This window comes from Mytilus galloprovincialis, chromosome 9 (genome assembly GCF_965363235.1).
Source record: "Mytilus galloprovincialis chromosome 9, xbMytGall1.hap1.1, whole genome shotgun sequence".
Taxonomy (NCBI): domain Eukaryota; kingdom Metazoa; phylum Mollusca; class Bivalvia; order Mytilida; family Mytilidae; genus Mytilus; species Mytilus galloprovincialis.
In genome coordinates this window covers 32,126,060-32,198,148 of record NC_134846.1, presented here as the reverse complement: position 1 = coordinate 32,198,148, position 72,089 = coordinate 32,126,060, and the positions used below count along the sequence as shown (strand labels likewise).

The window sequence follows — 72,089 nt, the reverse complement described above, 5'->3', positions numbered from 1 at the left end:
TCTGGTATAGGAACATCATATGCAGTGGTCACAAGATTATTTCCAGTCGTGGTAACATTATATGTTGGTATAGGAACATCATATGCAGTGGTCACAAGATCATTTGCAGTCGTGGTAACATTATATTCTGGTATAGGAACATCATATGCAGTGGTCACAAGATTATTTCCAGTCGTGGTAACATTATATGTTGGTATAGGAACATCATATGCAGTGGTCACAAGTTTATTTGCAGTCGTGGTAACTTTATGTGCTGGTATAGGAACATCATATGCAGTGGTCACAAGATTATTTGCAGTCGTGGTAACATTATATGCTGGTATAGGAACATCATATGCAGTGGTCACAAAATTATTTGCAGTCGTGGTAACATTATATGTTGGTATATGAACATCATATGCAGTGGTCACAAGATTATTTGCAGTCATGGTAACATTATATGCTGGTAAAGGACCATCTTATGCAGTGGTCACAAGATTATTTGCAGTCATGGTAACATTAAATGCTGTTATAATGGTTTATCTGTGTCCACATCATTTCACTATCCAATCAAATTCTGCATAACTATTGCCTACGTTCAAAACTTGATTAGTCACAAAATAAAACAGTTTGGAATATATTAATAATTTTGAAATGACAGAAGATATCTTTCCGTCACTAACTGGATCTGCATATAAAATTTCTCTAATGTAGGCATTAAAATTTCGTTTTACATTATTTAAAAATGTCATTCTATTCTTCATTTAAATATTATAATAACATTAACGGTACCAATTTTCCTGCACCAGATGCGCATTTCGACAAATGCAATACATGTATCTTCAGTGATGCTCGTAGCCAAAATATTTGAAATCCAAAGCTTATGTTAAAGATGAAGAGCTTTAATCCAAAAGATCCAAAAAGTATAGCCAAATCCGCGAAATGAATCAGAGCTATTCATGAGGGAGATACATTCCTTAATTTATAATAATTTCTAACATTTTGTAACAGCAAATTTTAATAACACAAAAAATCCGTATTTTCATGCCAGTACCGAAGTACTGGCTACTGGGCCGGTAATACCCTCGGGGACTAACAGTCCACCAGCAGAGGCATCGACCAAGTGGTAGTAATAACATTAACGGTAACAATTTTTCTGCATCAGATGCGCATTTCGACTATATAAAAGTGTATAAGCAGTTACATGTACATCTAGGGTACGCGAACAAATAGCTTCTGGTACGTTCAGGTATTTCACATCCAATTTTGTATGGAAATATTCTGTATAAAGCACAAAGGTGTCAGTATTCACCTCTAAAACTAACAAAACCTTTGAATAGACTTATTAAGAAGGGATATAGTTACGATACTGTTGTCAGGTCATTAAAGATTGCATATTTTGGCGTTAATATTGATTCACTTATAGGGTCTTTGCATCGGAACTAAACACATTTATTCAAAAACCAGTTGTTGGCATGACACGGGTTATGTTCTTCTCATATATTTTATGATGGTATGATACTAAATCCCTAACGGGAAGGATTGTGCCTGATGTTCATATGATGAAATCATAATCTTTCAGTCAATTTAATTGAAGTCTGGAGCTGGCATGTCAGTTAACTGCTAGTAGTCTGTTGTTATTTATGCATTATTGTCATTTTGTTTATTTTGTTTGGTTACATCTTCTGACATCAGGCTCGGACTTCTCTTGAACTGAATTTTAATGTGCGTATTGTTATGCGTTTATTTTTCTACATTGGCTAGAGGTATAGGGGGAGGGTTGAGATCTCACAAACATGTTTAACCCCGTCGCATTTTTGCGCCTGTCCCAAGTCAGGAGCCTCTGGCCTTTGTTAGTCTTGTATTATTTTAATTTTAGTTTCTTGTGCACAATTTGGAAATTAGTATGGCGTTCATTATCACTGAACTAGTATATATGTGTTTAGGGGCCAGCTGAAGGACGCCTCCGGGTGCGGGAATTTCTCGCTACTTTGAAGACCTGTTGGTGACCTTCTGCTGTTGTTTTTTTTATGGTTGGGTTGTTGTCTCTTTGGCACATTCCCCATTTCCATTCTCAATTTTACACGTATTTCTACGTGAACAAAACGTTACGAGTGCCTCAAGGGTACATGAAAGACCTGATACGGGTGTCGCTAGCGTACGTGAACAAAGTGTTACACGTACCTCTAGGGTACGTGATAGACCTGTTGTGTGTAACTCTAGGGTACGTGTAACAAAATGAATTATGACTGAACGGCCATTCATAGTAGAGTGTAGGTCTGTCAGAGTGAATACAGTATATATTTTGACGGATTTAATTTTATTTACGCCATTAACAGTGATCTAACGTCGCGGTTGAAAGGATTAGGATTTTATACACACGAACACATTGGAACAGGAAAGTCCCTGTTTTTTAAATACTTTTTTAAAAGTATCAATTATCTTAAATATTGCTCTTAATTGTAAAATTTTTATTTATCAAACTACGCATATTAAAAACTAATGTTTGTTAAAAATTATACTTCCTGAACGCTACCACAAAAATCACTTATACATGCATATTGAAATGAATCACTCGTGGATATATGAATTTGTAATATTTTTACTTTTTCAAAGTTTCAATATATCACTGATAAATACAACAGGTAGGATTATTTTCTTTTAAATTCATGTGACATTTGAATAATATTTTTTTCATCTTTATGTACATGTAGTTGTCTATATTGTGTAATCACGTCGCTTGCAAACAATAATAAATTTCTTTCAGTTTGCCTCCAGATCAATGAAAGCGCATTTGATAGATAATCAACAAATAATTATACACGCCTATTTAATAAAGGCAACAGTAGTTTACCACTGTTCGAAACTCATAAATCGATATAAAAAAACAAATCTGGGTTACAAACAAAACCAGAGGGAAACGCATTAAATATAAGAGGAGAACAACGACACAACATTAAAATGAAACACACACAGAACCGAACTAAGAATTAGACAAAATCTGATGAGAATAGCAAATATAAAATCAAAACTAAATACATTAATTAGGGATAGAAAAGCACCGTGACACGTCTTATAGTAATGTGAATTCACACTCAAATATGAGGGGAAACACAACGTTAAAATGTAACACACACAGTTACAAACTATAATATAACGTGGCCATATTCCTGACTTGCTACATGACATTTTTTAAAGAAAAAATGGTGGGTTGAACCTGGTTTTGTGGCATGCTACATCTCCCGCTTTAATGGCAATCTTAAATATAACATTAAAATGACAACATAACATTACAGGACTACAATAAAAATAAATAGGAGAACATATTGGACAAAAAACTAGAATAATAGCATACAAAAGGCACCAGGTTTAAAATGTAATTCGCCAGAAGTGCGTTTCGTCTCCACAAGACTACCTAGTGTCGCCCAGATACAAAAGTTCGAAAGCCAAAACAGTACAAAGTTGAAAAGCACTGAGGACCAAAAGTTCAAAAAAGTGGAGCTAGGACACGCAATTCTTACCTCTACCCTTTCAGTAAAGTACAGATTTGATAACATGGACATAGCTTTTGCAGTTATAGACCTGATACAAAAATTATGAACTTGAATCCTTTTAGAATAACCAGATGAGGCCAGTTTGAGAAATCGGGATAGCCATGTAAATGAAACTATCATTCCACGATATATATATATTATGCCTAAATTAGTATATCAGGGGATTGAAGTGTGTAGTAGTTTTTATCTTGACAAATTGCAAATAAAACAAGAAAAAACAACACAAAATACGTTGTACCATTTAGTCAAATTTTAAGCAAGATGCAGCTGTCTGTTCAATGAATTTAAAAACATTTCAAAACCAACAATTATTTTTTAAAAACATATGTACTTTCTGTTCGAAATATTATTGTATCTATTGTTTAAAAACATAATTTTATGTATTTGTTGTTAAAAAAACATAATTATGTACTAGAATTTATTATTTATTATTATTTTAGAAAAGGAAGTGAAGGGTCTTTGGTTTCTAATCTTTCACTAATCCATCTCATTCTTTTTCAATAACTTCATATATATTATGTTTACTTTAGTTAATGTCTACTCTTTATAAATAATTGCGCATTGCAGATTTGTTTACGACAATACAATATCCAGAAGAAAAGATATTAAACATCTCATGTTGGAATACTTCTGAAGTACAAATACAGAACATCAGTGTACATGAAGAGGAAACTACTTGTCGTCTAAATCAGTGTGTTTTAAATGTCAATGATATACAGGTTATAGAAGATAGCTGTAATGGTGAAAATTCCTGTCTGGTGGATTACAACTTTACATCAGCCTGTTTACGGGAGTTTAGATACATAAATCTATCATACACATGCAAATACGGTAATGAATATTTTCATATCACTGTTATTTCCACTATATTCATTATTTCTTTAGTGTAAAAAATCGGCATGATTGGCAAGGCAAAGAAATAAAACTCTAGATAATTTAGATTACTTTTTTTTAAAACTGAATTAACTTACTTGGAGTTCGATATTTTTGCTATCTTATATCTTTATACGTAGCATGTTCTACTTTATAAATCAAAAGAGTTGTATTGTCTTTTGATATCTAGAATGGTATTTTTTGTGGTGGTAAAGAAGACAATCAGAAAATGTTACATCTTGAAGTGTGTATTATATAATATGCTTTCTTTGATATGTTAGTCTATTATCTTATTGATAAATACATTTTGTACATGCATCCTGACAATGTGATTAAATCAACGATCTGTAAACGTAGATTTAGATGCAAAAACATACTGAAAGTTATAATTTTCATTATCTCATTTTCTAAATAAGTCAGGCAATTGTGAAATGGTTTAAACAATTTTGTGTTCCCAAAAACATATTGATAATTCATGAGAAAGTGATTAACCCAATGTAATCTTTAAGATAAACAAATAATAAATCTGTGTAGATCTGAAACGAAATTATATAAAAGATTTAAACCTAAATTAATAATTTTACGTAATAAATCTACTTGTTTTGAATATCTTAATATAAAAAATGAAATTCCTTCAAATCATATAAAATAAATTCAACCTTTATTGACCGCCTGATATAATTTGAAATTTAATAGCCGGTGTCCCTATTACTTTACGTAAATTTACATCGACGTTTTCTCATTATGACTTTGACCACCATAAGCCAGTCAACTTCCAAATGAACTAACTATTATTGTTTGTGACGTTAAATTTATTGAATTTATATTAACTTCAATCTTAACTATGAAGACCTACCACACATTCTACAAATATATTTTTAGTGCATAGGGCCAGGCGTCATTAGATACTGTTCGCCTTAGGTTCTCTAGGTAAAAAGCTTGATTACTTGAAGTATCATAATACGAATATATCCATGCATATTAATGAAATGAAGAATAGTTATTAAACATTATTAACAACACAAAAGTCAATGACTGTATAGCAACATGTATTATTGCAGTTTAAAATTAGAATTTCGCTAATATTTATATCGGGTTTATTGGTTTCGAAAATTTACTTGTTTAAGCAAGGATCTTAATTAAAAGCATATGTTTGTTAATATTACTTTTAGATTCGACTTGTAATTACATAAGATAATTTGAGTGATAATCAGATTCAATTCTTTCAGAAAACCGGACTAGCGTTAGTACGTTTGAGGAGGATTTTGGAGATTGGATGAACGTATCTTTAAATAGTTTTACATGGAGTCGCACTAATTTAGTGAGGGATCATACCATGATTAATTTAGGTATTGACAATTTGTATCTTAATTCTCATACTTCATCAACCCTATCCCACACAACATCATGCAGGTCTTTTTTATGTATAAAACACGTGTGCATTGACTTTTATTGTATGACATATATTTGTACTATGACGTGTATTTTATCAAAGAGTAGTTATGAGGCAATACTACCAATGTGTGTTACTTTATGAGGAGATTTAGACTATACCATTTTTTTGGCATTTAACTTGAAATCGGTGAAAAAGTATAAAAGAAATGAAAACTGCTTGAGTTGCATAGCTTTAACTTGTTGTTGATGAAGGCATGTTTATAACTTATTTATTACTTTCAGGCTCTAAAGGTTATAGTCTGACTGCTCTATCTTTCCCTGGTAGAGATGGTAATTTACGTATTGACACGGATAATGAATTTACGGAACCAATATGTTTATCACTTTGGTACCAAATTTATCAAAATAGTTATGATTGTTCATTCAATATATACAAGATTTCTGATGGAAATTTGACTTTTTTATTTACCGCGGAGGGTAATTCTACATCTTCACGTCAATGGATCAACATAGCATTAGATGTATATGACCAAGTTCCATTCAAGATAACCTTGGAAGCACACTTCAGGTATCATAATTCAACAGCAGTACGCGCTATTCTGGTAGATGATACATCAATAGCGCATATGTCTTGTAAAGGTAAATGTGACTAAAATAATGTCAACAAAAATTATAATAATGGTAAATAAATGAAACAGCAGTATACAATTGTTTAAAATTCATAAATCGATTGAGAAACGGTTATTCCATAACGGTCAACCAACTCGTGATGGCGTCCGTAAAATTTACGAAGGGATGATTCACCATTTTGAACTCTTGGTTTGATAGCATCCTTGCAAGCAGCAACCCTCCATCAAGAAAATCATGATAGGAAATGCAAGCACGGGAATATCGTATCAATTGGGAGATATATACCCCGTATGCAGATGCTGCTGGAATGTTGCTACTTAGAAATGGAAAGTTCACAATTGGAAAGCTGTAATCATCTCTTTTGTCGTAAAGTTTTGTTTTCAACCGACCCTTATTGTCAACTTCTAGATGCAAGTCAAGATATGAGGCCTATTTACCTATTTCTGTTGTATCCTTTATCTTTAGTTCGATGGGATAGATGCGTTCAACCTAGTCACCAAACTTTGAATTATTTAGTGAAAGAACGTCATCTTTATAGCTATAAAGCGGAAAGTAGAGTTACAGGATATTTCTAACTTCTTGTCTTTCTTCCTAAGAAGTTCCTGATTGTATGAAGTCAACCTCATAATAATTAAGAAACAAGTCGTCAAGAAGAGGAGCACAATTAGTTCCCATTGGAATGCCGACAGTCTGTTGAAAAACACGTCCTCCGAACGTAACAAATATGTTCTCAATAAAAAATACAAGCATCTTGATGATGTCAGTTTCAAGAATTTTTTGTTTGAATCAGAGTGATCCTTTACAAAGTAGGATTTATCCCTTCCTAAGACAAGATACTTGTATCTACGTTGGCTATTCTTCTTATTGAAACAAAGCAATACCAACTCTTTCAAATTGTTTTTTAGTTTGAAATGTGGAATACTTGTGTAAAGTGTAGAAAAGTCAAATGTTTTACATTTTTAATTCTATTGCAAGATGAAATAGAGTGAGATTGTATGTACTCTAAAAGATCGGTGGAATTTTTAAGTATCCACGTATGATTCACGCCACCTCTTGAATAGGCCGTTTCACAACAACTTTGAAAAAAAAATTGCAAATATATTCGTGTAAACTGATCTTTTCGGTTTGAATTTATTAGATCACCCTAAAGGAGTATCGAAAAAAAATTTATGGAAATATATGTGTGAAATTAAGTGACAAAATATTACCTCCCTTGTAAACACTGAAAACTAGATCTTCTAAATGTTTGTCCTCTTTTAGCAAGGACGCTTTCAATTATTGATTCACGGAAATACATTCTGGTAAATAGTGTATATAGAAATAAGTTGAAATAAAAACATAATATATAAAAAAGAAGATGTGGTATGATTTCCAATGAGACAACTGTCCACAAGAGACCAAAATGACACAGACATTCACAACTATAGGTCACCGTACGGCCTTCAACAATGAGCAAAGCCCATACCGCATAGTCCGCTATAAAAGGCCCCAATATGATAATGTAAAACAATTCAAACGAGAAAACTAACGGCCTTATTTATATAAAAAAAAAATAAACGAAAAATAAATATGTAACACATAAACAAACGACAACAACTGAAATGCAGGCTCCTGACTTTGGACAAGCACATACATAAATAATGTGGTGGGGTTAAACATGTTAGCGGGATCCCAACCCTCCCCCAAACCCGGGATAGTGGTATAACAGTACAACATAAGAACGAACTATAAAAATGTCAACTCAAAGATATCATTTTCTTCCTTAAGTAACAAATAAACTCATTATAGATACCAGGATTGAAATATTGTATTTGTACCAACTTCAATTCATTTTTTTACTGTCTGTATACCTCTACGGAACTTGTTAGTTTTTTTGTATATACTAGTATATCTAACATTGTTGGGTTGATGTTTAGACGACTAGTATATATTAATATATACAGCTAGATCAGAGAAAGAAAATGAAAACATTTCAAAGGAATCGATTGATATGCAGCAAAGATTGGCAGTTTTAAAATTAAGTTGCTAAGCAAATTCAAACAGACCTTATATCGATGTAAATATTAAATGTGAATAGATCGAGAAAACCACAAATACATGAACAAAACGCGAGACGACATCTTTAAACCTGTACAGTCAGACTTTTAAATGTTTGTATTCATGAAGCAACAATATTTCTCTTTTGCATGTACATATCACAAGAACAGACGTATGTCCTCGATAACTTAGGTGTGAAAAAAACATACTTCGAGAAATCATAACATGATAACTTTTGAAACACTCGGGTTATTTGTGACCAGAAAGAACGTTTGAATTTGTATGAACATTATTGTTTCCCATTTTTTTTTCATATGCAGCAAAGTTTTGCCGTTTTTTAATTAGAGGTTCACAAGCTTCTTAAGCAATTATCTCGATAAATACTGAACATAAAACATCGGGTATTTGCATGTATATTTCTAATAACACAATTGAACAAAAAATTTCTGTATTATATACAAAACAAATATTTAGAAATAACTCTTGATCAGTATCGTCACCGGTATTGTTTTATTATTGGCTTTCTCGACTCTATATGGGAAAGTGAGTTGTCTTTTGTTTTCGTTCACTGAAAATCCCACTGTATAGAAAAGTTTTCAGATAAAAATGAGTATATTTTAAAAGCGGAATAATTCTGGAATATCACAATTGCTTGACATGTTAAACTACAACATGTACAAAAGCAATTTTGAAGGGAAAAACAGCATATCATGTATCAGCATTTTTTGCAATATACATGCCGATTTCAGATATTTGCTTTGTCTACATACCATACACGACCAGGTTATCCCCAACGTTAAGGGCATTATTACCTGAGTGTTCAATTGCAACAATCAGCTGATCTTTAACATAGTTTGATCGTCTATTTAAAATTTCATAGTTGTGTCGCTAATCGTATGTACTAGTACTTTTTGGAATTTTGGGTCCTCAATGTTCTTCAACTTTGTACTTGTTTGGCATTATGAATATTTTGATATAAACATCACTGATAAGTCGTAAGTAAACGAAACGCGCGTCTGGCGTATTAAATTATAATCCTGGTACATTTGATAATTATGTAACTCAATAGGTGAAGATATATAACACTATTTTGATATGCACATAACAATGTATTTTGCATTTTACATGGAAACAATTGCAAAGATATCTATAGACCAATTAAAATAGAATGTGAAAAACAATTCCTTTCGGGTGACATTAGTTTATCACTGGAACCAACACACTTGATCAGTAAACAGAAAGATTGTCCGGAAAAATCTATTGAAAGTGAGCTGAACACATTCTGTAGAAAGGTCAACAAATCGGATCAATGCAAACTCAATATGTCGGATTTTATGAGCGGGTATAAAGACTGTTACGTTACCAGCAAAACTATAACGGTTACGTATCAATGTAGTGGTAAGTATTTTGCTGTACGTTAACATAGAGTTTGTTTTGCGTACATGTGACACAATTAACATTGATTAATACAAAAAAAAAATTAAGTTTTTTTTCTATCCCTTGAAAAAGGATCGCTAAGCTGTGCAATGTTAAAGTTAGAGTGATGTGTAACAAAAAGTTTTTTTTTTTATACAAACAATATTTTTGTATTTAATGTATATATCATAGTAAAAATTGGTTTAATGTATTTATGTAAGCTTGAAGTTGAGATAAGGTCGTCAATTATCAAAAATGTATACATCACTTACGAGAAGATCAAAACTTCCTCACTCCTCACGCAAATTTGAAAAATGATACCGAAATTTAGTATGGTTTAGTATGAGGACAACAAAGCATCTAAGCAAGTAGAGGCAATTGTACGTTCTTTAAAACGAAAAAAAATAAATAAAGTATGTGATCTTCCATATGTATATGAATAAATTTGGTGTATTTACTGTCTTCTGATTGGTTAGAATTATTAGTTTTATTTTTATGGCGACACGCCCACTCTGACGTTCTGTATTCATACGCCAACATGTGTGTACGTTGTTATTGTTAATATTGGTAATATAAACAGTGCTTTGCCTTATTTTTGATAGAAATGTATTTATAATGAATGGCAATAATTTATTTTGAATTTATTGACCCATAAAATTAATTTTTGACTCTTCACATTTTACAGATTATTCAATGTGAAGAGTCAAAAATTAATTTTATGGTTCAATTAATTCAAAATAAATAATAGCCATTCATTAAGTATTATTCGCAGATATAACAGCAAGAGCGGAGAAAACATATGTTGGGCCATCTATACCATATGATATCATTGGTAATATATTTCACCTTACTTTTTTCGTATCATTTATTGAATTTAACGAATACTGCAAGCTTGGATGTATTTTTATATTGTTATGTTTTACATAAAAAAAATTGTAGCTGCATTATTAGTTGCTTTGGTGGTATCACATCTCTATAATACGTATATGAGTATTGATACCCATATATGATGCACAAACTATGGACCATTATTTAGGATATAGATGATGAATACCAGATTTTGAGATACTTGTTAACTTAGACATAACCAACAAACGTGGATACATAAGATCAATTGCCATAATGAAAATCATTTAGAAACATCAACTGCACTTTAGAAATTAGATCGAGCAATGAATAAAACTACGTTTGGCAAACAAAATAATCTTTATGCCACAGAACAGTCTGTGTTTGAGTATCATACTAAGTTAAGATCCTCTGAAATTCATAAAAAACAAGACGTTTGGACAAATCAAAGTTGCTACGTGTATTGATAACTTGTTACCATAAACTGTTCTTATCTTTCTGATGTTTTGTTTGAGCGTTCCTGATCTGGGTTAATTCAGAAACTCGCTCAGGACGCATGAAATGTATACAGTGTTATTTTTATTATAATACTTATCTTTTATTTGTTTATATTATCCGAATTCGTAGGTAATAGGTTACAGTTAATATGATTTTGAATGAATTGTACTGCTTGGTAAGTAACGACGGATTTCCATTCGGCAATTAATAGTAATTATAAGATTTGATCTTATTTTAATTTAGCTCTAAACGATTTAGTCCATCAGCTAGTTCTCAAAAGCGCGCTAATTAAGGAATTTGTGTTACACCCCAGGGTACCGCGATTTTTTTTGATAGAATTCAACTTCATTATCTTATTGATAAAATACAAGGTGTTAGACTAAAAAAAAAGTGTCCAAAAGAGGTTTAAAAACGTCCCTTTCAATGGTCCCCTCATTTAGCAATCACGACTAAGTAATTTTTAAATAAGATTTTTAATATAAAGCAATTAAAAAAAAATAAAGTATAGGTTTAAACAACTAAAACAGATACAAAACTATCATATTAATTGTAACTCGGAAGATTTTTTGTTTAAAAAAAAAAATTTTTTTACATTAAAAATAATCCGATTTTTTTGGTTCAAATTAAGGCATATTTTCTCCTTTTATAAAGAAATTCGTTATACAATTACCCGTTTTAGTTAATTAAACTTGAGAATTAATCATTATGCAATGTATAAATCATTTGCAGTATTTATATATCGTCTAAAATATGAATTATTTCATAAAATATATGTACGTGCAAATACTCGTGAAATACCGGAAATCACCAAATTACCGTCTTTGATTCAGTATACAACATGTACATTGTATTCACACATAAGCATTATCAATTTGCAACTGAAAACACACATTTAATTGTCGATTTATGATGTTTTTGTGAAACAAATTATTTTATAAAGTGAATGTGTAACGAAATATTTATGAACAAAATACAAATTAAGGTGATTTTTTTGTGTTCAGAAAAGGTGCACCCTGTCGAACTCAATAAAGGTGTGCTTGATAACATTTTGTTTTTTAGTATGTAATGATTGACTTAAGATTGTTAAGTCATTCAATCGACAAACATCGCTTTGAACGAACGACAAATTGTCAGTTGTGGGATTTGGTAATACTTTTTACTTTCTTAGGTTTCTTAGAGATACCAAAAAAATGGCTTTGTTGGTTTCAGTTTAAATAAAGATTCTGATAAACATTGGTTGCTAAATGCACATGAAAGAGCTTCAATATCCTCCTTAAAAAGTAAAAACACAAAAATACTGAACTCCGAGGAAAATTCAAAAAGGAAAATCAAAAATCAAAAGGCAAAATCAAAAGTCCAAGCACATCAAACGAATGGATAACAACTGTCATATTCCTGACTTGGTACAGGCATTTTCTAATGTAGAAAATGGTGGATTGAACCTGGTTTTATAGCTAGCTAAACCTCTCACTTGTATGACAGTCGCATCAAATTCCATTACATTGTCAACGATGCATGAACAAAACAAACATACTCAAAGAGTAAAAATGTCAAAAATAGGGGTACAACATTCAATATTGTGTTATCATCTTAATATCACTACATAAACAACAAATGTAACAAAGTAGCACAAAAAGGCATACATCAAATTCAACATTCTCATTTTGCTTTTCCTATACGGCTGAATTTATCTATGTAAAGTCTACCCATAAATGAAAGAAGGTTTTCATTACTGGTGTAAAATTGCGCGTTTGAAATTCGCACAGGTAGACATAAAAATAATTTTGTCGTATGACGGCATACATAAATGCAGACTCACGTAAAGTAGATATAACAAAAAACAGACTTACAGTAAAAATAATAAATAAAATAATGGTGTGGTTCAAAGTATGACGGGATACATAAGTACAGTTTCACGTCAAATACGGCTGAATTTATCTATGTAAAGTCTACCCATAAATGTCGACATTTGGTAGGGATGGTTAACCTTGAAACATCCGCCCAAAAAGAACTCAGAAAAACTCGAATGAAGCGAGACGAAACTGATGTTTTGAAATTGTGTCAGACACTGCAAAGCTGGTCAAATCCAAACATCTGAGCAGTTATATGGCTTGTTCTCGGGTTCTGTTGCTTCTTCGGAATTAATGTGCGACCTTCTAAACGCGTATGAAAAGGGAAAATTTGCTACAGAAATTTTTATTACGGAACGGCTCATTCAAAAGTCAACCGATATCTTCAAAACACTCAAAAGTAAATCATTGTTTACATTTTTAAAAAAGGAAATAAAAGGCAAGCAGATAATGGCTGATAAGAACAACAAAATATTGAGAACAGATACAAAAAAAAAATGTCGCCTGCTTGTCATAGTCAAGACAAGATATTTGGTTTTGCGATACATTCTCCAGTTTGAATTATGTCCTCTTCCAATGTCTCTTGCAAACTTTGAAGGTACACATGTAATGCAAAAACTTAAAATCTGTCCTAGGTGGTCTTTTAGAAAAGGGCATTCCTTAGGAATTTGATGACATGACAGTTATTCAATTCATTACTAGGATACCAAGCACTTTTTTCGATTTGGCAATTATTATTTAAAAAATCATCCTTTTAGTTTCAAAAAGAGGTCCCGCATTGATTTTGTCACTGATTATTATCCCACAATATTCATAAAGAAATTAGAACGACAGATTCTTGGGAGGTCATTTATCAGTACGATAAGTTCTAGAACACCACAATCGTGTTCTTGGGAATGGAAGAAATGGTTGTTAGTTGGGGGAATTAAAGTTGCTCTTGTTGAATTCTTTGGTTTGGAAAAGAGTAAACAATCCTATAGATTTACACTTGAATGTATTGATTTATATGTATCACATGGAAGTATGTGCCACAAAATATATGTTAAAAATGAAATAGCGTAGAGTGGTGTAAGCTTACAATCAAACAGGAAGAAGCCGATAAAAATGTTTCTTAATGCAAAAACATGCAGCTGACAAAGGTTACGACTCCATTATAAAAAACCTTCTGACACTGATGTGGAAGTATTGGCTTACTATTTTCACTGTTGCATATCAATTCTAATATTGTTAGTCTGACAGATACATCTTCCAAATGCAGATTATCAAATGTGCAATCAATGTGTGCGAAATTTGGTGAGCATGTTCGTAGAAAACTACCAGGATTTCACGCCAATACAGGTTATGATTCAGTAAGTGTTTTGTCTTGTAAGGAAAAAACCAAAGCATTCGCCTTTTTGGCACGTTATGTGGAGTTTTCAGATGGTCTATTCCATCTTGGTGAAACCTTTGAAGAGGTTGGCGAAGAGTTGTCAAAACACTCGAGAGGTTTTCGTGTTTCTAATTAAAAATATAGATGAATAAAGATCAGAACGTTTTGAAATGCAAAAGATGCAATGTTAAGACACATTAAACAAGCTAACTTTCAGACGAAGATTTGGAAATCTGCTTTTAAACACAACACTGGTCTGTTGCCAAACAGCTATGGTTGGATCGTTTAGAACGCTTTGATCAGTATCAATTGGTTAGACCAACCACCAGCGTTAGATGCTTTGATAATTCTGATGTGCTGTTCATGTAAAGCATGTGCCAACAAAAGATGTTCATGTGTTCAACACTGTGTTGAACAGATAGCTGTATGTTAATGCTGGAAAGCTTGTAGATATAAGGATTACCAAATCGTTGATATTGCTAACGATGACGACGAAGATGATGTAAATGATGATAATGATAATTCGGTAGATGCAGGTCACCAAACTGATGATGATTCTATGGATTGACCTTCTGAGTGACCTTTAAATGTGGTGATTCGGTTGTTGAAAACAATTTTAAAAAATAAAGATCTAGAAACCCTGACATTTTTGTGTGTTTTAATATGAGAGTTATTTCATGAATGTGATGTATAAATATATGACAGAATCGTGCATTTCTGGTTGCTTATGTTTGGGTTTGTCGTGGATTCTATGTTTTTGTGTCTCACCTTTAAATGTTTTTTCAACAGCCTTTAGTTACTTTATGCGCTATGTTTCAATGTAAAAAAATATATACCATTTTATCAAGAAAATTAGTACGTATGCTTCTTTTCATTCAAAATCATGACTTTTTGAAATTACCCTCCCCCTTTTTTCTTGGTCCTCTACGATTTAAAAAATAGTTAAAAATTAGCCTGCGTTTTAATTAGATATGATGTGTTCCATTTAATAAAAACAATAGTACTGAATACTTGGTTATTTTTTACATTTTTCTGTAAATATGTGCAAAACAAAATTTTTGATATACCCTTAAATACGTCCCCTGTTAACCCCTTTTGGACACTTTTTCAGAAGTCTAACACCTCTTTAAATATTCTTCAGATATTACTCTTTAAATTTATACAAAAAAATTGCGGTACCCTGGGGTGTAACACAGAATTGAAATTTTGCCCTACCAGCTGATGGACTAATTATTTTTATTTATTTCAGGAATTGTAACTGGTGTTTGTGGAGGCATAGTACTTACAATCATAGCTGTCGTAGTTATATGTCGTTTAGAAGGGTAAAATACTTTTTCTTATATACATTTTTATGTCCTTTATTTACCTAACACATTGTTGTCAGTATAATGTTATTATAAATGAATGTCGTACAACTAGGGCGTTGTCAGGTTATTTTCAATTTATCAGTTTAAATGTCCCTTTAGTATCGTTATCCCCTTTTTTACAAGTGAGAGGTTTAACTAGTTATAAAACGAGAGCTGTTTTTCTGGTTTAATTTGGCAATTTGATATAGGACTTTGTGTTTTGAAATTTCATTTGTGTTAAGTATTTATTTTTTTCTTTACCTTTCATCAAATATGTATCTATGTATAAAAGCTAAGTCTCTATGTCATAACTTATACATTTACGCAAAATAAAGATACGTTTACTTTAATGTATGCTCGTTGTGATTCAGTACGCTTTTTTAAACCCATACCTGTATAGTTAAAGATGATTTAACCAAGTAACTATCATAAAGTAGGCATACGTAATTCCTTTTTTGTAGGTAAAATAGTATGAATCGTTTGAGTAATAAAATGGAGAATGGAAGTCATAAAATCGTTATACACGGAAATAACTTTGCCTTAACATTTTTAAGTGGCGAGCACTCACAATGAAGGTTAATATCAAAATGCGTGTAACATCAAAAATAGGAACATCGTCGTATTCTATAACACCATTTATGATTAAAAAGAAACTAGACCACACCCGCGAAATCGCGGGCATAGATTACAAAACTATTTGTAGAATGAATTTTCAAAAAAAAAATATATGAATCGAGGAAAACTTAGGCACGTTTTGTTTAAAAGATAAAAAGCCATTCTCATGATTTTCGTGTGGTTTTCCAAAAGTGGCAGTATCAATCAAAAATATCAGTCTTTAAATCCAACTATGTCAGAAACTCTTCTAAAAGTTTAATCATGAATGCAGAAATATTAACCACAATTCGAGAAACATCTTACGAACCAAAAACATTAACCAACACAATTTAAGACATGAGCTGATCATATGATCTACTTTACACAGGAGATAATAGTTATCAAAAGTACCAGAATTATAAGAAGGAACGAGAAAATTTGTCGAGAATTATGATGTACTATAATATTTGTATAAAAAAAATCAAATACGGATTATCCTTTCGTTAATACGTTTGTATCTCATTGCAGGTTAAATGGCTGTGAGTTAGTGACAAAAAATATAACATTCCCCAACAGAAAAAGACAAGAAAATAAAATTAAAGAGACTTGTGTCTATGAAAGTTCAAATATTTCATCGAGATTATCTGACCACGCTTACGACTCGTTAGAATGTCCAAATTATTACAACATGAAAAATGTTCCTAATTCCTCTACATGAGAATGAAGGAGACCTGTATACTTATCAGTAGGAACTTGTGGTAACCTTTCGTTTCATCTGTTCAAAGATTTTGTAGTTTTGTTTTAAAAAGCATTACCTTGTAAAATTTGCAGAACCATATTCACCAGAAAAACTCCTTACGTTCAAAATACTGCATAAACTAAATACATGTGATCTAGTATAAAAGCAACGATAAAATGTTAAAGTCCTACCGATTCAACTGTTTTTTTTCTAAACTTGCTTTAGATTTTTAATTAAATGATTGTTATAGTCACAATTGGATCTGTTTTCACTTTAAGGTATGATAAATAAATATACTTTTTTTTTACTGATTTTAAATATTTTTCATGCATGTTTGTCGATGTTATCATGGTTAAAGTAACATAGTGTGTAAACTTTTATTGTTATTTAGTTCACCAAAGCAAAGATTTTGTTAGTTATTGGTAACAATTGAACCATTTGTTTATGATCTTTTTTTATATAGATTGATAGAAAAATGTCAAACGAATTCAATCAACTTCTAATAACCATCCTACTGCTACCTGTATCAGTGATTTGATACTCCAGGTTAACATGCATTTGTTAAAGAACATCCCTATACACATGTTTTTATATTTACTATATGTTCAGAATGTGTCGCATGTCAGATAACCTTATGACCACTACATTAGTTCACGAATTTTGTATTTTAATTTTGTAAGCTGGAAAGTGAATACCACACTTGCGTCCTAAGAGTTTTTTTTAAAGGGAAACATTTAAATATTCATGTTCTCAAACATTATGGAACAGTTTACAAAATGAAATAAAAATGAGTAATATACTTGTATCTTTTATAAAAAAAATGTTACAAATTTATCATCAATTGTCCAAATTAATATGCTTTTTCATTATTATCTAGATACAATTGTTTATTGTGTATAATATATCATTATAAAAATGTTTGTACTTATAAATGAGTTCTTATTATTTTGAGAACCTTCAGGAAGATTTTAACAAGTGGGATAATCTTCTTGATATAAAGATGTTTTTTTTTAATTTATTTACTGAAGACACTAAATAATAAAAAAAAAAAGGTATTGGGGTATCCATCCATGTTACAGATGTAGAATACATATAATTATATAAAATTTTATCTATGGGCTATTCCAGAAAAAAATGTATTGGGGGTCGGAAGGCACATTTGATTAATAATACATGAGTGATGGGTATCAGAACAACTTTTCACACTATAATGCACTATTATTCTCAATTACAATTGTCTGGGTGGCGGGTGCTGACAAAACATGCCTTTCATCTCCCCGACCCCCGCCATACATTTTTTTCTGGAATAGCTCTAACACAAATATGTAACATAGTTTTAAAAATATCACCTCAAACAAGGAGAAACATTTTACGACCGCAACACATCACAAAAACAAACTTAGTTAATATGATATATAAAAAAAAACTAAAGAATACAGAGCATTTATCCTGACCGAAATTGTTATTATAACTGTATATTAAAGTAGTCTTTTAATGAGCTTTGTACTCAATGTGTCAAATTAGACATATGATCGTTAATAGTTAATTTCGACAAAGTTGAATTTGATATCATTAGTTTGTTATGGTCAATATCTCTATCATCAAGTCTAAGTTATTGAAAATTAAATATTCCAAAATGGGTATTACCCAGTTACGAAGCATTTTTTTAGATTACGTATTCAGATACGATAACATTAGTGATTTAAGGATTATACTAGCCGAAACTCTAGTATTGGTCGTGATTTGTGTATTTTGTTTACATAAGACTTTTGATTATAGATATTAATAGTTTTACTTCAGACGTTTGCTTATTATAATGACATCATGCTGACTAATATTAAGCGTGCTTCAATGAACCACTTCATCTATTTGTTTATGCCCGCGTCACACTGTCCCGATTTTTACGCCGATGGCAACACGATTATGGAAATTTTCAAAATCGAGACTGATCGTATCCAGATCGGGCTATTCGTAGTGCCATCTTTAACCATCATAGAACCATCGGCCACTTTTTTAAGCCTTCGGGGACAACTTCGAGAAGGGTTCTAAATTTGTTAACATGTTAAAAAATCCCCGAAGGTGAGTCCGATGTTGAGAGTTCGTATTGAGTTAGTATCACCATCCTCACCATCGTAATGTCACCGGGAATGCATCTTCGAACATTGTATTGCATTCGTGTTTCCATAGTTTCCATCGGGCAGTTTTGACATTACGGTGTCTACACGAATGAATCACGAAGCTATCCGAAGGTCTTACGATGGCAACACGACTTCGTGAAGACCTCGTAATCCCGTCGTGTTGCCATCGAATAAAAGTACGAAGGCGACAAGATGGAACTACGACGGCAATAAATCCAGCTAAATGTAAGTTAATTTTCGCGCTAAAATGCATTTAAAGTGCCATGCGCGATATGCACTGGTCAGTCTAATACCACAGTTAAGAAAGACGTTCACAATACATGGAGCTCATATCATATGATTCTATGAGAACAAGAAAGGCGACAACGTTGTTTCTGTTAATTCAAATGGAACAAGAAGAGCAGCTATTACAGGATCAGGATATACTTTTACAAGTAAAATATTATTTTTTGTCAATTTTTCATATCAAGTAACATAATGAAAATCATAAACGCGCCTCGTACACCAACACTGCAGGTACACGTATATAGGGAAACAAACTTTTTCTTCATTATTCTGATTTTTTATGTATCGTTTGAGTTGTTGTCACACGAATGTTTACTCCATAACCATTTTGTTTTCTATATGTCATATTTTGCCGCATTTGTTGCTTTCCCAACATCCTTCCTTTTGTCTATATTATTATGATATTCTCCTGGAAATAGCTCTTTTTGAATAAAAGGGATCAACGAACCCATTACCTTACCTTTAAGATAGATCAGTAAACATGGGCATAATTACGGGTGATTATTCAGACTAGTGCACACATTTTACAGTTCAAACAAGGCAATTTAAAACGCGTGATGCCTTCGGCATATAATTTAAATGCATCGTAAGCTGTACACGACGTCTTTTAGACATCGTATGGCCATCGCGCCATCATTGTAATCCATCGTGTAGCCTTCGTGATCCATCGTGTAGGCTTCGGCTGAGATAAGAAGCTTAAATACCCGTCTTCGGTTAACCTTCGTATGTCCATCTTCTGCTATCGTATATAATTTCGGCACCATAGTATAGACTTCGTTATTCATCGTACTTTCTTCGGTCACTTTTTTGTATTTTAACGAGATCGGGACCAACTTCGTACGAACTTACAATTTTTCGTATTCGGGTGTCCATCGTATATAAAGATCAGGACAGTGTGACGCGGAACCGCAATAATGTGATGTAACATGAATAATATCTACAACTGCGACATGGCTAATCTAAAAGCAGGAATGACTGTCTAAACAATTCGAACGTCTATTCAGAATATACCAATCAATAGAAAAACAAATGCTATAACGGAGCCGCTGCGTTTTCAATTCAAGTATTTCCTTCTGTGCATGCATCGATAACACATTAGTTTGAACCTTTGGCATTTCGCATATCTGATTTTTCGATCATTTCGTACCTCTACCATTTGATAACAAAAATGACCATTTCGTATTCAACATAAACCATTAAATAGCCATGAACAAAAACATTTTGTAACCTTTGAGCCAAATGAATTTATTAATTCGTACCTCATGGACTAAATATCCTACTTTTTTGTATTATATATTTGTAGATAGTCAAAATAACACAACATTACAATAAAAAAAAAGGAAAATCCCTCATAGTAAAGCCGCATGATGAGTATCTTAAATGTGTTAAATTTAGATCATACTGGTTTATTTTAGATGGTTTTATTTGTTTTTAAAATGTAGCATAAATAGAATGCATCCAGCCGTAGAAATTTTATAATCAGACTATTGATGAAGTTAGCAGCACTTTGACAACTTCATAGTTTCAATTACAATTTTTTTGTTTCCAGGCTTTGTCCAGAATATTTTTATATCTAAATATATGAGGTTAATTAATCAACAAAGAAATAACAATTTACAAATGTCTTTATGGTCATTAACAGTTGTGTTTTATCGGGAAATGTAGTAATAAGGAACACAAATTAATATTCACCTAAAAAGGAAGTAATAGACAAATATATTTGCATCAGGATTGGCAAGAATTGAAACACATACTAATTTTACACGAGGTACGAAATGGCATACATACACATCTTTCAAAAGATACGACATAGTGAACATATGTAAACCTTCCATGATGTACCAAATGGTCAACATGTAAATCAAGCATTAGGTATAAAATTATCTATACATACAAATCTTTCATAAGGTACGGAATCGCATGCTTTCAAATCTTTCAAGAATTACGAAATGATCTGCATATAAATCTTCCATAAACATAAAGGTACGAAATGGTATACATACAAATCTTACATGAGGTACGAATGTCGCACATATAACCTTTCATAAGGTACGAAATGTTCTACATATAAATATTTCATGAGGTACGAAATGGTATATATATATATATATATACCAATCTACTATAAGGTACGAAATGTCGCTCTTAATTTTGCCGATACCATTACTGATGTCGAAAGTAGATGGCAAACACCTACACTGTTTGACTTTGAATGCAATAAATAAAGTTAATCAATTTTCATGAGTATTTACATTTTAGAGATGTCCACAATTGCCTAACTAACAGGGCTTCGCAATTAAAGCATTGCATATTGAGTCCTCCCATATAGACTCCTGTTTTATCTTTGGTAAAAATGTTTTTTTTTTCTGCAAGTTCAAATAATTGATTCAATATTTTATCTGACTGTACATGTTTATGACGTCTTCCACTAAATGTATGTGATATTGGACGACATTGTATACATTTTTACTCTTAGTAATATGCCTGATTATTAATTGTTATTGAAGTTGAACTACCGGAAGGTAACTGCAGTTATTTGCAGATCTGTACGAGGTGGTGTTTAATTGCTGTATGGTATGTCTGTGGTTTTTTTCAGTTGTATCGATCTGACGAGTTTTCTGAGTCCTTTTCAACTGATTTTTACGTTTTGTTGTTACACCGATTTCCCAGGTTAAAAGGTGGGTTTAACCCGCAACACTCTTTATGAGCCTGTTCAAATTCAAGAGCCTGTAGTTCAGTTGTTCAGTGGTTGGTTCGTGTCTCTCATATTTACTTTTCGAAATTTGTTTGTTATACATTTTGGCGTTAGTATATCAATTGAATTGTTTCATATTTTTCAATTCGACTAAAGGGATGGGATTTTCTCATTGTTGAGTACCGGACGATTAAGATTAAGATAGTTGGTAAGATGAATTTGTTTCTGGTGTTCTACTGATCCCATATATATATTGTTAGGTAACTAGCACAATTTGTAACTAATTATATCCACTTCATTTGTACTTTGGTTGATGCTTGTATCATTGGCAATTATACCATATCTCCTTATTTTCATATTTAACTTTTAATTAGAACAACAATTGTACATGTTGTATGTGTAAATATTCGAAAATACTTGTTTTATGAGACTTTTTTCAATAATTCCTTATTTTGAAGTCAAATTATTATGGTAAGCAATATTTTGTCTGTCACTAAGTTTCGCATTTAAAGCAGATGTCTGATCGAAAATGAAAACAATCTTTATAACGTCCAAGCGTTCTAATCTTTTATATTAGCCTTTATAAGAATGCTCATAGCAGGATAATTAAAAGCAGCTTATTCATAAGAATCAAAACGGTTTTACAAGCTATATAACCATAAAAAGACCTAAAAATAAGTAGTTTTTTTGTTGTTGTTTTTTTCGTTGTACTATTTAGACAAGAGCACAATTTCGACGTTCTCAAATTATGTGACATTATTTCGCTATTTCTAGAATTGAAAAGATTTAGAACGCCAATTTGAAACTGAGATATTTTTTATTGATAAGTTAAAAAATAGTTTATATAATGCTTCACCTTTTAAATATAAATGATGAAAAAACTTAGTTACAGATTGTTTTTAAAGCCGCATTATTTACACAATTGTAAAATTTTGATTAGATCATACAAGAAACAACCAATTTAATACAAACATAAATTGAATATAGATTTTAAATATTTATTCAAGATGATTTTAAAATGTGGTTTAAATTAATAAAAATTGAAAAATATGGAGCGTGAAACTCTTTTCCACAAAACAAAAGTGATAGATTTCCTTATTATAAAGAAATTATTTTCTGAAAGTGAGGATTGAGAAATACTTAATAAGTAAAACAAATCGTATCATAATACATTTTTATACAATATTACAATATTTAATTATGTCTGTTTAATCACTGTTAATGTCTTCGTTTTCCTTGGTTCGATTATTAACTTACATTTGTAGTTATATGGCCTACCCATTTCACAGGAAAACAGTACCGTTTGGCGTCATTTATCATTTTATCGTATTTTAGTTCATGTTGAACGCTTTCAAGAATTAAAATAATTGATACTTATTTTTGAAAACATACAAAATAATCAATCTATAGAAAACAAACAATTTCCTCTTCAATTGGACAACTTAAACAATGATATAGCAAACTTATTTTTCTCAGAACTATTTTTCAAAAATCAAACTAAGGGTTATAACTATGCGTGCCAGTTCTTTGTTGAATACATAGTTTAAGAGAGACATATAATTTCTAAAACATTATAATAATGTGGAAAATATGAGCGGAGACCCATATATTATGTAAAGCAAAATATTGTCCTATGAAATATTGTACCACAAGACAATATTTCATAACTATGTATCATGAAACATTGTCCAGAGAAGGACAAATTTTCATAGTAAAATTTTGTCTGTATATAGAAAATATTTCAAAGATGAATACTATGGAACTTTTTCTTGTTAAAGGGAGGTTATATTTTGTGTGAATTGAGACAATATTTCACAGATGAATACTATGAAATTTTGTTCTGTTAAAGGGAGGTTATATTTTGGTTATATTTTGTGAGTATTGAGACAATATTTCATAGACAATTGTCATGGAATTTTGTCTCATGAAGGGGAGGTTATCAACATATATTCATGTTAGAGAAGGTATATAGGAATTTTTGTGTATATATATATATATATATATATATTACAAAATAAGTGATTGTCAGTACATTACTTATATTTGTACAGTGTAATTAATGTAAAATAATGAAACATACAATGAAAAGTTGTCTCATTGGCACTCATATCACATCTTCCTATATCTATTTGACAATTATTAAATCTATTATTAACCATTTGTAAAGTATCTATGCATATTTTAAACTCACTATTAGTAATAATATAAATTCCTTACTATAAAAAAAACAATTTAGTTATAAATATAAATATATGCATAAAACATGCTTGTGTGCTACTATTTCTAATTATGTAATAATTCGATTGAAAAAGATTTTCAAAGCCAGTATTGATCAGTATTTCATAGTGAACTATTGTCATGAACAGAATTTCATAGTGAAATATTGTCCAGAAGGAGATGACAAAATTTCATGGACAAGGACACAATTTATAATAAAATATTGTCAATGACAATATTTCATTATAAAAATACTGTCACTGGACAATATTTTTTATGAAATATTGTCCGACAGACAATACTTCATGGGGGACAATATTTTATGTTACAATTACACCACTAAAAATGTAATTTTATTGAAAATATTGAATCAATTTATAGTTTTCGAACATCATGGTTGAAACGATATTAACTTCATATATTGTAGAACAAAATAGTCCCTTTACTACCTTATTTAACATTTTTATAACTCACACTTCACTGATCTAAGTTGTTTTCATCTGATAATTTTCCGTTTTTATAACTCATTCATTAAAACTACTGTGTATAACATATGACACTTCCTGAATGTTACTACATTAAACAGTTTTATCTAAAATGGATACTTTGCGGATAAGTGAATTGTCACTCTTATATATTTTGTGTTTTCACTTAACACCGATTAATACAGCAGGTAATATTATCATTTTTAGAATATATGTGTCCTTCGATCGTCTTATCTATAATTTGTAAACTACGTATTTTAGATACTGCTGCAAGGGATTTTTCTGAATTCTTCTTTAAAAATAGTATTTATCGAGAATAAAAGATGTCGACTACATTAAGATATAAGTTTTATTTATATATATATATATATATATATATATATATATATATATATATATATATATATATATATATATATATATATATAAGAAGGCAATATCTTTATCTAAAATCAAGTCTCCGTAAAATATCAACTCATTTAATTAAAAATACAAATAGGTCACTAGTCTTTCAATTATTTAGCATGCATTAATATAATCTAATGAATTTTATACCGATACAAACTATTTTGTGTTTTATGAGATATAATACTACATACTCTCCGTAGTTTCCGTAACTTCTTGCAATGAGTATTACATCAATACTTCAGACAAAAACATTTGTTGTATCATTTGGTGTTAAGATATGACTATTAACCCTGCTATTCATATATTACGCTATGAGCCTAAGTCTTCCTTCTAGTGTTAAAGGAAAGGCATATCCCTCATACCGCATCTAATAAGACTTTGTTTACAAATAATCTTTACGTATTTTGTATAACTAAAGTAAAATGTGTTCATATGTAGAAATGTTTCTACCATTTCATTTTTGTAGTTTACTTGATGCCATCATCAAATAAAGAGAAAGGACAATTTTCCCCCATTTTTGTTTACTGGAGGGCCAATTTCAAAAAGTGCTGACAGAGTACAATTTACGATAAAAACAGTGAATTTAATCCTCCTAACAGGATGAAAGTAACAAATGTTGAATTTACCGTGTTTTTAAGTTGACAAAACAGGGAAACCCCCCGAGAAGGACATTTCAAACCAAAACAAAGTTATGTTCTTTTTATTATTTGTAAAACATAACTAAATTGAACTTGTAGTTGAATAATAACTTTGTTGTACCATGTGCCGCTGTTTCTCAATCGGTAGTGCATAAAACTGTAAATGTAAGATTGTTTTTAAGAAGTAGTTCATATCTCAAGATTTTTACCATTTTTGTGTTGAAATAGATGACGTCAAAAATTCAGTTGCACTAATTTGAAAAATGGTACCTGCTAACAAAATTGTCCATATGACGAGAATATTGTTATATTCATGCATTATTGAAGATATTATTTGCTTAAAGTAATTACTTGATATCACATTTGACGAACATACGACATTGATGACTTGATTTGTATTTCACTAAAACAAATAACAAACACTGATTTTGTTTGAATATAGAATTTTTATGACAACACGTGACTGCACGAGTTATGGCTATCAAACTCGAATATTTATTGTGAATGATTTTTGCCTTCATATTCTTGTGTTTCGTCGTATTTCTATATCTATAACATTGGAATTATTGATTTGATTTGGTGTTGCATATTCATACCATTATCTTTATAATTGTAGAATTTGTTTCGACAATTCGCTTTTTAGAAGAAAATACGATAAACATCTCATGTAGGAGTACTTCCAAAATACTAATACAAAATATTGATATACACGAGGAGGAAACGATCTGTCGTGACAAAACATGTGTTTTGAATTCCAATGATAAACAGACTTTAGAAGATAATTGTAATGGTTATAATTCCTGTCTGGTTGATTACAATTTTACATCAACCTGTTTACGGGAGGTCAGATACATAAACTTTTCATACACTTGTAAACACGGTACGTATTATTTTCAAACCTTTACTTCTTTTATATTTTGTTTGCCCCTTTTTAGATTGATAAAGATCGAGCATGGAACATATTATTGAATAAACTGGTATCGTGACGTGCGACGGATGAATATATTTAACACAAACATAAAACAAAGAAACATCCAATATGACTGAAGGACAAGTCGATGTATTAGATAAAAGTTCTAAAATGTCTGACAATCAGGGGCTTTTTTAATAAGTGCCGTTAAGGAAGTACACCACTAATTCATGGTCTCATTGCTTTCTATGTTAAATTCCTCAATTTCAAGCAAAAACAGCTCTTTTGTTTTAAGTTCGAATAAAGTGACAATCATTGCATGTCAAAGCAACACTTTATGGTATCTTGCATTGAACAATGCAACATACCATTAATGAAATATAAGAAAGGACTGATTCCCAGAACTACGGATGTACCAAAACAGGTATTTCAGATCTGACAAACAGACAAATTGTACCCTCTTTATAAAATTTGGTGTAGATTTTTGATTATTCAAAGTAATATGCCAAAAGTGTTCTACAATGATCACCAATCTTTCAGCTTTGAAATGATACCAATAATACCTAAATATTCTACATGTTTTGAAAGTTACACTCATGCGTAGGAACTATTTTGTGTTAAACATGTACTACTTTCTGGTATGTGCTTTCTGGTCGGGAAGAATTAATGGTGTTACACCTTAAAAATAATCTATACAAGGTGTGAGACTATTTTAATTATTACTTAATATATACTTATCGGTTGTAAAAAAAATTTACAGGTGTCCATTCATACCAATGTAGCAAGCTTTAATACGTTTTTGCAGACATATGGTTACTCAAATATAAAAACGAATCCTGCCGAAACACTTATATCTTTTCTGACGCACATATCATTCTTATCTACGCTTCTGGGTCAAGGATAAGTCTCTCGAGAATGTCAGCATTTCATTGTCCCTGAAACTCAAGATATAAATAGTGATAAACTTTCGACTTAATTTAGACTCGAAGTTATTTAATTGTGGTCTTCTTTTTTGTCAGGTTGTTGTTTCTTTGACGATTTCTCATTTCCATTCTTAATCTTATTACACATACAAGTACGTGTAGCTTAACTGTCAATTCAATTTCCCTGTGCAAGTATCATAATAATAGTATATAAATTACAATATGTGTTAAGGCCTTGTGAAAAAAAGTTTATTAAAAACAACCTGCTTATACACAATGTTACATGATATATTATTAAGAATTATGTTCAACTCAATTCAGAAAACGGGACAGAAGTAAGTAATTTTGAGAAAGATTTTGGGGGTTGGACGAAACCGTCATCATCAGATGATTTTGGATGGAAACGTAATAATTTTCGTGAGGACCATACTAGAGTAGACGGTGGTAAGTAAAATCTGTATATGTATTATACAAGTTCTACATCTTGACTAATATTGAACAAAACGCACACATGTTACATGTATGATATGTCTTTGGTTTCATCAAATGATAGATCAAACTTCATATAGGAGACCACATACACGATACAAGGCAATGCATTTTCCATATATAATGCAATAGGATACACTGTACCAACAATTGGTCTAAACTTAACAGTGTTTTACCTTTGAAGACATTTGTAGGTAATTGAATTCTTCATTCACATCTGCAAAACTAAGTACCGACTTACATATATGTCATCATCTTCCGGACAATTAATTTGACCCCCGTGTTCAATTTTCTAACTTTCGAATTTATCAAATATATATGCATGTGCTTTGTAAATGAATGTTTTCCGTTGGATGATTTAACAGCTTTTCCTATGTATTGTATGTCATGATAAATTAGAGTTCCATCTTGTGTATCGATACCTTTCTTGACTAGTAAATATCAAAATGTTCATCATCACATAAATTAGAAGAAATTAGGCAGGCTTGTTGATACGTGTATAACATGTTATATTAATGTTTTTTATTTCTTCTTCAGACAACCAAGGTTATAGTATAATTGTAGTATCCAATAGTAAAACAGCTGGTACTGCACGTATACATACAAATAATGAATTCATGGGATCAATATGTTTGACACTTTGGTATCAATTTTATCTTAATTGCACGGATTGCATTTTCAATATATATCAAACTTCTAACAGTAAAGAGAAATTAATAATTACAATAAATGGTACTTCTACATTTTACAACAAATGGTTCAATATATCAGTAGATATAAATGGAAAAGGTCCATTTGGTATCATCTTAGAAGCACTCTTTAACAATAGCAAAAAAGTACCAGTACGTGCTATTCTGATAGATGACACATCGATAGCGTATAGGTCTTGCCAAGGTAAATATTAATATAATTCATCAACAAAGATGTGTACTTAAAGTCTGGAATCACATTTCCTTGACAGGGTGTGCTATTAAACAGAAAATTAAAAAGTCTTTTTGAAAAATGTTTTTTGTGAAAACTGCATTTTTTAAAATAGTATTCTTTCCTATGCACTGTTGGGATCTAAATACAATTATCAAAACTGTAGTTGATATAAATCTTTTAAAGAAATCCTCAAGCAATAATATTTAAGTCTTCCAAACAATGTTTGGAAACTTATTGTTTCAGCTCAGATCTTATCATTTTTATTAATCTTCTTCTTTTCTTCTTTTTCTTCTTCTTTTTCTTCCGCCACTTTGAAAATGAACTTGTCCGCAGTGGTTCTCAAAATAATCTTGTCATATTTACCTAGAGTTTTATAAAATGTTAGACTAACATGTGTAGGGGAGCCATCAATCTTTCGTTTGTGCATTTGGGTCTATTAAGGGGCATTTTGAGGGGCATACAGAAGGGAGGGGTTAATTATAGAACCCTATGGGATATAATTTAAAAAAAAATTCAAATGACTATAACTTGAAAACTGTAAGTGATAGATACGTGCAATCTTCAGAAATGATTGCAGGACAATAAAACAAATCAAATGAATTATAAGGTGCGTCCCTGGGGGTCATCCCCTCCCCTTTCAATTTTAGAATGTGCTATTATCTTGTAAACGGTCGAGATCCCCAACCCTAAACCATATATATTCTTGTATGGGACAATAAAACAAATCAAATGAAATAAAAGGGAAGTCAAAGGGGGGCAAACCCCATCCCCTCTTGTTTGAAAACGTATGAACGATCAAGATCCCCCACCCCTAAACCATACTGTGGATTCATTATTATACCAATTTTCGTGGATTTCGTGGGTAAAGGTGAACCACAGAATTAAGTGTTCAACGAATGGCAAATTTCCTATAGGCTTGTATGCAATCTCCTGCAAAACCACGAAATTAAATATCCACGAACATGTGAGTTTTCCTTAATCCACGAAAATTGGTACCCACGAAAATAAGTGAATCTATTCTTGTATGTGACAATAAAACACCTCAAATGAAATATAGGGAGAGTCTATTGGGGTCCTCCCGACCCCTCCATTTTGAAAACTCGTTATTGGTGGGGATCTCCTCCGCTAACCAATATATATTCTTGTATAGGACAATATAACAAATCAAATGAAATATAGGTGAAGTCCCGGGGGTCACCCACACATTCCTGTTTGAAACTTGTAGATTTTTTAGATCCCCACCATGGTTGAGATCCCCACCACTAAATCATATATACTCTTGTATGGGACAATAAATCAAATCAAATCAAATATGGGACCATGGGAATGGCGAATTATGGGAGATATGTTTGGGAGATTTCGTAACAGCATCCTTTTACAATGACTTCTTGTTCAACATGAATCGCATGTCATTGAGCAGTTCACAGAGCAACACCTGATTGTCTTTCTTTATCACTCAAATTTGTTTTAAGCGGTGTTTGTTGTGTTTTTTCACAGCCTTTCTTTGAATTGTTTTGTGAATATTACTCAATTTATTTCACTTGACTGGGCGGAGTTTAACCGTTTCGTTCATAATAAACCATTCCATCCATAGATAGGCGTTTTAGGATAAACTCATCAATGAAGTGTCCAGTTATTCTTTTGTTAATTCCTTTGATGGCACTGATAGGTGATTAGAAATCAGTAATAATTATAACGGCAATCATCCTAATCACACACATCTTCAAATAGACTGTCCTTATGCAAATTAAAACGTAAGCTCCGCCCGATCAGTTGAAATGACATTGGTAATATATGCAAGTTATGTCATGAACAATTGTGACTTCTGGTATAACTTTAAATAAACAATGTTACGACGATGACCGCGCTCAGCCGTTTTTATTTTTCCTTTTTTAACCATGAGCACCAATAACATAATATATGGTCAAATTCAATGTAACCTATTTGGCAAGTAAATATAAAATGATCAACATTAACGTTTTAAAAATGTTTCAATTGTCCGACCTTTAATGATGTATTTTACTTTTAACACATGTTAAAGTTTGGTTGATAAAAAAATGGATACTTTGCATATAACAAAATGCTTCTGCTAAAATATGAGAGATATTTAAAACATATTCCCTTGGTATATATGCAACAAGCTGATGTTCACGTAAATCACCATTGGACTTTTTCATGTAAAAAATAAATGCATTACTTAGTTTACTGATTTACACGGGCATTAAGACAAGTTCACATGCTAGCGAATTATTGTTTTGTAATCACTGTATTTTTCATTCATTGAATATACATTTGTTTTCGTTACTAAGGAGAACAAATACTTTCTACTTGCCGAGACATGAGAAAACCAGTTAGAATAGAATGTGAAACACAGTTCATTGTTGGTGATATTAAATTATCACTACAGCCAGAACACAAAACGGATTGTCAAGAAAAAGCTATTCAAACTGACTTAAACAACGTTTGCAGAAATAAATTCAACAAGTCAGAACACTGTTATTACAGTGTGTTTGAACGTATGAACAAATCTGAAGACTGTTACGATTTTACAAAAAATGTTTCTGTAAAGTATATGTGCGTCGGTAAGTGTTTTATATTCGAACTAACAAAGTGTTTTCTTCTTTAAAAAAACGAGGAAATTACAGTCATTGAAAGGAGCTCAAACGTCAGTGAAATATCAACGATATATAATTTAGCTTATTAACAATTGCAAGTACACTGCTCGACACGACATTATTGAGAGAATCAATTAAAATGTGAAATACAGGTCCTTGGTCATGTTGGTCGAGACATTCAATTATGAATTTATTCACACTACTAAAACCGATTTTTTTTTCTTCGTTTACGCAATGCTTTCGAATTGAAAGAAAAAACAATGAATATATGTGTATCATCATAAACAACATGTACATGATCTGTCTGTCAATCTGTATGATAATTAGATAACCTCCCATGATATTTAAAGCAGTAGTTGATATATCCGTGCTAGGCAGGAGACGGAAATCAGGTCATACAACACAAGGGGATATAATGAGCAACAATCACTTAGAGAACTAAATTTCAAAAATCAAGAAACACGGCTTTACTGGTGTTATTCAAACTCAAAATAACAATGTCACCTTTACAAATGCAATTACGGCGAATGCATGTTCACAACGCTACTTCGAAACAATTAACCACCAGAAAATATGTTTTAAAAACATTGACAGCGTATAAAATCATACTAGGGGATTGATTGTATACAAAAGCATGAACACGAAGCTCACCTCAAACTTGCTTTCTCTGGAATAAAGACGACATACCAGTTAATAACATTTTATTGAAATCCTTCAGACATACTTGTGTGGTTTTTCGTTCATATACGTATCAGAAAAAGACAAACCGACAAATAATAGTACATAATACATCGATCGAACATAAACTGACATAGAAAACTACAGACTAAGCAACACTAACCCCGCCAAACTCTGTCGGTGATCTCACGAGCTCCGGAAGAGTAGGCAGATCCTGCTCCACATTTAGCACCCGTCGTGTTGCTACATATTTTTAGAATCAGTTTCAACGTAAAAGTCACGTGGAAGACCCTATCTGCAACTACTTGTGTATCCATTTATGAATTTTTTTTTTTTTTTTTCATGATGATGAATGTTATATTATTTTTTTGGTAGATATACCAGATGAATCGTTGGAGCCTCCAGTTCCAAATGATGTAATAGGTACTGAACATTTTTTTTTATCTTATTAGCAATCTAAGATAGACAAAAGATACCAACGGATGAACAAACGCATAAGTCGGACACGAACTGCCAAGGCCAAAACGAAACGAAAACGGCCAAAAGACTAGTATGTCAAAAACTACATGAAATCTTTCAATTGTTCATAAACGCCTGTAGTTAAAAAAAAACATACTTAGATACATGTAACGCAAGAAAAACTTTTAGGAATGTAATGCCACATCTTATAGTTATCTTTATTTCTATATACATCATATACAAATCAGTTGAAACTCATTAGATGCAAAAGGAAATACATCTACCAAAACAAAAAATAACGGGTACTTGTTAATCCAAACAACAAAAATACACTTAGTACAGATCTGAGGGTACGCGCAGTTACTGAAAGCTAGTTCAAAGCCAACAATAACTAAATTATAGAAATCATGCATCAAAGACTTAATGTCTGTTTGTTTTGTCAATGTATCAAAATTTGATGTAACTGTTATACAAGTGAAAGGTTAAGCTAGCTAAAAAAAAAAGGTTCAATTCACCATTGTCTACATATGAAAATTTCTTTACCAACTCATGAATACGACAGTTTTTACACACTTGTTTCATGTGTTAGAGTTTTTGATTTTGGCATCGGATAATTTAAGAACTTTCCATTTTGAATTTTCCTCTGAGTTTGGTATTTTTGTTATTTACCTCTAAACTGTACTTATTGTCCAATGCTAAATGTTTTTATCTTCCAATATTCAACTAGATATAAAACTTATTGTCCTAGCTAGATGAAAAACGAATAAAGATACCATTTACAATTTTTTAATATATATAGCTGATTAAAATAATTCGAATAATGTATGAATTATAGAAGCTCGAATATGTCAATTAAACGACATATCTATCAAGGCACCACCATTTTGTGATTTTGTTTATAAATTGATTTTGTAACAAGTTCAGGTATTATAAATCAATCGTTTTTGATAAACCAAACAACCAGGATAAGTACTCCTCCAAAATTTTTGTTTTTGTTTCCTATTTCTTCAACAGCAATTATCATTCAAAGTAATGATATTTTTACAGTGTGCGTTTTAAAGTACATCATTTATGCTGGTTCATGTTGAACAAATGAACTTAAAAGGTCAGACTGTGTAAAACATAACCGAAAATGATAATGATAATAGGGGCTTCATTTCTGTGTTAGTGACATACGAAATGCGTACCATCGATTTCTTTCATGCGTTCTATATAAGAAAAGCTTACTTTTAGGGGAAATTTACATCCGGGATAAAACATTTACTGAACAATTGTATGGTGTCTGCATACCGTTCAGGGGGAGGTGTTTCCTGTATACCATATTGGTTGTCAATTGGAAGTCATTGTACACTTTAGAGTAGTACCATATCACGACAAAGGTTAAAAAATGATTGGTAAATTTGATATAGACGTTCGTTTTCTGTTGATTTTTTTAGGAATAGCAGCTGGTGTTAGTGGAGGAGTTATTCTTACAATTATAGTTATGGTTGTTATATGCCTCAAAACAAGGTATACAATTATTAACATAATATATATTATAAATATCATCTTAATGTCAATGTTTGTTTACCTTTTTTATCATGTGGTTTTCTTCGCACATGCGATGTGAGGTTGACGTAGTTTAAAGGTTATTGTTATTGAATACGGAAAAGCTGTCGGCGAATTAAAGTACGGGAAGACATAATTGATTAGTAGTGTATTTTTCTAGTAGCACTAGTACTTAGCCGTTGAAGTGTATGAAACATATCTATTGTAAAATGTTGAATATCATATGACTTCCAGTTTGTATTCGACAATGGTTCTACATGTCGTAACACAGTTAGGAGACCTTTTCTTCATTAATGAAAATTCGGACTACATCTGCAAATCTATTAACTGCCTAAACATGATGAGTGCGTATGCATACCATACTCAATAGTTCATTTTGTACTTAAATTCGCCAGTATGGCACAAACGAATACATGTATGTTGTTGATTATCAAATTTTTTTTTACAGATCTAAACCTGGTAAACAGGAGGCTAGTTTCAGTAAAGACAACAAAGCTTTTGATGAATTGCAAAATGATGACAAAAGTCAACAAAAAATAAACTTGTCTCAATCTTCCAGTCAGTCTATAATTACACCAACCGATACAAATTTACATAAACCAGAGCAGTTGAATCGGGATGGTCAAGAATCAGCCGATCTTTATAATATGTCTAATGAAGATGGGACTTACGATGTTTCTGGTAACGAAAGACAACGAGGAAACCCGAATGATAACAATATATACAGTCACACGGCAGACAATATTTATGATTCCGGAAGCCATCACACGTTACAGGACAGAAATGACGAAACGTATGATCATTTTTTCGGACAGCAAACAGAAGATGAATATGACACTACTACTCGAACGTGACGTAAAAGTAGACTTTTTTCCGGTAATCAGCTACGTTCTCATATTTTAATAAGTGTAGTGAAACTAAATTAATCTTGCATAGATTGATGATGTATGTTCATTTAAAAAATCTTCAAACAATAATAAAGTATACAGTGCATGTAAATATCATGTATATTATTCGTTGACTGCAAATGTAAATAATTTCATTACTCCTTTGTTTAACCTAACATGAGTTGAAGCATGTTCACATAGCTGAATTAAAATGCCTTGTTTAGTAATGTTCTTATAAAAAGATCTTTACTTTTCATTTTTTTTTTCATAACCTATTGTTTGATTGTGTTCTAAATCAAATGAAAATTCAGAAATATTCGGCTGATACTTACTTTTCCATTTCGAAATGGTATCTCTTCACGTGTTTCGGTATACTGTAGTTAAGAAATTATTGCGATGTTTTTTTTTTTTATTACAGCGAAAAATGGGAAACGTTATAATCGCAATAATTTAAACTCGCGTTTTGAATTTTTTTCTAATCAATTCGCAGCATTTTTCTCAATATTGCAAAATATAAAATCTCAGTTTAGCTAAAATTACAAAATCGAAATAACAAATGCACACAATAATTTCTGAACTCACAGTATATACATCCTTAGTTTTAAAAATATGAATTTTATTGTTTCTGATTCAAATAAATCGAGAAAAACGGTTTTGGGGATTTCAAAATAACAAATACACAATGAAAATACTAAAACTGCACTCAATATCAATTATCTTTTTCATATTCAACGCAGTGTTAATAAAATTTGACATTTGAAATTTCTTTTTATTAGTTTACTTATGAATGACTTGTAGATGATACTAAATGACACCAATGTAAATTATATTACAGTAACAATCCTTATTTAGATTTACTACACGAACACATTAAATCATTGGTTATATGTAGAAGCAGAGTGTAAAAGATAACAATATTGTTATTACGGTAATTATGGCCATTTAGCATGTCAAGTGATCATATGAATAAAGTATTTTAAAATTTAAACATGTTTCTACAAATTTACTCTCAGATACTTGTTTGTTGCCGTACCTAATGTAAGCTTTTGTTTGTAATATATACTCAATATTTTGTGTCTGCTACACTTATTGTGAACAGAGGGAGACATGAAATGATTACAAATGCGATAGTTATCATCTTAAATATACAAGACGAAGCTGTTTACAATTAAAGGGCACTGTAATGTATACAACAATGGTAAAATACATGCCGTAAAGTAAGCCTCACAAGGCCCTGGCTACACAAAATGTGAAATAAGTCTACTATACAAAACAAAACGTCTGTTTGTATGAAACATTATGATTAATTTTGTATTTATTTGCTATAGTTAAATTTTCAGTGTATAACATGATAACATCGTCATCCATTCTAGTCAACTGAACACGTATTGAAATGCAAATGTTGCTTTGAATTAAATAAAATGATAAATATAACGAGGTGACAGGAATAGGTGAGCAGCACAGTAAAAGGCAAAACGATATCCAGGGATAAATATTATAAATTAATTTCTTGAATTAAAGCATAGTTCGTTATCTGCTATTTAATCATCACCAAATTTGGGAAACTTTCATATAGATAAGGATATATAATCTATTCATATATACATTGCCTTTCAATTCAAGCTAAATTATCTTTCTGATATCAACCTTCACACTTGTTTTGATTAATAGAAAAGAAAATGTACTACATGTAGTAGTACGCTTGATAAAACAAAGCAACAAATAACAGGAAATTAGCTCTAGTTCAATTACCTAGTTATTACAACATGTACAAGCTAAACTTCTGTGTTTTTTTTTTTTAATAATTTATACTTTCAATAAACATTCCAATACATGCATACTTTTTCCGTAGGTCTTGGATTTAGCTATTTTTGTTACGACTACCAGGATATTGTATACAAGGAAACCCATTGGAATTATAAGTTTAGCATTTACAAGAATAATCATATCATAAAAATAAATTGAACAATGTCGATCTCTATACACAAAAAGAGGACAGGGTTGCTTAATATCCCACTACTAGACGTTAGAGACGATTTGGGTACAATTGTACAAACATTATAAAGACATCCATATCAAAGTAAACTAATTTAAATCTAAAATTAAGTACTACATTGTAACATTTCATAAAGTTGGATGATTTAAAAATGTAATTCGTTCCGACAAAACAGATTGTTTTTAAAACCTTGGAATAAGGTAGAGGGGGTAATATTAATTTGGGTATATTCAGGTATATTCTTAAATATAATATCACATACCGTCTGTACCAACATTGTCATTTTGTCACTGTCAGATAATTATCTTTATTTATCATGAAACCATCTACTCTTTTCTATATAGATAGATATAATGTATAAGTTCACAATCCTTAGTAATACTATGTTATTAGTTTGATATAGAAAAAAAAGAAGATGTGGTATGATTGCCAATGATACAACTCTCCACAAGAGACCAAATGACACAGACAGTAATTCCTATAGGTACGGCCTTCAACAATGAGCAAAGCCCATACTGCATAGTCATAAAAGGCCCCGCAATGACAATGTAAAACAATTAAAACGAGAAAACTAACGGCCTAATTAAGAACCAAAAATGAAAGAAAAACAAATATGTAACATATAAAAAACAGACAACTACTGAATTACAGGCTCCTGAATTGAGACAGACACAAACATAGAGAATGTGACGGGGTTAAACATGTAAGCGGGTCTCAACCCTCCCCTAACCTGGGACAGCGGTGTAACAGTACAACATAAGAACGAACTATAAAAAAAATCCGTTGCAAAAGGCTTAACTCATCAGATGGATAAAAATACAAATATTACAACTACAAGTGGATGTGGCCGGGTACTTGTACCAACCCAACAACAAAGAAGACACTAAGTACAGATCTGAGAGTACTCGCAGTTATTTACAGCTAGTTCAAAGCCACTAACAACTAATAAAAATCATGCATGTGATGCCCAGTAGTCAGCACATCGGTGTTGACATGAATATCAATTATGTGGTCATTTTTATAAATTTCCTGTTACAAAAGTTTGAATTTTTCGAAAAACTAAGGATTTTCGTATCCCAGGAGAAGATTACCTTAGTCGTAATTGGCACAACTTTTGGGAATTTTGGGTTCTCAATGCTCTTCAACTTTGTAATTGATTGGCTTTACAACTATTTTAATCTGAGTGTCACTGATGAGTCTTATATAGACGAAACGCGTGTCTGGCGTAATTACGGTACCTTTGATAACTTTGTCTATTTTCTTTAATCAAAGTTTGATTTTATAACTTGTCCTCGTGTAACACATTTATTGTGTTTGGGTGAAGATAAGAAATTGGAAGAAAATTCACCATTAAATTTAATCGACGCATACATGAAATAAACATTTAATTCTACTAAGCATAAATTTGTCAGCAGTTAACGAAACATTTGAGGAAGTTAAATTTAATTATTTGTACACTCGTAACTTAATTTGAGAATTTGTTTTTTACATTTTGTTTAATGAAACATAATTTTAATTCGGTGTCTTGTAAAAAACCTACATATTCTTCTAACCGATGAAGGGAAATAAAATGCAGCACTAAACATTATAAAGCGATTCTCCTAACCATTCGCATGCAATGGTTTGTAATCGAGTTGAAAGGCATATCAAATCAGCAAATCAGACACGTAATTCGAATGTCCTTTAGTACAGCCCTTGGATGGTGTAAACTTCCCAAAAAAAACGTGTATGGTGTAATGGTATATGACATATGGTGCAATGGTGTAAGGTGTATGGTGCTATGGTGTATGGTGTAAGGGGAATGGTGTAATGGTGTATGAGGAATGGTGTGATTGTGTAACGTGCGATCGTGAATGGTGTGAATGAACGGTGTACAACATTTCAGTGGTTGAAAACGAAGTTCTTTTTATTTTATTTTTTCGGATTGTAAACATAAACAATAATAATAACCTTAATATTCGAAATTTAATTGCATTATAGAAGATAGAATGGGAAATGGTGTATGGTGTAATGGGTAAGGTGTATGGTGCAAATGTGTAACGTGTATGGTGCAAATGTGTAACGTGTATGGTGTAATGGTACAAGGTGTATGGTGTAATGGTGTATGGTGTATGGTGTAATGGTGTATGGTGTTAGTGGGAAGTTTACACCATTCAAGGACTGTAATGTGAATCTGACGTTTATAAAATATCATTATACCAACACGTAGTAGTGTTTTGCCAAAGTACATAAATAGTTGAATTTTGAATATCATGATTTTTTTTTATATGAAACAGTAATGAAAATATGACGGAAACAATATTAATCGGTACACCCAAAACGTTATATTTTATTTGCGTTACACTTTTTATACTTTCTGTAATTAAATATTGACTAATGTATTTATTATTTATAGAAATAATGGCTGTTTGTGTATTAAAGTGCTTTTCTTCACAAATATTAACCGAGATTTAACAATACAACATACGTACTTCCCTTATAATATATAAATAATGTTTTACACGACTAATTTACATTGTGTTTAAACACTTTTTAACTCATTTGAACATTAAAAACTTCCTGTACGTTACCACATTCATGACACACGTATTTTTTTTTTTATCAAAATGGATTCCTTGTGGATAAATGAATTTCTTTTTTTCTATTTTCATTTTTTTAGTATATCAATCATACATACAGCAGGTAAGTATTCTTTCGTTAAAATCCATAAACGGGTAAATATATTTGTTTCCTCAAGTACTTAATCGTCAAACGATGTACTTTATTTTATATTTTGAGTGTATATTAGGTCTTTTGTTAAACACAATTGCACAAATACAGGAAAGACCTACATTTTAAACGACTTGTCAAATCGAAGAAAATTTTGGTGCATGTATAAGTTTACAATAGGGTGGAAATAATTACATTTCATACTTTGGTTCCACGATCTACCCGTCCGAATTAAAGACGCAACATATAATAAAAAGACGTGGTGTGATTGTCAATAAGACGAATACCTATTTAAGACAAAACGATATTAAGAATGACGGAAAAGTAAACAATATATGAACAATGACCTAAACTAAACCTGGGTTCTATATAAACGAATGTTGAAATCGAACGAGAAAACATTAAAATGGAAAGATCCCAACTCGTGTGAATGAAAACATTTGTAATATCCGTTTATGTATATATTAAAATAAAGCTTATCCTTTGAAAGGTACGGCGTCCGTTTAGAGATTTCCCGATTTGCAACCGAAGCAATCATATAATGAACTGTGAGCTGTACATTTGTAAATAGTGCTAAATGTGCACATTTAATATGTTTAAAATTAACCGTTGTTTTATGAGTCAGAGCTGATAGTATTTGGTTGGTTAAAGCTGCACCTACTAATTCCGCATGGGTACTATTCGTTTTTCGAAAGCAAGCAATAGTGTGTGTACTCGATTATTCTTTCATGCAAAGTTAAAGTTGTTTTGTGCTAATACATGTGTGAGCTTTATTTCTGTAATTGTACCAGGACGAATACATAAACTTCATGCATTCAAGCGTACCTCCAAAACAACAATAAAGGATGAGTTCCATACAAATGAAACTGATAAAGTGCACATCGGGAAACCTAGGGAGCCTTTTAAATCCAAAGCATTTTATTTTTACTCCTCACATGTAACAATGGATAAAACAATAACATAGGGTTGGTAATCAATTCAACATTTCGACGTTCTTGTTTCTAACAGACCTGTATCTTGTTTAATGTTGCCTTTTACATGATTTTTTGGGTGTTTTTGTCTTATATAATATTATATAAATTTTGATCGTATCTATTGTCTTGCTAATGGTAGAATTGGTTACGACGTTGCAATATCCCGAGCAAAATTCAGTAAACATCTCATGTTGGCAAACTTCAATAATAGATTCGGAACATTACTGTACATGCAGAGGAAACGTCCTGTGGTCCAAATCAATGCGATTTAAATTCCAATGATACACATACTATAGAAGACAACTGTAATGGTGAAAATTCCTGTCTGGTGGATTATAACTTTACATCAGCATGTCTACGGGGATTGAGATCCATGAATCTGTCGTACATTTGTAAACAAGGTACTAAAAATATTACACTTTTTTGCATTCAATGTTTCCTTAATTTTAGTAGTACTGTGATAAAAATAAATATGGACTATTTTAGTATGTATGCTTTACGGACTTCCTTACCTTGGTTGTACTCATATATTAGTTTTTAGGAAGAACTACATATATCCGCAGATTTTATACTGATACGATTTGAAAGTATTCAAACTCATTGGTGGTCCCTAATCTTTTTATGCATGTACCACGATTGTCGTTTGAACTGTAATGGTACAGGTTGTGTCCTATACCCGATTGGACATTATGATTGATTGCCAGTTGGTATATCGCATGAGCATGCATAACAAACGCTAACCCTATCAATATGGGCGGACACGTTCGGTTTTTTTTTTTTTTTTTTTTTTTTTTAAATCAATCTTTGCCTTTATTACCTTGATTTGTCATGTAACATGTTAACCGATTTGAATCCAAATGTTGCCTTAACTTAGCGTGTAATTGAAAGAAAAGTGATGTGTAAAAAAATGACACACAGCAAAAGTAAAATTGCAAGTCAAATAAAACGATTTTTTTATTCCCAGTTCAAAAAAATCAAAAAAATTGATTAAAAGTAAATTTACTTTATATTTAAATTTGTTAATAGAGTAATCCCCAGATTAAGTATGTTTTCACATTATTAAAACAATCGAAATGGAATAACATGATATATATGAATTAATAACTGAACTCGATTCATTATAGAAAATGGGACAAGTGTTAGTACTTTTGAGGAGGATTTCGGAGATTGGGAGGACGGCTCACCAAATAATTTCAAATGGAAACGTATTCCAGATGTGGAACATCATACTGTAGGTATGCACATTTTCAATCTTTATGTTCCTACTTGATTAAGACATCCATAACTATTAAAATGTATTACTTAATTAAATTTTACTTTTAGTTCTTTTAAACGGGGTTTCCAATAAACCATCGTTCTTAGAAATATCTTAAATGATCTGACCAACATAATAAGCTTGGAATGTTGAAATAGCACAAGATTGTTGATGAATACCTATATATATAATTTATATTTTTCAGCATCGAGAGGCTATACCATAGCTGCAACATCTACTGTTGGTTTAAATAGTAGAGTACGCATTAATACAGTTAATGAATTCACAGAACCAATATCCTTGTCACTTTGGTACCAACTGTATACCAACACTCATACTTGCTCCTTTAGTATATACAAGATGTATGTCGGAAATCATACTTTACTATTTACTACAGAGGGTAAATCTTCAACTTTGAGTCAATGGAACAACATATCAATAGATGTTTATGAACCAGTTCCATTCAAATTAGCATTGGAAGCAAACTTCACAAATCGTAACAATGATGCTATTCTAGTAGATGAAACCTCGATAGCGTACAGGCCTTGCCAAGGTAAACATAAACAAGAACTAATTTTAGTAAAAACACTTACAAAAACGAACAGAGACAGTGTTCCTTAAAAACACCTTTGTACATATTGTTGTCCTGATTTTTGCATTCAATCGTAGGAATAAGTATTTATTCCTCTGAAACTTAGTTTTAACTAATATCTAATTAGGCATAATAAATATCTGTTTGGATAATGAATAATGAATAAACATACCGTTTATTTATTGAATAAAATATAATTGGAGTTCTACGTGATGTATTCAATGTAGAATAAACTTCAAACCCTAACGTAGCACTTTATTTCTTCCATAACAAAAAACTTTTTTTTTTAAATGTACGATATCCGTCATACCTATAAGATGGAGTGATTCAATATTTTAGGAGTTATTTTTTAAATACTTAAAACGGTTTGATAATTTTTTTTTTGATTTTTCACAGCTGTTTAGCTCTTTCTTATTGATTGATATGTTGATCTCTAAAACATGTAACATTCACAAGCTGATGTTATCAGGAAAATTTAACTCTCATAAAAACCTGAAAAATTTGCTTTCTTTTAAATGAAGGACAAAGAATTGACACTACTTGCCAGGATATTAATACACCAATGAAAACAGAATGTGAGACACAGTTCCTAACTGGGGATATATCCTTAACGTTTCAACAACAAAAGCCAACCCTTCATCAGACAGGTTGTCAAGAAGAATCTATTGAAAAAGATCTAAATACATTTTGTAGAAACTTTAACAACTCGGATCGGTGTAAATTTACAGTGTCGGATTTTATGGACAAATATGAGGATTGCCTCGTTTTCAGCAAAAAAATTTCTGTGACGTATCAATGCATCAGTAAGTATTTTAGTTTTCATGTTGATGTGAATTTACATTGCTTTTCTGGTTTCACCTTGTGCCTTACTTCGGATTGCTACAAAACATCGAAATACAATTGCACATTACACATTAAGATTAATGTTTGAAAAGTCATGGTAGTCATGTTATACAAAAAATCTAATCACAAAAAAAACTGAACTCGGGGATATTTCAAAGCCGCAAGTCCCTAATCAAATGGCAAATTCAAAAGCTCAAACACATCAAATTAATGAATAACAACCGTCATATTCCGGACTTGGTACATATGAGGCGTAATTCATTGCTATTCTCACTCTTATTCAGACAGTTGCTGCTCCATGAAGAGAGGCACTGAATTTGAGCTTACACAGTGAGATTATATTTAGCATGTTTAAGAAAACTGGCATTCATCCTTTTATTTTTTTCACAAGCAATATGTAGTTATGATCAATGCATTCAAACGATATAATCTATATGCAAAAGAAAGTTTCGACTGATCCAGTTATTGATACAAATATATTGAACTAGTCTTCACTTGGGACTTAACGCAAACATATTTCCTTTCTCAATTTCATATCTTTTAAATTACTTATTACATAAAATTGAGAATGTAAATGATGGGGAATGTGTCAAAGAGACAACAACCCGACCATAGAACAGACAACAGCCGAATGCCACCAATGGGTCTTCAATGCAGCAAGAAACTCCTACACCCGGAGTCGTCCTATTTTTTTTTTCTTTCAGTATGCCTAGATCCAGTCTTAATGTTATTTAAGTGTGTTTCTAAAAAGATTTACTTGTCATCGACAGTCATTAGTATTAGAGAAACATATGCATGACAACAATGTAAACTTGTAATTTCGATTCAAAATTAACAAGACTAACAGTAGCATGTTTTTTTTTCTTTTCTGTCTTATCTTATTTAGTATTGCAGACATACATAGTCAGTAGAAATAAGAACAACAATAAGAACTTTGAATTGTGTGTCGTCAAATCTAGCCAAGCATGTCGATTGTATTAGCAAGGTGCCATGATCAAAATCAGAATTTAATCCTGTGACTTTCACACAATACATTGTTTCCATAATAATTATAATTTGAATTTTTCTTTCTTTTTTTGTATTAATGCAATAGTTGTTATTAAATGCTTGAAGATTATTCTCGCATTTACAAAACACATACTATTGAAATAAAATATCAAGAAACTTGATTCATATCCAGTATTTGCAAGATTATTTTAATATTTTTGTGGTATTTTAGACAATTCTCATACAACAACTAATATGGAAATTTCAACAGAGTCAAGAATCCAATCTGAAGGTATTCTATAAAATTTAACCAGTATTGTCTTTTTCATGTACGATAGTTCGGATGAGAAATTGAATCCAAACGAATTGTTATATCACTTCGCAAAACGGTACCAAATGTGGTTCCCATATGCTAAAACTTATACTGAGGGTTTGTGTTGCCCAGATTTATATTGCTTTTTGCAGCACTAAGACAAGCATAATTTAATTTTCGGTATTATCAATTTGTAGTTGATTTGGCTTTTGAACTGTTCTGATAAATCCTATGTTGCCTAAACGTGCGTTGAGCGAATTCACATTTTGCCTTTAGACATTTCACAGTATCGTACTACACTACATGATCGTTTGTGAATCAATTCTTTCAATTAGTTATTTTTCTGTATATTAATTGCTGTTTTTTTATTTATTTATTAATCTATCTATCTTCACATGTATTTTTTTGGCAGATACGAGAAGAGGATTTTTGGGGTTTCCTGTTAAATATAATATAATAGGTAATAAATGTTTGTTTCAAATTAACAAACAAAATTCTTTGATTGTTATATCTGTAATGAAATACAATTTTTCGGTATATATTGTACGAGAAATATTCTGAAACGTGCGATGTGTGATATAATGCTGTTTCAGGATCGTAATATACTTAATTTATATTCCTCGGCTTTGTGGTATCGGAAAAAATTAAATGATATGAAGGATCTGATAATTTGCATCTATGAAATGAAAATCTTAAAGGATATACAATGTAACGTTGAATACGTATACGGAAACGGAAACGGTGCCAACAGTGATTCGTGTTTGCCACAATCTAAATTTTGATATACATTTTTAATTTCAGCAATAGGACACATGTATTTTGTATTTTATTTGGTTTCTGGTTGAATAATAATCACTATTTAAATGGTTAGAAAAATAGTGATATTATATCTCTGACAACCCCCATAACTATGAAATACAAGAAAATGGTCAACTGAAACTTAGAAGTTAATTCGGATGGAAATTTGATGAAAAGAGCGTTAAATATTAGAAATGTCATCAAACTAAAGTTTGAAAAATACTATAACATAGGTATTGAATAACCAAAAGATGTTCTTTACAACTGGGTTTTTGTTTAGCAACTACAAAATAATCAATCAACAAAATTGTGACTCAAATACATTTACGTATAAATATTTCATGCATCTCAAGCTTTATATTTTGGATAAGAACATCATTTCTTTAATGTATCTTTAGCTTATTTAAATAATTCGTAAAATGTGTGAATGTTAGAAGATAAAACATGTCGTTTGTATTCTTCTCGAAACACGTTAACTGAAACTTTAATATCATCACCACTGTTTTATGAAACTGTAAGGAACAATTTTGAAAAATGGGAAAGCACCAGGAATTAACTAATCCTGGTTAACCAATAAAACGGGGATAAAAAACAAATGAATATTTTTTCTCTTCTATTTCATCAATTGCAATTTTCTACCTAAGGGACAGAACTTATACAATCCACATCATTAAAAGTATGAGTTTTACAGAAAAGCTTCTTTACAGGCTCATATAAAACAGACGAAATTAAGGAACTATAATCTCCAAAACAACAAAAGGAATAAAATGATGGCATCAAGCAAAAAAAAACATTATGGAGAGGGCGAAATTTTTTTTATTGTACCATAAGAAATGCGTACCATCGATATCTTTCTTTATGAGATAAGCTCCCTTTTACCACTTGCATGCAGCGATATCAATTACTAATATATATATTGACTGTATTATCTGCAATAATGTTTATTGAATGTAGTGATGACCCTAGTCTTACAATCGTGTCATTTTTTAGTGATTGATTCTTAGAATATCATGATAAGGGTTCATACATGTTTGTTAGTTTTATTTAAATGTGTTTTTTCTGTTATTTAAGTAATAGCAGCTGGTGTCAGCGGAGGATTACTTGTTATAATCATAGCTGTGTGTGTTATATGTCGCATCAAAAGGTAATATGATGTTGTTAACATGTATTTTCATTTAAATAACTTTATTTGATTGAAACCACCAATGACATTCTTACGAAAAACCTACAAGACCATTCTTAAAGACATTACAATTTATATACGAAGAACTGTGCTTACAATATTGGAGAACCCTAATTTGGCATATACTGTAAAAGAGGGGCGAAAGATACCAGAGGGACAGTCAAACTCGTAGATCGAAAATAAACTGACAACGCCATGGCTAAAAAAATAAATACCAAGGTACCAAGACCTTGTTGATAAATATCCCGTATCAATTTCACAAATAATACATGATGGTCTTGATTCTGCATACTGACGTTGTTTATCATCTTAACAACGTGTTATATTGTTTTTGCATTTGTCTTTGTTCTATTATTAATATTATTTTTACTGTTGGATTGTTTTCTGTTATATCCATTTAACGTGGCTCGGTACTTATACATCCCGTCAATGTGTTTGTGTTATCTTTCATTTTTGCTCGTGTGTTTTGTATATGCGACTTTTTGTGTTTCGTTGGTTCTTATAACGTGACTCTGTACTTTAAAAGATCCTGTCAGTATGTTATTGTTCTATAATATGTCATTATGTTATATTTCTATTATAAATCAGAAAATACATGGAACCAAAAACGTCAAAATTATTAAATCACATTTGTGGATTCTTATAAATTCCATTTCTGAAAATAATTCTTACAGGTTTTAATTTTTTTACCCTGTATGCTACATGTAACATTGCCAATGTGAAATTTTAAAATTGTTTGTATAAACATTAAACGACAAAAATATGTGACGTATAAATTTTCTGACGTCAGACACGCGAAATTGTTTCTTTTAAAATTGTAACACGATGATGACTGCTGTACCCATATTTTGACTATTTCATTTATTATGTCTGTTTAGTTATCATCATTGTAAATATAACGGAATTTGATGAGACTGTCGTACAAAGTGAGAGGGGTAGCGATATAAAACCAGGTTTAATCCACCATTTTCTACATTTGAAAATGCCTGTACCAAGTCAGGAATATGACAGTTGTTGTTCATTCGATTTTGATGTGTTTTGTCATTTGATTTTGTCATGTGATTAGGGACTTTCCGATTTGATTTTTCTCTGATTCAGTGTTTTTGTGTTTTTACTTTTAACTTAAACCTGACATTACCTTTACCAAGATTTTAACCAGTTTCTGACGGACAAAAGGATGAACGGACGAACAAGACCGGCAAACTAGAGTAATAGACGTGGCTTACAACCAGTACAAACCATTGATATAAATGTATTGGATTTGATGAAATGTTGATATGAAATATTTACGATATAGAGGAAACGTTTGTCACCCTTTATGGTTTATTACTACGGCAAAGTATGTTCATATGTTTAGTTTCCAAATAGAAATTTTTAAAGGACAGGGGCGGGCTGTATGTTTGTCCTTTTCATGCACAACTTAAAGAAATAATATTTAATATAATTTAATTATACTCTTTTTAGAATTGTCTTAAAACTCATATATTTGAATCTAACAGAATTAAAAAACAACATTGATAACACAATGCAATGAGGCATATATTCCTATATACCGTGACGGATGCAAATAATGAAGTATGTTTGCTAGAACTTTACGAGATATTGTGTTCAACATTCTAAAAGGTTAGGGGGAAAATACTCAGGTACATGTGTTATTTAATTTTTTCCAATATATTAGTTATGGTATATCACGAAACAAATATGTTAAATTTTACATGTAATTTTACAGATCTACAACTGGTAAACAGGTGGCTAAACCTGGCAAAGCTAGCAACGCTTTTGATGGACTGCAATATGACGACGAACGTCAACTAAATCCATCCTCGTCTCAATGTTTAGGTCAAGATAAAATGTCAAAGAACAACGCAAATGTATATTTACCAAAGAATTTAGATCAGAGTGGTAAAGAACTAGCCGATCTATATAATATATCTGACGAGGATGGAACTTACGATGTTTCCAGTAATAAAAAACAACTAAAACCCCAAAATGATAACAATATATACAGTCATACAGCAGACAATATTTATGATTCTGGAAGTCATCACAAGCTGACGGACAGAAATGAAGACACGTATGATCATTTCTTCGGAAAGCAAACAGATGATGAATATGACACCACCACTCGAACGTGAATTTTATTTGTTATCCATTAATCATGTGTTTCTTTAATTTGTCTAATACGTTCTCCTATTTATTTGTATTGTAGTCCTGTAATATTATGTTGTCATTTCAATGTTATATTTAACATGGCCATTAAAGTGCGAGGTTTGGCATGCCACAAAACCAGGTTCAACCCACCATTTTTTACTTTAAAAATGTCCTGTACCAAGTCAGGAATATGGCCATTGTTGTATTATAGTTCGTTTCTGTGTGTGTTACGTTTTAACGTTGCGTCGTTTGTTTTCTCTTATTTTTGAATGTAAATTCACATTGCGATAAGACGTGTCACGGTACTTGTCTATCCCAAATTCATGTATTTGGTTTTGATGTTATATTTGTTATTCTCGTGGGATTTTGTCTGATGCTTGGTCCGTTTCTGTGTGTGTTACATTGTAGTGTTGTGTCGTTGTTCTCCGCTTATGTTTGGTGCGTTTCCCTCAGTTTTGGTTTGTTAGCCCGATTTTGTTTTTTGTCCATGGATTTACACATATCCTCAGTGATTGATATAATCTTGCATCCAGTTCATGTTAAGTTATGGGCATAGAAAACTCTAGAGGAAAGAACCGAATACAAGATAATATCTTAACGTTTCAGAAACCAAAATGTGGACTTCCATGCACAATGCAATGCAGTAGAGCTCACTGGATATACTGCACAGTTGGTTTTCAGTTATAAAACTACTATAGTACTCTGGAGCTCATAAAATGAAGCATTATAATCAACATTATTGTCATCCAAGATATATAATCTTATTTTTACCATTGTAATGAAAAAGCAAACACAAACATGCCAATACACTTGCCCTAATTGACCTTTCCCTTGAAAATCGATAAAGCGAAGGTTTGTTTTGTCAACATGATCCCATGGTAATGGTCATGTTTTTCTAATGTTGTCTCGTGCTCATCAACCCAAAATGCATACATGTAATACCAATATTGAAATATAGATCTAAAAACATATCCACATTTTGGTACTTATGGGTGGGAGAGGGGGGAACTTATCAAGAACCTCATCAACCCAAACAGGCAATATGTATTGCCTGACCAAACATAGCCCTTAAACCAACCACCACTTGGATATTGAAAGAATGAGGATGTATCACATGTACTTCCGCCAAAGATATCAACCAATGAGGTTATACACATATCCTCAGTGATTGATATAATCTTGCATCCAGTTCATGTTAAGTTATGGGCATAGAAAACTCTATAGTCCATACAGCATATTTGCAGGACAATCTCAAAATACACCACTAGCAAGGATTTCCCTTAAGGAATAGTATTCCCAATACTCAAAACAAATTCAACACTTTTATTAAATATTATTCCTTTTAAAATTACTTTAAAACACTTCTAAACACTTAAAGATGCATGTAAACAGTTCTTTATAAATCGTTCATAATTCAATAAATTCTCATGAATTTGACCACATACGGACTTTTAAAAGTTGAGTTAAGGCAATGAATTCATATCAAAATGAACATTGTCATTATTCTAATAACATCTTCAGCATGTGGAAAGCTTGTAAGCAAAGGGACTTAACCTCCAAGTGTAAACTATGCTGGCTTGTCTCTTTCTTTACTGTTGTTGAATCAAACACACTCTTTACTTCATAATCAGGAACATTGACAATTGTATTTCCACTCGATTCTTCACATGTCTGCTGAAAATATATTAACCAATAACAAATTGTTTATTTGTACTAAAGACAGCATTAGTCACACTTTGAAAAGGAAATAATCCCTTTGCCTACAATCCACATGGAAAACCACTAGGGAATCAGTGTCCCTCGAACTGTAGACAAAGAAATTTAAATTAAAAAATTTAACCATACATAAAATTTAAGTATACATTTGTACTAGTATACAAAATCATTCAACATTATATTTATTTATTAATTTAGATAAAACAAAACAAAACAAAAATATTGCAACCATTATTTAATCTCCCATGACAAAAAGATTTTTGTGACATATTTCAACACATCAATGAAATTAAATACACATCCAATAGAAAACATCAGGAAATTACGGAAAAATTATTAGCATTAATACTTTTAAATAGGTTCATTTGAACATAAAGCTGCTACCTTCACAGATTTTTTTTTTTTTTTTAGTACCGTGCCATATTAGCATCTTCTGCCTTTCTCAACACAGACCTACATAATTTAGTGTAGTATCAATATTTTCCCCATTCATTATTTTCCTATTTTCAGAAATCAAAACATTACTTCATTTGCAATTTGTTCTCACCATATTCTGATTAGAAAAAATCCTTTCCTTTTAAAAGGTTGTTCGAACTCATTGACATGAATCATCGTGCAATGTCATATAACTTCTCCTTCATTCGTCACCCTGTCAAAGCTGTAGGTACATGTAACACCATCTGAAAACAAAAACATTCTATTCAATTCTATGTACAATCAAACAGACCGCTAAACGCGAACCTCGACGAAGACACCTTATAATTCAATACACATCACTCCGATAAAAAAGATGAATATCAAGTGACATGTCACACCAAATTATTCCACTTTCTCAATAATTCTATTTTTTTCTAACAAAGTCTTTTCATAGCATTTCTATCAGTATGTACGATGTAAAAATAAAATGAAAAGTCCACAACACAGTCAAAAGTAACAAAAGAAACTATTTACCCTATAAACAATTTATTATTCTCCTTTCAACTACAATTTTCCAAAATGGCCAGAGCCCCCACTTCCACATATATTTTATATAGCGATAGCACTTTGCCCTGCGTTTAACCGGCGCACGGCATAACAAATATCTGACCACCTGGGTTGATAATAACTACCCAAGATCTAAATCCCAAAACATTTTGCCACCAAGGTCAAACATTACCATCTAGTTCTATCAAGAAGCCGCCAAGGCGAATATAAATGACCACCAAGGTCTTGACGCCCCCAAGGCTAGTATTTTTAATTCATTGTTGCCATCAAGGCAAATGTAAAAAATCATAAAAATGACCACCTAGGTCTATTGCCACCAAGGCATATATAAATGACCACCTAGGTCTTTTGCCACCAAGGCATATATAAATGACCACCAAGGTCTTAAAGCCACCAAGGCTATATTGCCACCAAGGCAAATGTAAGTAAAAGTTAAAGAATATAGTTACTTTGCCGACAACACGTGGAGCACGACCTTCCCACAGCTTGGATATTGAAAGAATGAGGATGTATCACATGTACTTCCGCCAAAGATATCAACCAATGAGGTTATATGAGTTTGAACAGCGGTATATGTCAGCGTCAATGTTATTCAGCTTGTATTTAGCAAATACATATATGAGGTTCAACAATTCCTTAAGTCTAGTTAAAATAATGCACACCTGGCAGTTGTATGTTCATTGAAAACAATGTCCAAAATAGTAAAGTGTACAGAACAAAAATTTTAACATCACATGAATAAATACAAACATCATCCAACCTTTGTTTTGAATAAACAGGAATGAATCATGATCACTTAGTTCAATAACATTACCTAGTAATAAAAAGTTCTAACGTATTTTCATTTTTCATATTTTGGCATAGTAATGAATGATATTATGATAACTCAGGTGAATTTCGCTGATCTATATATATGTCACTTTTAATATTTGGAAGGTGCTCACCCAGACATTAAAAAAAAATGTTCCAACACCCGGAACACCATTAAATTCATATAATTAAGATAATAATAAATCTAAAACAGGATAATTTGAACCCCGGTAACAGTACACAAACACATTAAACCAGATGGCATATTGAGAAGCAGCGTGTAAAATATAACAATGATAATAATATGGCTGTTACTACCATTAAGTTTTCATCAATAAAACTAACAGACATAATAAAAACACATGAAAATGTTAAGGTACTCATAAAAACTATATCTACTTCCTTGTTCTTTGCTGTACTTAAAGTACTTTTTGACAGTTATATTTAATCTCTGTGCTTTTCAAAATTTACCTATACTATAATAGTAGTTGCGTTTCAGTCTCTGGAGTATTGTATCTTATTGTATCTTATGGAAAACAAAATTGATTATCAATAAACACAGAGAAACCCTAAATGATAACAATTTAACAATGTCGACAGCCACACCCCTAGTATTTACATTTTTACCTATTATGTCTGTTAGTTTTGTCCACATATAGTTGTCAATATATTGTAATGTGATGCATCTGTCATACAAGTGAGAGGTTTAGCTACCTTTAAACCCATACTTATTCCACTGTCTTCTACAAAAGAAAATGTCTGTACCAAGTAAGGGACATGACATTTGTTTTTTATTCGTTTGATGTTTTTGAGCTTTTGATTTTGCCAATTGATTAGGGACTTTCCTTTTTGAATTTTCCTCGGAGTTCAGTATTTTTTTAATTTTATTTTTTATATACAGTCACAAGTCTGACGATGGAACGTACGATGTTTTGTTCTCAATATTGGTTTCTACAAGGTAAATACTTAAAACTACCCTCACTAATCTTTTTTTTTTATAAAGATTTATTATAGATATATTAGTATTTGTCAATAAGAGAAATAATGTATGACACTAATTTAATGTCAAAATCCTTACATTAAATCAAAATACAAAAACTTTAAACCATGCGGTACTTTGAGGGGAATAGTATAAACAGATTTTAATTTTGATAATATTTTTGTTCTGGCAATTTGATATTCATTTAACACTTATTAATATATTAAATTACCACTTAATAACCCCTGTTACTTCCTCATTCTGTTTTGTACCTTATACTATTTTGTTGTTGATTACGCCTAGTACATGAAGCAAACAAGTAAAGATCTATCATGGCTTTTCCTTGTATACCTAAAAGTTTACAGAATGAATAAATCTAACAATAAATAACTAGAGGCTCTAAAGAGCCCTTGTCGCTCACATTGGTCTATGTGCATATTAAACAAAGGACACAGATGGATTCATGACAAAATTGTGTTTTGGTGATGTTGATGTATTTGTAGATCTTACTATACTGAACATATTTGCTACTTACAATTTTCTCTATCTATAATAAACTTGGCCCTTTAGATACAGAGGAAAACATTTTGTAAAAATTTACAAAAATTTACCAAATTAATGAAAATTGTTAAAAATTGACTCTAAAGGGCAATAACTCCTTAAGGGGTCAACTGACCATTTTGGTCATGTTGACTAATTTTTAGATCTTACTTTGCTGAACATTATTGCTGTTTACAGTTTATCTCTAGCTTTAATAGTATTCAAGATAATAACCAAAACCAGCAGAATTTCTTTAAAAATTACCAATTGGGGGCAGAAACCCAACAATCAGCTGTCCAATTCATCTGAAAACTTCATGGCAGATAGATATTGACTTGATAAACAATTTAAGCCCTTGTCAGATTTGCTCTAAATGCTTTGGTTTCAGAGTTATAAACCAAAATTTACATTTTACTCCTATGTTCTATTTTTAGCTATGGCGGCAATCTTGCTTGGTTTGCTTGGTCACCGCACACAATTTTTAAACAAGATACGCTAATAATGATTGTGGCTAAGTTTGGTTAAATTTGCCCCAATAGTTTTAGAAGAGAAGATTTTTGTAAAAGGTTACAAAAATTTACGAAAAATTGGTAAAAAATTACTATAAAGGGCAATAACTCCTTAAGGGATCAATTGACCATTTTGGTCATATTGAATTATTTGTCGATCTTACTTTGCTGAACATTATTGCTGTTTACAGTTTATCTCTATCTATAATGATATTCAAGATAATAACCAAAAACGGCAAAATTTCCTTAAAATTACCAATTCAGGGGCAGCAACCCAACAACCGGTTGTCCGATTCATCTGAAAATTTCAGGGCAAATAGATCTTGACCTGATACACAATTTTAGACCGTGTCAGATTTGCTCTAAATCCTATGGTTTCAGAGTTATAAGCCAGAATCTACATTTTACCTCTATGTTCTATTTTTAGCCATGGCGGCCATCTTGGTTGGTTGGCAGGGTCACCGGAAACATGTTTTAAACTAGATACCCTAGTGATGATTGTGGCCAAGTTTGGTTAAATTTGGCACAGTAGTTTCAGAAGAGAAGATTTTTGTAAAAGTTAACGACGACGGACGACGGACGCCAAGTGATGGGGAAAGCTCACTTGGCCCTTTGGGCCAGGTGAGCTAAAAAGTTATCATAACTTAAGACTATCCCCCATATCAAATCAATTGATCGTGTATGAATAATTATGTTCTCTTAGACATTTTGTATTATTGAATGATACTTAGTCTAGTAGTTTACAAACGTTTAAAAAATGAATAGTGCTTCAAGTAGTTAAATTGGATCAGACTTTCATGTAGAATACATGTACATCGTAGGTCCACGATGGCCGAGAAGTCTACGTATTAAAGTAAGGAGAAGTGGTACAACTACCAACTATCCAATAAAGTTTAAATGAAGTGGATGTAAGCAATTATAGACAATCGTAAGACTCCTACAATGAGAAAACCCATACCGTAAGATCGGTTGTAAAAGGCCCTGACATGAAAATATAAAATAATTAAATTCAGAAACTAACTGCCTAATTTTGAACACAACAGTTTACGAAAAACAAATATATAAAATGTCTATACTGGTATCTATGATGAGTTTAATGACAAATATGAACCAAAGACAACCGCTTAGCTACAAGCTCCTTGCTTTGGACAGGCAAATAAAGAATGTGGCGGGGTTAAAATAAAGTACTAGTAATTCACTCACATTGATCAATAGCTAGCCACTCTGATGTTGTACGTTTGAACCTAACTCATGGCGAGGTGAATCAGGTCATAATCGACATCGGTCTGCCTTATGAGAGTAGTTATCTCTGAGTAGTCCATTTCCTCAACGCATACAACATGTGCAAACTGAAAACCATTATAAAACCAAAAAAAAACAACTAATTTTTTTTCAATTAATTTTAATTTGGAGCATGAAAGTATTATAATTTAATAGTTGTAATTAGCTTTGGACTAGCTTTCAGTAACCGCTAGTTCTCACGTAGATCAATACTTTGTGTCTTCAGTGTTTTGTTGCGATCTGGTTAGTGAAACCCTTATCTACTTATGTTTCCAGTTTGGTCTCGTATTGTGTTTTATGACCACTGTCCGATGTTTTTCAAAGTGAATGGTTGTCGTTTGAAGCTGCATATCATATTTGTTTGACTTTTTTCTTTTACTGTTTTATGCATAGATAAAAAGGTCGTTGGTTTCATGTATTTGATATGTTTTTCGATTTGTCATTTTCGGCTTGTTATTATAGATTTGTATATGACATTGGTGTTCCTCATTGTTAAAGGCCGTATCGAGACCTATATTTGCTTACATCCTCGTCATTTGGTGTCTGATGGAATGTTTCTGATTTACAATCGTACACAATTTTTTTTTTCAATCTATCCATGTTAAATCAACATGCATTGTATACTCCAAAAGCAAATGTCTTGTACATTAGATTGTATAGTTTGATACTTATGAAAATGCCGATGAGAATAACATACGGTCTGAGCATATCACATATTTTCTTTGCGTATTTGTAAAATTGATTGTATCCAGATAGAACAAAGATGTAAATCAGTACATTTACGATACGAAAAGCCTTCTCGTAGACCATGTTTTGATGACGGATGTGTGAACTTCAAAATAAAGGTAAAAGGATCCTCCTGTTGATTCAAAATACGTTAATTGGTGTCTTTTCTAGTTCTATGCTAATAAAAATGCCTCCCTTACCAGATTTCTTTACGCTAGTAATTCATATAATATCTATATTTGTTTGTAACAATTTCATCGCCTTAATACAGTTGTGAATGAGTATAAACCCGGCTGCAGATAAAGGATTTGAAAAGGGATTACAGGGGTCCCAACTATACTAGTTTTGGAGTGGAGCAGGTTTAAAGTTTTGATTCCCTTATAAATGTAGATCCATAAGAGCTAGGGAGCTGGCACCCTTCGTTCACCTAAATTTGCGTGATAACACGATCAATCAATTGTAATTTGGGTTATTATTTTTACTTAATATAATTTACTCTCCAGAGCCTGTCCAAATCTTTGTTATAGTTATTGAACAAGAAAATTAGTGTTTGTCACTAAATCTGCACGGCTCGGTTAATCATTCCTGACCGAAGGAGGGTGCACTTTAAATGACAAATGTTAAAAATACACTTTTAAATCTTTTAACTTTCTCCTAAATTGTTATATCATTTTGCGTATTGTGTTTTAACCTGTTAAAAAATATAATTATTCCTTATTTTTATATATATTTGGGACGATTTAGAAATAACGTATCATGTAGATATCTGTCAGTTGTTGAAAGCTACTTATATGCTGTCCTCTAGGTGTATTATTTACTCGTTTACACCATAAGGTTTTAGTTCTTTTAATAGCATTTTTTTCCTCCATGCCTAGGTATTGACAGAAGAGGACTCATCGAAGAGAGACGTGCTATATAAATCTATAGTGCAAAGTTAACAGCAACAATAAACATAATGCACTATGTTTTATCTATACCTTTTAAATCAGAAAGTCAGTTTATTAATCATCAATTTGAGTTGGCGTTTTTAATACTAAATTTGATAGACACTGTTTGTAAATATGATATGTATAAATATATGTTGTGGTTTTATCCTTCACAATTAATTCAAGATTAAAGGAAGTATAGAACAAGTATGAGTAGGATTAAGAAAATATATATATAAAAAAATGTTTAACTTATAAAACAACAGGAAATTATAATCGTTGGTGGTTCAAGGACAAACATAGTAAAGTTTAACGATTTTTTAACCTTTCATTTCCTACAATTATTTATCTAAATAAAAGTCAAAATTATAACATTACAAAATGATCGAATATCATTTTACAAACTACATTCAATTGTGTTTTTTATACCTGATGCGGTCTGAATGCCAATGAGACAACTCTCCACAAGAGACACATACATTATCAACTAAAGGTTACAGTACGTCCTGCAACAATATGCAAAGCATATACCACATAATCAGCTATAAAAGACCCCGAAATGACAAATGCAAAACAATTCAAACTAGAAAACCAACGACCTAATTTATGTTCATTTTAAAGAAATTACAGAAAACTGGCTTTTAAAACTACTCTATCCGCTTATAAAACTACTCAGTGGCGGATCCAGGGGGTCCGGAGGTTGGAACCCCCCTTTTCTGGACGATCAATGCATTTGGATTGGGAATGGGACATGTGGTTGAACCCCCCCCCCCCCTTATCCTGGGTAAGGACCACCCCCCTTTTTTAAATGGCTTTATCCGCCCCTGCTACCGCAAAGTCATATATAAGACTTGGTCCCTCTCTAATTAAACAAATTAAAGCATAATATAGAGAGTGGGTTTACAATACGTAAAAAGAAAGCAGACAACATGCATCTTATCAATATATAAAAAAGCAAATAAGATTTTGTAATGTAAAATAGTATGCCAAATCATTGCTGCTTCTTTGTCGGTTCTAAAACAATAATGTTGACTGTCCATGTCTAACATTTTTTTATCATTCAATATACAATACTAGAAGAAAACATCCATTGCAGCAGTACTTACGATTTTATTTTGTGCATAATATACGTCCGTAGAAGTGAAATACATGTTTTTTTACTCACGGACAGGTAGTCAAAAGATAGTGTATTATTATCTGATGAACGGGAGATAACTGGATTTGAAATATGTAGTATGTCTATCATAAATGATGGTTAAATTGCAAATTTATACGATGGCAAAATTGAATTGCCAATTCTAATGTAACATTCAATTGCCAATATGAATGCAAGATTGGATTTCCAATACGAATTCGAGATTATTTTCATACGAATGTTTATCTATCCCAAAATTATATTTGGTATTTTGGTATATTGTGTGCTTGATATTCATATAACAATGCGTATAATGAAGGCATTATCTGTCAATCAGTTTAATTGAGTTCTGGATCTGGCATGTCAGTAACTGCTAGAAGTCCTTTTTTAACTTATGTATCATTGTTATTTTGTTTAGTTTCTTTTGTTACCTATTCTGTCATCGGACTCAGACTTATTTTAAACTCAGTTTTACTTTGCGTATTGTTGTGTGTTTATTTTTCTACATTGTCTAGAGATATAGGGGGAGGGTTGAGATCTCATAAATGTTTAACCCCGCCGCATTTTTGCGCCTGTCCCAAGTCAGGAGCCGATGGCCTTTATTTTTAAATTTAGTTCATTTATATATTTCGGTGTTTATAGTATGACGTCTATTATCACTGAACTAGTACACATTTTTGTTTAGGGGACAGCTGGAGCAAGCCTCCGGGTTCGGGATTTTCTCGTTGCGTGGAAGATAAATTGGTAGCTTTCTGCTGTCTTCTGCATTTTAGTCGGGTTGTTGTCTCTTAGACACATTCCCCATTTCCATTCTCAACTTTATTGCTTGGAATTTTATTTGTTTTCAAACTAGATATAAGATGCCGGTTATCATACTCCGACAGACTGTTGTTCAATTATTATAATATTAATAGATATAAGACGATGTGGTATGAGTGGCAATGAGACAACTCTAAATCCAAGTCAACATTTGTAAAGTCAGCCATTATAGGTCAAAGAACGGTCTTCTGCACAGAGCCCTAGCTCACACCAAACAGTAAGCTATAAAGGGTCACTCACAAAAAGACATTTGTGAAACCATTCAAACGGGAAACCCAACGGTCTAATCTATATATATAACGAGAAACGACAAACACTTATGAACCACATCAACAAACGAGAACTACTGAATGTATTGCAGACTTGTGTTCTTCTATGTGTCATACTTACGATTTTGTATGTGAACAAAAAAAAACATGTGCGATAAATAATAACGTTTAAAATATAGAATAATAAAGAGACGTGGTTTAACCTTGAGGGTTTCGCTACAAATGAGACAACTATGATTAGCCAAAAGAGTGAAAAAGGACGTTGTATGTACAAACAATGATGAAGAGGGTTACATTGAATTGTTGTTGTTACATAAGAAATGCGTACCATCGATATATTTCTTTATGAGATAAGCTCACTTTTGCAAACTTATTAAAAATGCACTATGCCGGTCCATTATATGATATCGGTTTGAGATTGTTACATGAGTTTCTGTGGATCTACATTGTTATTTTCTGCGGTATATGAAAATAAAAGATTTTAGGTAATTGAAATAAATACATTTTATTTTTATTAATTTTCATATAAGAATAAGATGCAAAATATTTAAAACAATTAATGTTCATTGTTTTATTATGCACAGAATACGTGACCCGTATTTTGGGGTTTCCTAAACCAGGTTATTTTTAGAAATGTAAATAAGTTACGATGTTCTCACAACAACTCGTCATCGGAACATGGGAAATGATTAATAGTTTGCGTTATTTTCTCAAAATAGTTTTTTTATATTCTAGAAAAATATAAATAATAAGGATATCTTTACTTTCAACGTAAACGATCTCGGGAGTTTTTATAGGTAACATGTTTCAGTAACTAAAAGTGATTTTGAACCTCTCAAATATTCACTTGGTGTTTGTTAATACTTCGCAATTTTACTGTGATCAAAAAGATTGAAATGAAATTGTTAGGTTAAGGATTTGTCAGTTGATATGAAGATAATACTTTGCTATACTGTCTGAAGATTTTTAGTTGTAGTATAAAGCAGTTTTTTAGTCTGTCGTATACTCAATGAAAATATGAAGGGATATGGAGTAAACGTACATGAGACAATATTAATGTCAATACATGGTAAAACCCAAATATGGAATGTTTTATTGTTATCCTTCTTCTTCAAGTCACCATGATGCATTCAACAATGATCAATATTTCTCATAACTAGTAGCAATTATAAGATCAAGTGGACCCCTCAAATCGGTTTGAGCAAATTTCAGTAACTTCAAGTTGACCCTTCGCATCGGTTTGAGCAGAATTCATGGTTAAATATATCATACAAAACTACATCAACCTTTACTGAGAGGAATAATTTGATATGTGTTTACTGTAAGATTTTTATATCTTTTGTCAAACTAAGTTGGGGAAGGGATATAGTGTTTCATCTGTCCATCACAAAGTTATTAAATTCCATCTATCTAGTTTAAACCTATTTATCTATACATGTAGTGGATTGGGAAACAAGTTATTGCAACTTATATTAATCCCTTAATAATTCACATAATTTTTTGCACTTTTTTACACAAAAACCTCCATATTTCCGGCCCAAAACGTTGGTGCAAGCACCAATTAGTCCTCTTGTATATATATTATGTGTGACTGTACTATGTGCAATGATGTATACTAGTATTGAATACAGTGATGACCTTCGGCGTATAACTTTTAAGTGATTGTTCCTTTTCGACTATTAACATACCACGATAAGGGTATTTACATGCTTGTTAATTTCAAATGCGGCTATTGTTTTTTTTAATCAATAGTAGCTGGTGTCGGCGGAGGAGTACTTGTAACAACCATAGCTGTGTGTGTTATATGTCGCATCAAAAGGTAATATGATATTATTTTTAATGTGTGCATTTTCATTTTACAAATGTTTTAATAACAATACATGGCATTCTACAAAATAATTTCATGACACTTCACAAAGAAATTACATGATTGGTTACTCTTTTAAATGCAAGTGCAAACAATCGAGACGTTCTATTAAGTGTACCTGAATCGATCATTGAAACCTTTTCACGAACAATTAATACAAGAATAAATGTGTTTACAATACTATAAAACTTAAAGGAGTAGGTTCAGTAAGACTCCTTTTTGGCCCCAAAATATAGCAGTTTTAGAAAATTGTGAAAATGTCATCTTTAAGCTATATTTTGGAAAGTAGAATGCTTCTGCTACATAAACATGAGCTATTTTAGACAATACAATGCAAAAATACCGCGTTCTAGCATCATTATGTCATGGTAAATTACTGAAATCTTCAAAATTTTAGCATTTTGGTTAATTTTTAGACGGTTTCCGTCAAAAATGAAAGTGGCCGCATTCGTGTTCTTTCATAATATTGAAATGTAAGTTGTATTTGATGATAATACAAAACATATATAAAGGTTGAGGATGAACACGGATGCGGCCACTTTCATTTTGACAAAAACCATCTGAAAAGTGACGTTTTTTAGCATATTTGATAGATTTTTCATATTTAAGCTTGAATCAGAGCGTTTTTAGTGACTAAATCAGTTAAAATCTTTCACATAAACTAATCGAATCAATTAAAATAGACACTTAAGTGTTTAAAAAGTGTCCAAAAACTTTCGTTAGATGAACCTGAAATTTGAGGCCAAAATCGGCCCTTACCGGACCTACTCCTTTGGCATATACCGTAAACATTTGCAACATATTAGACACGTGTGCTAAGTTTCAAGTTGATGTGACCTATATTATTTTCAAACTACATTAAACTTAAAATTGAAACTGTCTGTATCAATATTCGAACCAGTATGAAATGGACATACAAATTGACGGACGGACGGACAAACTATTGATATAGAATCTGCCTAATTCAGAGTAAACTTTTGGCACCATTTATTATCATTTTCCAAATTGAAATGGTTAAAAGAGAGGGTGAATTGTATGTTTATTCTATACATGTATGACTTAATTTTTTTAGATTTTGTATAATTTAGTTATACTAAGTACCCTTTTGAATATTGTTTGAAAACTAATATTTCAAACAAAAATAATTTGATTCAACTTTTTCGAAAATAAATATCTGTCATGTTGAAATGGTCATTTAATTGCTTTCTCACTTTTTGTGGATTTACAACTGTTTTTTATGTAAGTTATAATTAATCTATGTCGAAAGTTGTTATATGAAGTTTGAATTCGACAATGGTTAGAAGTTGCGTTTATAATCTACCTGTCGTAAAACAGTCATGTCATCTTTTCTTCATTGATAACACAATACTATGAGGTCTATATCTTCGAATCGACAGATGCAAATAGTAAAGTATTATTGTTAAAACTTCATGAGCTCTTTTAGCAATCCTGCTACAATGTTAGTGAAAAAGTCAGGTGCATGTGTTATTTAATATTTCAAATATATTGAGTATGGCATAACACGAAACAAATATGTTGTTGATTTTTACATGTAATTTTACAGATCAACAACTGGTAAACAGGTGGCTATGTCTAGCAACGCTAGCAAAGCTTTTGATTCGTTGCAATATGACGACGAAACTCAATTAAATCCAACCTCGTCTCAATGTTTAGGTCACGATAAATTATCAAAGAACAACCCAAATGTGTATATACCAAAGAAGTTAGATCAGAGTGATCAAGAACTAGCCGATCTATATAATATATCTGACGAGGATGGAACTTACGATGTTTCCAGCTAAAAACCCAAAATGATAACAATCTATACAGTCACACGGCTGACAATATTTATGATTCTGGAGGTCATCACAAGCTACAAGACAGAAATGAAGAAACATATGATCATTTCTTCGGAAAGCAAACGGAAGATGAATATGACACCACCACTTTAAAGTGAATTTTACACGTTTGAACAATGCGTTGATGTAGCCCTTCTTTGTAAATCAGCTAGTAAAGGTAACAAATATGAGGCCCAATAGTTCTAGAAGTCTAGTTAAAATAATGTATTCTTGGCAGATATGTTCATTGTAATCAATGTCCAAAATGGTAAAGTGTACAGAACAAAATTGTTATCATCACATGAATAAGATAAATGCAAACATCAGTCTTTTCTTCCGTAGTTAACATTACCTTGTCTTCTATAGTTTGTAAAATAGATCTGTTTTCAACGTGTTTTTCATTATTTATTTTTGGACATAGTAATAAATGAAATTATAACTCAGAAATATGACGCATAAAATATCAGCTATTTTAATTTGAGTCTTTAAACTAATTAGTGATTTCCATTACCTTGGTGATACCTTGATGCAGAAAAATGACGAACACATTTTTTTGTTGTTAATAGAATATAATGACAATTCGTGTACCTTATCGCCTTATTGCAATCTTTTAAAAATGATTTGATATCGTGGTTAATAATGGTTCACATACATACAGGGAAGCCATTGTACTTTCCAAATTTAAAAAAAGCAAAACAATATATGTCCGCGTTATATTCAATTTTCATCACTAATATATTTAAACGTGTAAAACTTCCTGAATATAACTGCATACATCTGTCATATTTGAAATGAGCACGATGTGGATTAGTGAATTCTTATTTTTATATTTTCAATGTGTTGAAATATCATCGAAGCAGGGAACAGGTAGAAGTTGTTTCTTTTAAATAAATTTTACTGTGTGTTAATCATATGTTACATGCTAATTTTGCTTCTTTATTAGTTTTACTTCAACCAATATACTTCATTAGATTTGTGGAGTTTGCCTCGTCTTAGTAATATAGTTTCTCAAAGACAGGTATGATTGGACATTCCAGGTAAATTATGATAGTTGATTAACAATAGTTTTTGATATTTATATGAAACACAGGTACTATTGTCTCGACACTTTGCAAATCCAAGAAGAAAGTTATCAACGATAGATAAATAACAAATAAATGGCAAGCTCTCTTCGTTCATATTTTATGAAACACCATTTTTGATGGATGTTCACTTGACGGATATATGGTTGGAAAATACACTTCTAGTGACATATATAACACGCATATGCAAGACGAAAAACACGTATGTGATATGAATATGAATCTTAATGATGTACATGGAATATAATGTTTAATATGAATTTTGATTTAAACATGAAGCAGTCATTTTCAATTGGCCAAAAATCAAATGTGTCTGTTGCACAGGTAAAATCTCTCACCGGAAACATTACCGACCTTTCTTTGTTTTTTCTTTTGTAAATGCCAAAAGAATACTAATGACCGGTGATCGGCAAACTTCATTCAAATAGCACTTTGTTTTGACGGTAATATAACTATTAATTTGTTTAACTTCTGGGTTTTTTTTACACGTTACAATACTGTCCATGTCTTATAGAGAACCACTCATTGTATCAACAAAACTGTACTTGTTTGTCGTCCTTCTTCTACGACATTTGTTGAGACCTCTGCAGGGACAAAAAAAAGAGGTTAGGGATGAAATCAAAATCTTATTGTATGTTTATAGAAGGTCTACAAGTACCTGCGTGGACTAACTCCACGAAATCTATTATACGAAATTTAAAATAAGGATTGAGAGAGGTGACAACCAATAAAGTGGTGTCAACCAATACAGTGTATGGTTGAAAATCGACGAAAACGTATGAAATTATTCATATTATAGTTTGTCATAAATTAACTTTATCTTAATTTTAACACATGTCCAAAGGACTTATTCGCCATGCATAACTTTCTTGGTTTTTGTTCTGCTAACGAAATTGTCGAAAAATGAATTGCCCGCTAAAATAAAATTTCAATTCCAATGCAACACATTTTTATACTCATATATATCATCACTACAAACCATTAAAGTCTGAAATGGCCTATATCTGTACTCGACTGTACTGATTTTTACTCGACCAGTCTGAATTGGTCTGACTTTTACTTGACATTACTCGACCCCAGTCTGAACCATACTCGTACTTGACCCTTATCTTTGCCGTTGAAAATAGTCTGAACTATTACTCGACCAGTCTGAAACAGTCTTAACCCATTCTCGACATGTACTCGACCTATTTTTCCAGTCTAAACCATACTTAATCAAAGGTCTGAACAATACTCGACCAGTCTGAACCATACTAGACCAAAAAACCTCTACTTTTTTAACTGTTAAAATAAATTTCTTTTTAACTGACATATATAACAACCGACAACAAAATTTATAAAAAAAATTAACTTTATAAAAGAAATATATCTCTGATTATATTTAGGATAAAAAATAAATTATATATAACTTATATCAAAAAGGGATAAAATTAAAAAAATAAATAAAATTGTTTTTCTGATTAGTGGTGAAATATAAAGTATAACCTCTGCTTGGGGGCAAACTAGTAAATAAGATCGCACCTGGTCAGAGGTATTAAATTCTAAATTACATTGATTCAAAATTGCAACATCCTGTTTAAATTAAATAACAAGGCCTTTTGAATATACATGTATGTACTAGATAAGTTATACACGAATTTCAGAAAATAGGGCTTTCTTTATACCTGTAAAACACACATGTACTGAGGTAATTAGAACATATTAAAGTGCTTTATGTATGCCATGTTAATTTGACAAAAAAATACTTAAATTAATTGATTTTTTTTTACTGTTACTTTGGAATACATTTCCTTTTTTAAAAAGGTTATCTAGGATTGCTATGGAAATTCTATTATTATGATTATATGAAATTCTTGGTTTAATAAAACAAAACAATAAAGCTCTCATTTTTTTTAAATTTATTAAGTTGTTTTATATACTATTTTATATATATCTTAATAAAAAAACATTCACTGCATTATTACCTGAACTCAACTGACACCATAAATCTATACTGGCTTAAGTTAATGGTGAAAATTGTCCAGTTACCATAAAATACTTCCCAAATATTCATAACATTTTGAATAATATTGAAAATACTAGTCACAATTTATTTTTTTTAGATTATTTGATCAGCTTGTTTTATTTATATTTTAAAAGTTGATATGAATTATTATGTAAGTGTTGATTAATATTGAGTTGAATTTATATTATGATTGATTATTGTGAAATTTTAATTTCAATACTGTATTGAATACATTTTTAATTTCAAGTTGTTGTTCAAATTTCATTTTTATTAAAAACAAAATCCTAAATTGATATGAAAATTCAGTTGATAGATACTATAGGTCTAGGTTGGTTAAGACTTGGTCGAGTATGGTTCAGACTGGGTCGAGTATGGTTCAGACTAGGTCGAGTACGGTTCAGACTAGGTCGAGTACGGTTCAGACCCGTATAAAATGGTTAAGTACTGGTCAAGTACACATTCAGACTGTTAAGTATGGTTCAGACTACAGTCGAGTATTATCAAGTAAATCTCAGACGAATTCAGACTGGTCGAGTAAAAACCAGTACAGTCGAGTACAGATATAGGCCATTTCAATTTCAGACTTTTAATGGTTTGTAGTGTATGTAATATGTACATATATTACATCAACCTATAGATTTTTCAATTTAATTACAGTCAATATGCTTCAATAGTTTAACCTCCATCTCGACAGTTTGTGTCAATACGTATGAAGTCTGGCTTAATGACATGAATCTTGATGTATGCTGCTTTGTTCTGTTGGATTAGTGGTAAATAGAGGTTTGTGCTGGGAAGTTCTTTTGGTGTCTACTATGTATAGTAATGTAAATTTGCGATTCAGATGTTTATAGTATATTTTACTTTGATTATAATTATTGTAATGCAAATTATAGAACTGGTTAAAACGAGACAGTATCCAGAGGAAAAGACACTAAACATCTCATGTGTGAGTCCTTCTCAAATACAAATACAGAACATTAGTGTACAGGAAGAGGAAGCGACCTGCGGTCCCAATCAATGTGTTTTAAATTTCAATGATACAAAGACTATAGAAGACAATTGTAATGGTGAAAATACCTGCCTGGTGGACTACAACATTGCTTCAGCCTGTTTGTGGGAGTTTCGATACGTAAATCTCTCCTACATATGTAAAAACGGTACTTAATAATTTTTATTCATTTCTACGAATGCTATTTCTTTTCAATTTTAAAAAAACTGGTGATACAAAAAAATAAAAACACGAGAGGATTTTAAATTACTTTCTTTTCTTTTTTAAACTGAAATAACACTGGTGTAAGTTCGACCGCTTTCATTAAAATAACTTCATAATGTACGCTTAGTGTGAACATTTGAAACAAAACTAAAGAAGCCTATAACGATTCATATTAACCGAGAGAGGTCTAAACTAGTAGCCAAATCCATATAACGTCAATATTGCATGAGGGTGTTGAAACCTTATATTCATAAAAGAATAATTTGTGAAAATATCATATCTCAAAAGAACGCTTGTATGTATGTTTTGTACCTACTCGAGAATATGTATCAAAAGGTGGCGAAAGATGCCAAAGGGACATTCAAACTCATACTTCGAAAATAAACTGACAACGCCATGGCTAAACAAAAACGAAAAATACGAATAGTTGTCAAAACACTGAGCAACATGACACACGCCCACCCCCCTCCCCATGCGACTATCAAAATAGGTGATATTTCAACATCATCGCTTTTCGGTTGTTGTTTTGTCGTATAATGTGATTTTACACATACTTTGCAGCCAAATATGTAGGACATATTTTTTCTCCATTGAAGGGAATATTAAGAAAAATTATAAATGTATTTTCATAACAACGTGTACAATAATATGCATGTCGAGATAACAGATTTTTGCTAATTTTTTATCGAAAATTGTTTAACCTTCTCGACTTCTAATGTTAACAGATTGGTTTATATTGAGTGTTGTATAGCCCAATTCTTAGTTGTTATTAAATTGAGAAAGGAAATGGGGAATGTGTCAAAGCGACAACAACCCGGCCATAGAGCAGACAACAGCCGAAGTCCACCAATGAGTCTTCAATGTAGCGAGAAACTCCCGCACCGGAGGCGTCCTTCAGCTGGCCCCTTAAAAAATATGTTTACTAGTACAGTGATAATGGACGTCATACTAAACTCCGAATTATACACAAGAAACTAAAATTAAAAATCAAACAAGACTAACAAAGGCCAGAGGCTCCTGACTTGGGACAGGCGCAAAATTGCGGCGGGGTTAAACATGTTTATGAGATCTCAACCCTCAGGCACAATCCCTCCCGTTAGGGATTTAGTATCATACTATCATAAAATATATGAGAAGAACATAACCCGTATCATGCAACAACTGTTTTGTAAATATATGTGTTTAGATCCGATGCAAAGACCCTATAAGTGAATCAATATTAGAGCCAAAATATGTTGTCTAATATTTCTCTATGTCATTATGTGTTATTTTTAAAATATGAAACGGTATTTTGAAGGCCATATATTTTACCTGAATTTAGGATATACACTTGAATAAGAAAAACTCGAAATAGGATGAACGGATCATTTAACCCGAAGGCAAATATAGTACAAGCACAAAATAAAAAATATATACAAGTCTAAATTGAAAACAACATTCACACGTATGATGGCGTTGGATTAAAACCGCAATTTTTATACGTGTGCATGCAAAACAAATTTCTTGGTAGAGATGATGACATACAGCACAAATAACATTTTCCTAGAGACCAAAAAAGTGAAAAAGTATTTGTATAAACGGATCACCACATGTAACAAAATGGATCTTAATCACTAATAAATACCAAACAGAAAGAAATAAACTTTCTGAAAAGATGGTATACAATATATGTATTATTTAGTCTAAGCATATAAAGCAAGTTTACGAAACGGATGTCATTGTCATTTTCTGTTTTAAATATATAAGTCACATGAAACAATTGAATTAAACGTGCATGAATTAAAAGGCGACGATATCACCAATGCAGACGGGTTATTTGAAAATAAAAAACTATGAAATATGGCATGATCGCTAAAGTGATAATCCTTATGAATGAAGATTTAATGAAAGTATCAATAAATTATATGACATTAAAAGTAGTATTTTATGATTGATCATTGCTCTTTCTGTGGACCTGAGTTCCTTGTCATCTTTTTGCTAGATGTTTTTGCTGTCTGTTAGACTTTTCCTTTGATATTGGAATAAGCAAACCGATGTCTTCTGCATGCTTCCAGAAAAATAATACAAATCTCATTGAAATTGTTATTTTGGAAATAAAATTAATTTCACCACATTTTCAGTACCTGATACCTGATAAATGTAGTAAAGACATACTTTCAAAGAGATCGTTATTATCTTTTTCGCATGCATTATTCATTTACAACTGAAACTATATAGGCCTACCGTATATTCTCCAAATATCAACGTCGAGTAATATGAGCATAGGAGCAAATACATTAAATACGGTATCTTTCGACTTGAGATGTTTATGCTAGATAATGGGTGACTTAATATATAATATAGTATTGAAATACGTATAGTTTAATACATCACTAAAATAAATAAAATTATTAAAAGTTATCACTAATTCAAAAGACAGTGAGTTTGTATAGAAAATTTTGAAAGTCCAATTAACTTTTATTTGGTAAATAGCTAAATTAAAATCTAAATTAACTTAAGATTTAGTTTTACCTATATTAAGACCATCGGATTAGCGATAATTGAAATATACTTGTTAAAGTTTTTTTATCATTAAGCATTTAGGATATTGCTTATAATAACACGATATATCACAATTGATATCCCAATTCAACTCATTTCAGCAATCCGGACAAGCGTAAGTACGTTTGAGGATGATTTTGGAGATTGGATGAAAGAATCTTCAGGTAGTTTGACATGGAAGCGTGATAAATTTTTGAGTGATCATACCCAAGTAGATACAAGTAAGAAAATTTTGTATCGTTATAATCATACGTCTTGTATTTTATAGTGTTGTAGATATTAGCTATATACTATGAAAGAAACAACTTTTTCAGTTTGTTTCTGAGGATTAAACTTCCAATTTGTGAAACTTTGAAAGGAGACTTTGAATACACTGTTTTTGTTTCCAGTAGTTTTCAATTTTTGAACATGCATAGGGGGAGGATTGAGATCTCATAAACATGTTTAACCCCGCCGCAATTTTGCGCCTGTCCCAAATCAGGAACCTCTGGCCTTTGTTAGTCTTGTATGATTTTTAATTTTAGTTTCTTGTGTACAATTCGGAGTTTAGTATGACGTCCATTATCACTGTACTAGTATACATATTTTTTAAGGGGACAACTGAAGGACGACTATGGGTGCGGGAGTTTCTCGCTACATTGACGACCCATTGGTGGCATTCGGCTGTTGTCTGTTCTATGGTCGGGTTGTTGTCGCTTTGACACATTCCCCATTTCCTTTCTCTATTTTATATAAATAATTAAATGCTTTAAATCCTATTACATTGTAGATAAATGAATGTAAATAATTGATTTTTTTAGAATTACCAGGTTATGTCCTGAACGTTTTGTCCTATGCTGGTAAAAATGGTACCGCACGTATTGACACTGATGGTGAATTAAAGGAACCCATATGCTTGTCACTTTGGTACCAGATTTATGCAAATGGTTATGATTGCTCTTTAAGTATATACAAGATTTCAGATAAAAATCAGAATTTACTATTTCACGCGGATGGTAATTCTACATCTTTTAGTGAATGGATCAACATATCGATAGATGTTGATGGACAAGGTCCGTTTAAAATAACATTGGAAGCAGATTTCAAGCACCGAAATTCAGAAGCAATACGTAATATTTTGATAGACGATACATCGATAGCTTATAGACCTTGCCAAGGTATGTGTTTAGCAGAATAACACCAAAAATAAAATTTAGGAAAATGCTTTGAGTTCCCTTACCTCCAATGAAATTTCTATACTAAAACAAATTAACAGTCAAATTAAAAAGACATGCTATTATAGTTTAAGTTTTAACAATAGTATTATAAAGCACAGTCTTCAAATTTGTATGAGTTTTATTGTCAGTTGCCCAGGATTCGAATTTGTAATAAACAATATCAACATCAGTGTTATTGTCATTGAAAATTAAAATCATATTACACAATTTCACTACAAGAATGATGACATATTAGAACCATGATTTGCGTTGTTCTTGTCAATATACAAAATTATATGTTAACTTAATTTAGACTGTTCGGGAAATTTTTCATTAAGTACTTACGAAATAAACAAGATTTCTTGTTTGTCTGGCATAGTGATGATCACCAAGATACCAGAGGGACAGTCAAATTCATAGATCGAAA

General features: G+C 31.5%; 3 protein-coding genes and 2 long non-coding RNA genes across 5 annotated transcripts; 4 read left to right on the top strand and 1 right to left on the bottom strand.

The window, feature by feature from the left end:
• The first annotated feature begins 2,517 nt into the window (after positions 1-2,517).
• LOC143044825 (uncharacterized) lies at positions 2,518-6,471 on the top strand. Its single transcript, XR_012968788.1, has 4 exons — positions 2,518-2,624; positions 4,101-4,364; positions 5,636-5,755; positions 6,084-6,471. It is a non-coding gene; the product is annotated as an uncharacterized LOC143044825 (long non-coding RNA).
• A 3,138-nt stretch (positions 6,472-9,609) lies between these two features.
• On the top strand, positions 9,610-17,270 carry LOC143044824 (uncharacterized). The gene is made up of 4 exons (XM_076217004.1): positions 9,610-9,866; positions 10,657-10,716; positions 15,697-15,769; positions 16,916-17,270. Exons 1-4 carry the CDS (start codon positions 9,791-9,793, stop codon positions 17,103-17,105), a joined length of 399 nt encoding a protein of 132 aa, XP_076073119.1. The 5' UTR covers positions 9,610-9,790; the 3' UTR covers positions 17,106-17,270.
• An 11,586-nt stretch (positions 17,271-28,856) lies between these two features.
• On the top strand, positions 28,857-35,537 carry LOC143046756 (uncharacterized). Its single transcript, XM_076219839.1, has 5 exons — positions 28,857-29,208; positions 31,548-31,820; positions 32,907-32,954; positions 34,427-34,499; positions 34,987-35,537. The coding sequence occupies exons 1-5, from the start codon at positions 28,932-28,934 to the stop codon at positions 35,390-35,392; spliced, it is 1,077 nt and encodes a 358-aa protein (XP_076075954.1). The 5' UTR covers positions 28,857-28,931; the 3' UTR covers positions 35,393-35,537.
• Positions 35,538-39,986: 4,449 nt separating this feature from the next.
• LOC143044822 (uncharacterized) lies at positions 39,987-49,278 on the top strand. The gene is made up of 9 exons (XM_076217002.1): positions 39,987-40,103; positions 41,244-41,505; positions 42,229-42,339; positions 42,565-42,912; positions 43,473-43,754; positions 45,014-45,073; positions 45,507-45,554; positions 46,964-47,036; positions 48,805-49,278. Exons 2-9 carry the CDS (start codon positions 41,478-41,480, stop codon positions 49,208-49,210), a joined length of 1,356 nt encoding a protein of 451 aa, XP_076073117.1. The 5' UTR covers positions 39,987-40,103; positions 41,244-41,477; the 3' UTR covers positions 49,211-49,278.
• A 1,257-nt stretch (positions 49,279-50,535) lies between these two features.
• Positions 50,536-51,525, bottom strand: LOC143046755 (uncharacterized). Its single transcript, XR_012969263.1, has 2 exons — positions 51,490-51,525; positions 50,536-50,900 (listed from the first exon to the last, which is right to left on the bottom strand). It is a non-coding gene; the product is annotated as an uncharacterized LOC143046755 (long non-coding RNA).
• Positions 51,526-72,089: the final 20,564 nt, after the last annotated feature.

Excerpts from the sequence above, each read along its gene's own strand:
- LOC143044822 (XM_076217002.1), top strand. The coding sequence starts at position 41,478 with ATGAATCTGTCGTACATTTGTAAACAAG. Across the intron at positions 42,340-42,564 it reads TGTGGAACATCATACTGTAG|CATCGAGAGGCTATACCATA; the intron begins GTATGCACATTT and ends TATATTTTTCAG. Across the intron at positions 42,913-43,472 it reads AGCGTACAGGCCTTGCCAAG|GACAAAGAATTGACACTACT; the intron begins GTAAACATAAAC and ends TTTTAAATGAAG.
- LOC143044824 (XM_076217004.1), top strand. The coding sequence starts at position 9,791 with ATGTCGGATTTTATGAGCGGGTATAAAGACTGTTACGTTACCAGCAAA. Across the intron at positions 9,867-10,656 it reads GGTTACGTATCAATGTAGTG|ATATAACAGCAAGAGCGGAG; the intron begins GTAAGTATTTTG and ends TATTATTCGCAG. Across the intron at positions 10,717-15,696 it reads TATACCATATGATATCATTG|GAATTGTAACTGGTGTTTGT; the intron begins GTAATATATTTC and ends TATTTATTTCAG.
- LOC143046756 (XM_076219839.1), top strand. The coding sequence starts at position 28,932 with ATGGGATCAATATGTTTGACACTTTGGTATCAATTTTATCTTAATTGC. Across the intron at positions 31,821-32,906 it reads TGTAAAGTATATGTGCGTCG|ATATACCAGATGAATCGTTG; the intron begins GTAAGTGTTTTA and ends TTTTTTTGGTAG. Across the intron at positions 34,500-34,986 it reads GTTATATGCCTCAAAACAAG|ATCTAAACCTGGTAAACAGG; the intron begins GTATACAATTAT and ends TTTTTTTTACAG.